Consider the following 70,392-nt stretch of genomic DNA (forward strand, 5'->3'; position numbering starts at 1 on the left):
TTCAAATCCTATCTCTTTTATGTATTAATGTGTCATAAGATTCATGAAAGTCAGTGTGGGAGCTGCTGATGTAGCCCCAGAACCCAGCACAGTCCCTGGCACACAGTAGGTGCTCAGTAAAAGTCAATGGGGGGGGCGTCAGTGTGGTCCCGGGAAACATGCTTCCCCCCTTTGAATGTCAATGTCTTCATCTCTAAAGAGAAGGTAGTTTTACCCTGCAGGGATTTTTTTTTTCTGTTTTTTTTTTTTTTTTAAGTTTATTTAATTTTGAGAGAGAGAGAGAAGGTGCGTGCACATGTCCAAGTTGGGGAGAGGCAGAGAAAGAGAGGGAGAGAGAATCCCAAGCGGGCTCCGGGGCTGTCAGCACAGAGCCCAATGCGGGGCTCGAACTCGCGAGCCGTGAGATCACGGCCTGAGCCGAAATCAAGAGGCAGACGCTTAACCGACTGAGCCACCCAGGCACCCCATACCCTGCGGGTTTTTAATGACGATGAAATGAGGTGATGGATGGACATGGCCTCTGGCTGCTTGTCACCATGCCTCTCGTGCCATCATGAGTCCCTGCTTCCCAGCCAAGCACTGGGGTCTGGGCCGTGGCCTGGGCATAGGAAACTGTCTGAACCAGGAGCTCGCCAGCTACTACCACCACCCCCCCCCACATCCCCGTGTGTGTCCCTTGCTCCACAGCTCCAACATCTGGGAGCCAACCAGAAACTCATTCAGTCATCCAGATATTTGCTGTATGGGCACCAAACATCTGCACGGTGGAAACCAAGGGAAGGATAATCCTGGGGTCCACCTCTCCCAGAGCTAGGCATCTGGGCTCCAGGGATACTTGGGCATCAGGCATCTAGCTGTACTTCCTGCCAGAGCATCGCCCGGTGCCCAACCCAGACCTGGTGCTCAGTTGGTTGCTCCATCCACGATTTCTAAGTGGAAGGATAAACACAGGAAGTTTGTGGTCATGGTTGTACCAGCCAAATCCTTAACAGGGTCCGGGTCCGGAAAGAACTACAAAACAATGCCGGGGGTGGGGTGGGTGGAGGGTGGGAGGGGAGGCATCTGGTTCCTTTATTTTCCGGCTGCAATTAATCAGACAAAGGGGAAAGGAAAAGGCCAAGGGAGATAAAAGCACTGAATGGAAATCGCCTTCATTTGGGAGCCCTCCTGATGGTGCCAGGGCAAGAACCCTGTGGCGGCCTCTCCATTTCTGATCCAAGTGACCTGGGGTCGCCACATCTGGGAAGTGGGAGCTAGCTGCCCCCTGCAAGCTTCACCGGGACAGGAAAAACCGTGAAAACACTTTGGAAATGGAGTGTGATCGTCTTGAAACTCGATGATGGCGATGATGATAAAAATAACGTCAGTCTGTGGTTATTTCCCCATTTGTCCCACAAAGGATCGTGAGCATACTTCCTGGGCTAAGCCCTGCTCTGGGTGCTGAGGCTACAGAGGTGGGCCAGGCAGACGCGGCCCCGTCTCCCCCCTCTCCCCGGGGCCCTGATGGAGCTCCCCACCCAGGAGGGGGACAGACTCGGCATAAACTTCTTCCAGATGGAAAGGAAGTAGTATGATGAGTAGAAAACAGGGGATCTGATAGACAGCGAATGGACACGGGGCTGCTTTACCTGCAGGGAGGGGTGTGTAAGGGAGAGGCTGAAACTTGAAAGAAGAGGGGACAGCGGTCTGGGAACAGCCAGCGCAAAGGCAGGGAGGGGCGCCGGGCTGGGGAGCAGCGGGAGGTGAAGGTGGGGGGGGGGTGTGCTGCTCCTCTAGGGCTTTGGACGCCACCGTAAGGGGCTGGGATTGCTGCGCTCTGTGAGGGGAGCTCACTCAGGCTGTTTCGAGGAGGGTGGATGGTGGGGGGCAAGGCCGGAAGCGGGGAGACCAGTGGGGAGGCTGATGAGAGTGGGTGCTGCATGCGAGCCCGGCAGCTGCTAAGTGCTTGTGCGCGGCATCTCATTTAATCCTCCCAGTGACCCTGGGATGCAGGTTCTTATGAGGCCCATTTTACAGATGACAAAACTGAGGCTTTGGAGATGTTGAGTGGCTTGTCCAAGTCACAGAGCCTTCACCCTACCCCTAACCCTAGACGCTGTAAATGGTGGAGCTGGGATTCAAGCCCAGGCATTCTGACGCCCGAGCCCCCGTGACACTGTGTCCTAGCCATCAAGCGCCCTTTGAGTCAGGGGAAAGGGCTGGGGCGACCCCTGGGAGGGCTCAGTCCCTCCTGAGATGCTGCCACCCTGGAGGGACCCTGCCGGGACCGCCTCCCTCTGAGTTGCTCTCTTGAATCAGAGAGAGGCTCCCAGACCCGGTTCTGTCCATAGTGCCAAAGGAGGTGGGGGGGGTCACTCCTGCAGACGCCATAGATTAGTTCATTTTCAAATTGTATTTTAAGACGTATTCTTCAAAATACTTCTATGGAGGCCTAACTTCCTACAGTGAAGGGCAGTAATCATCTATGCATAGACCAATGAGGTTTTATGTCTAAGGACGGACGCGTAACTGCTACCTGGATCCGGACAGACAGCGTTGTCACCCACATCCAGGACAGCTTTATGTCCCAAACACAGTCTGTCTCTGCCCTGTACAAGGGTTTTCCAAGGCCTCCTGCCTCCCCGTTAGCCAGGATTCTGCTGGAAATGCCCCAGTGACCCCTGGATCCTGGAGACGGGTCCTTCAGGGCAGATGGGCACCAAAGCCCCTATCGACAAGCCATGAAGACCGCAGCCCGTGAGTGCCCGGGTCTCCGGAATGCTGGTGTTCAGGAAAGTGGCTCACGCGGGCATTTCCCCACACACCTCACTCACAGCGGCCAGTGAGGTCGGGGGGAGAGCGTGGGGGGGGGTGTCCCCATCTCATTTGCAAAGAGGCCTCAGTTTTACCATCTGTAAGTGAGGAGGATGGGAAGGGATGTGGTTTTTAAGATTCCCAGGGCTGTGAGGAAACGACAAGCCCACCCAGACACCGTCTCCTTCCTCTGAAAGGAAAAAGCCAGACCTCCCCCCCCCCGCCCCCCACTCCCACCTCCTTAAAGTCTGACACCGGACAGGGAATGTACCTTCCCCTCCCCCGGGAGGAGTCTCTTGAGAGGACACTTGGCACTTGCAAGTTGCTTTAGAATCGGACGCACTGGGGTTTGCTAGTAAGCTCTGTCGCTGTGCAACGCCGGGCAAGACACTTCGCCTCTCTGAGCCTCCGTTTCCTCGTCTGGACGTGGGGATAGTAATGGCTCCTACCGCAAAGGCTGTTAAGGATTCAATGAGAAAATGAAACCAAAGTGCTCGGAGGAGACCCAAACCCGGGGCATGCTCAACCGATATTACCCACTATTGATGTTGGTATTGCCGTCTTTAAGCTTTGAGCACAAGGGAAGCGTCTCGGATGCCTGCGTTTCTTCCTTCGTTCACCACGGCTCTCCTTGCCCCACACACCCTCACCCCCCCTGCCCGATGACCAGGATTCCAGAGCGATAGCTGGCCGACTCCCAGGGGGAGCGACTTCTGGAAGATCCCAGGGACAGAGGTCGGATGACCTCCAAAGTTGAACCCCAGTCCAAGCACCTAGCGTCTTGTCTGCATAAATCCCCCCCGGCCGCCACCCGCAATTGCGGCACTAATGGGCCTCTGTTCCTCGTAGGTTAATATATGTATTATTTATAGGGTTTTATTATGTGCTCAGAGGGCTCCCCTGAGAAATGTAATTGTGCACTGGGAGGTAAATTTGAATAATATTTACAATTAATTTCCATCAATAAAGCAACGCACCGAGGCCTCTGTGCAGCTGAAACGGGCCCTGGGTTGGCTTTCCGCTAACCGCTCCCCTGAGAAAGCTCGGGTAGCTGTTAAGCATCTCTAGAATAGTCCACTTGTCTCAAGCTCTACCTCTGCTCCCACTGCACGCATGTGGACGCTGTAGCCGCCTCCTGGCTTTCCCTTCTGCCCTCCTCCAACCTGTCCTCCCCAGCTGGGCCCCGGGCATCGGGCATCATTGCACATATGCAGGGCTGAGCGTGGCCCTGCCCTGCGCCTGGCCCCCTCTGCCCTGCTCCCCATCCTGTCTGCTCTGTGCTCTCTGCTGCAACCCCCTGCCTCCTTCAGTCCCCGGCAACCACTCTCTCCTCCCACACTGTTCCCTCCTCCCGAAGCACCCTCTCCCGCACCCCACCCCCAATCAGCGCCCACCCATCCTTCCCGTCTCAACGCCAGCATCTCTTCCCCGAGGAGGTTTCCCCGGTCTTTGGACAGGGTCGGATCTCCCTGTAATGCGTGTGTAGCACTTAGTGTGGCTGTTTTCCGTGGAGGGTGTGGTTTTTAAGAACTCGTTGGCTGTCTCTCCCACTGACCAATGAATGGGCTCATGAGGACGGAGATTGTCTATGTCCCGATCACTCTTGCATTCCTGGTGCCTAACACAGGGCCTGGCAAGGAGAAGCTATGAAATAGATTTTCACTGAATGGATGAACGGGTGGCTATAGAAACGGTTATGTAAATGGATGGGTGGGTGGATGTTGGGGGGGATGGGTGAGTGTTATCTTGAGTAAGTCCCCGACAATCTCCCGTCCTTGGTTGCTAAGGAACTGAGAGAAGAGGAGGGAATGCTTTTCAAAACGCAGTTTCTTTGAAGTCCTAAATTTAAGGAATGATGGGGAATTTGGGGGTTCCTCCAGCCGCCGCGCAACACTGCTGTGTGACTTTGGGCAGCGTTCTCCACTTCTCTGAGCCTCGCCTGCTCCTCTGGGAGGTGGACGGGGAAGGCACGGGGGTCTTGGGGGCCAGGAACACCCAGCACGGAGCCCACTCTTGCTTCAGTCTCTAATCAAAAGCAACTTTGTCCTCAAAGGGAGAAAGCAATTCTTTCACGGTTGGACAAGTGGCTTCCTGGTTCCTCCTGGTCCTGGAAGGCATCCCCAGCAGGAATTTTCCAAATCCAGGGTTTGGCAACCACGGGCCCGGGGCGCCCCAGCTCCGGCCAGGGCACAGCACGCTAGGGCAGAACGGGAGGGGGAAGAGCTGGGGAATTGTAGACCACTTCCAAGCGAGCAAATGCCAGCTCGGTTTGCAGCAAAGGGCGGCTCTCGAAACCTCAGTCCCCTCATCTGTAAAATGGGAGAGACCCTGATGGCTCTCACTGTTGGGTTCTTTTTTTTTTTTTTTTAATTTATTATTTATTTATTTTGAGAGAGAGAGAGAGAGAGAGAGGCAGAGAGAGGGGGGAGACAGAGAATCCCAAGCAGGCTCTGCACTGTCAGAGCTGAGCACAACGTGGAGCTCCATTTCACGAAATGTGGGCACGACCTGGGCTGAAATCGAGAGCTGGCCCTCACAGTTTGGTCCTATCCTCTCCCACCCAGCCTAAGCCCTCCGGAGCTGACTCTGCGGGCAGGCTTAAGGCAGACTCCTTCCTCAGCCAGCACAACATCGGGGTCACTGTCCCCTCCTGAGCCCCTCCCCCTCATCCCTCGGCTTACCCCCCTCCTCCGTCCCCTTTCCCCTCCCTCTCTCTCCTTCCTCCCGTAGGCCCAAGACGCCGGGATTTCAGGGCGCAGACCTGGTTCAAAGCCCAGCTCCACCATTTACCGGCCGCGTGAGCCCGGACAGGTGGGGGTCTGCAAGCCCAGCCTCCCGCCCTGCTCACCCAGGCGGCTCTCATGGTCTTCTTCACATTGGACCCTTGTCAGGGTCTGATGAGATTGTGAGCCCCACATCTAGTAGGTGCTTAATAAACGCCAGAGACCTTCCTTTATCTTTGTTCTGCATTTCCTCCGTGCTTCCCTCAGCCCTCCCTCTCAAACACCACCTTCGGCTCTCGTCCCTGTGCCCGCTTCCCCGGACCCCCTTGGCCCACCAACCCCACCCAGGAAGCAGCGATGACCCCCCCCCCCCCGCCATCGGCCCGAGTCCCGGCCCCGAGAGGAGGCCTAGTCAGACCCAGAGCATGTTGGCTGCCTGTGGAGTCACGCAGGCACGCACGCTGCGTGAGCCGCAGGACCTTTGCATCTGTGAGATCCTTTGAAGAAGCTGTAGGGACACGATTAAGGAGGATGCCACGGTTGCATTTAAGTATTTAATGGGGAACAACTGGTGGGGCAGCCAGAAAGAGGCCTAACCCTAAGGAGGAAAACAGCTGGTTTGAATTCTACTCCCGCTCATCAGCTTTTCCAACAAGCTGGTTTCCTGGGCTTGTCGCGCGGCCCAGGAGGAGTGAGGGACCCGCCTGAACAAGTATCACCTGGGGGTCAGAGCCTGCGTGGCTGGTGACCGTCTCTGGGGTCTGGAAGACGTCCCATGCCATCTCGTTGCTTCACTTGTGAAGTTGGGGCGGGGGCTGGGGGATGACGAGGGGCACGGGGCAATATTTAAAGTTCCCTGTGTTTGCTCCCAGCCGGTCCAAGTTCAGATTTCTTGAAGCCATTGGGCGCCCCGGCTTAGGGTCACTTCAGAGCTGCCTCATCATAAGCACAATGACCCAAGAAGGGAAGGAACAGTCTGTCTCTTAATGAGGTGTGATTTCCAAACAGCCCGGGGCCTCGGGAACTTGCCCAACGCCGTGTAGACATTACATCTGTTCATTGCATCTTGTCGGAGGATTGGCTTCACGATGATGGCGTTTGGAAGAGAGCGTGGACACTGGGAGGCCAAGGGCCCCCGGCCCACCGACGACTACCTCCTGCCCATCCTCTCTCTCCCCACTGCCTTCCCGGAGGTCTCAGGGGGCGCAGGAGCTGGGAACCACGGCGGGCGCGTGTGGATGGATGTCGAGGGAACTGGAGGCCAAGAGTATTTTCTCTGCCATGTTGGGTCGTTTTCAAAAACTATTTGCAAAGCTGGTGTATAGGCCAAGGAAATGTTTAGATTAATCTGCTGAAGAATCAATATTTGTGGTCAAAACCCCAAGCCTCTCTCAAAACCCTGATCCTGCGGCCTTATTTGAGTCAGATAGACCTAGTTTCCAATGCTGGCTCTGGCAGGGACCAGCTGGACGCCCTCAGGGAAGTTACTTAACCTCTCTGAGCTTCAGATACCTCATATGCAAAAGGGAAGTAATAACTGGAAGTCAAGGCTGCTGGGAGGAATAAGTTTAGCATAGGGAGCACTAAATAAATGTAGGCTACCGTTATAGTCTAGAATATTCTCAATAGATACATTGGCCATTGAAAACAAACAACAACAAGACAGAGCTTCCGGAGCCAGACAGAGCTGGCTTCACATCTTACCTCTGCCTCTTGCCGGCTGTGTGTCAGTGGGCGAGTTGCTCCCCACCCTCCCTGAGCCTCAGCTTTGCCATCTGTAAATGGGACAAGGACACTGTGGCACAGGGAGGCGTCAGTCCCAGGTGAGAAAAGACAGCATGGCCGCGCCAGGAGGGGCTCTGCGCCTGCCGTCCCCGCAGCCCGCATCTTCAGAGCACGGTCACCACTCTCTCCACCCCTTCCCCCAGGCCCCACGTGTCCTGCCCTCACAGGGCCCACAGGGCTCCTCAGGACCTGTTCTCTGTCTTCCCACCTGATCTGAAAGCCAAGTGCGTGGTCCTGGCAGTTCGCGAGTGCCTGTGTCCCCTTCCTCTCCCAGGTAGCCTGTGCATCTCCACTTGCCCTCCCCCGGAGGAATGGTGCGGGCGGGCGGCAGGATTTCTGGCTGGCCAGTGACACGGGCATGTGGGGCGAGGCGGCGATTTGCATCACACTGGGTTGGCCCTGACCTACGCCCATCCCGGTTCATGGCAGCGCTTTTAAGAATGCTCCCTTTTTTGCTTTGGGTCAGCCAAGGCAGGTCTCCCAAGAAGCATGGGATGCCGGTCCCTGGCCTGCCCGGTCAGCCACGCCCCTCGAAGGACGGAGTTCCGAGCCCTGGACTCCCAGCTCAAAGCACGGGTCAGCCCCGTGTAAACTCTAGCAGGCGTTGGTGGGTGCCGAAGGGGGTTTCTGCGGTGGTCTTTGGAAGGCATAGCTCTGGGCCTCCGAGGCCGGAGTGCCTGTCCACCGGGGGTTCCCGGATGAGGCTCAGAGCATGCTGGTCTCCTTCTCGTTGATGGATGACATCTTGGTAAAGCTCCTGTGGCTGGGGTAGGAGGAGTGGCCCGTGTCCTCGCTCAGCGCGTTAACCAGGCGGGAGAAGAGGGTCACCTTGAACTTCTTGAAGTCCTGGCCCACGAAGACGTACAGGATGGGGTTCATGCAGCTGTTGGCAATGGCAATGGCGGTGGCCAGGGGCAAACCCAGGCTGAAGACGGGGCCCGGCACGGTGGCGTGGCGGAGCTCCAGCAGGTAGAGCGTGTGGTAGGGACACCAGCAGAGGAAGAAGGTGGTGATGATGGTCACGATGATCTTGAAGGGTTTCTTGGTCTTGGCCAGGCGGTTGCGTCGAAGCTTGCAGACGATGGTGAAGTAGCAGGCCGTGATGATGAGCACGGGGACCAGGAAGCCACAGAGGAAGCGGGTGACCGTCACCACCGTGTGGCGGCTGAGGCCCGCGGGGTCCAGCCCGGAGCGAGCGAGCCACGGGGCGGAGCCGGCCGCGGACAGGCTGAAGTTGTTAAAGCAGGACGTTTTCCCATGCACGTGGGCCGTGTCCCGGAAGACAAGGGACGGAGAGCTCAGGAAGAAAGCCAGGACCCAGATAACCACACAGGCCACGCAGGCCAGCCTCACGCCGCGGTGGTTCTGGGACCAGACGGGAAGGAGCACGGAGATGCAGCGGTCGAAGCTGATGACGGTCAGCAGGAAGACGCTGGTGTACATGTTGTGGATGAGCAGGAAGTTGCTGATCTTGCACATGGCCGTCCCGAAGACCCAGTGGTAGTCCATGGCGGTGTAGGCAATGTGGATCGGGAGGAAGACGTTGAACAGGAAGTCCGCCACGGCCAGGTTGAGGAACCAGACGGTGTTCACCGTCTTCTTCATCTTGAAGGTGGCGATGACGATCACCAGCCCGTTGCCCAGGATCCCGAGGAAGCAGACAATGCTGTAGACCGCCACCAGGAAGATCCTGGTCACCTTGCCTTCCAGGGGAGAAGACTCCTCCAAAACCACGATGGGTTCAAAATCATCCGAGTACTCCTCGTCGTAGGAGAAGGAGGTGTTGTAATCCTTGTCCCCCATTCTCTGTGAGCAGAGACAGGAGTCGTTAGGGGAATTGGCTCCAAGAGGTTGACCAACACCAGCAAGACCGACAGTGTCCTGCCTGACTCTGAGCCGGGCCGGCGTAGTATCTTGACTGCTTAACTACTTGCTTCACCACAAAGCCCATGTTACAGATGGGAAAACGGAGGTCTAGGGAGCTGAAGCCACTTACCCAAGGTCATACAGCTGAGAAGAGGCGGGGCCACGAGTCAGACCCCAGCTTCAGGGTCTATCCTCCTGACAACCATGGTCGCTGCCTCTCGGGGACCCTCCCCTTCCCCTTACAGTCCACTGAGGGAGAGAACATTCATCAAGCTCCTCAAATCATGGCAGAACTGCAATGATGCTAAGGGCCATGAAGGAGGGGTGAAAAACGCTGCGGACGTGGCTCCAGCCATGTTTCCAAAACCCAGGAGACAGCTGTGCCGGCATCCTCCCGTGCCCCTACCTCGTCACGGGTCCCCCACGGGTGCCCTCTGGACATTTGTTCAGACCGCAAAAGTCCCTCACCGTTCACTGTTAGGGTGTCCAAAGCGCTCCAGTGGGGTCCTTGGCCAACCGGTCCCAGGGCACAGCTAGGAACACCTGCAGGAAAGATGAGGAGGCAGTGGTTGGACCCAGGTCCAAGAGCCAGGGGTTGGGTGCACTCAGAGCCACAGATACAATCTATTGTCATTACTCCCGGAGAAAGCAGAGGTTGGAGGCTGGAAGGTGACAGAGCCCCGTGAGCCCAGATTAACGGCTGGACCCTTCATCCCAACCCCCACCTCCTCCCCACCCAAGCACATCCACAGATGAGACTCTGAGTCAGGGGTGGGTGCAGGGAAGGCACAGGGGAGAGCATGTGGATGGTTCGATGCATATCTTCTGCCAGGGCAGACCCGGAACACTCGAGGCACCCAGAAGACAGAAAAGGAACGGTCCTGAGCACCCGCGATGTGCCAAGAACCATGATTCCCTTAGTTTCTCTTTGCAGGGGCTCTTTGAGGCAGGTGTTGTGATTCTTGTTTGGGATCTGGGAAACTGAGGCCCAGAGAGAGAAGCGTCCTGCTCACTTGGCATGCCCTGGGCCCTGTGGGTGTCGCGGATCACACACAGACCTGCTGTCACAACAGCCCGGTGAGGAGACAGACACAAATGCATTCACTGAGCACCTACCGTACTTTCCATAACAACGCTGTTGGGTATTTTCCCAACCTAAGGAAGAACAGACTGAGAGTCTGGGGAGTTTGCAAGTTTGGGAGGTCTTGGAGGTGGTCTCACGGGCATGGTTCAAACCCAGCTTTGGCCACCTACCAGCTCTGTGGCTTTGGATACACGACTTCTCCTCTCGGAGCCTCGGTTTCATCATCAATAGAATGGGAATACTCACTACTAAACAGAATGGGTGTAAAAATTACAGGCATCAATATGGCACGTTGCTTCAGTGCTGGCACACGATCAAAAAATGTTAGCGATTCAGTTAGGGCCCGGGGTAAACCGCGGGATTGGAACCCAGGGCTCCAACAGCCCAGAGCCCATGCACTTTCCACCACCCAGGCTCTCCCCATCCTGACGAATGGGAACCAAACCAGAAGCTCAGCCGGTGAGACTGCCAATCGATGCTTTGTTATAAATAACGCCGACCTTCCACCATATAAACGCATTACTGGTCCTTAATGGGTTTGAGGTGGTATTTTATTGCAGAAAAGTCATCTTTTGCTTTCATTAAATAAAAGCCACTTGGAAAATCCCGTTGAGGGCCCTGGGCTCAAGGGATTCAGAATTAAAGCACCATCCTGCTTGGGTGTCATGCCATACTGCAGGCTGGGAGAATATTCCAGAGGTGCCCAGTGAGGGGTCCCGGGGGGCTTCCTGTGACCCTGGAACGCAAACAGAAGGTGGGCCGAATACGGCTCCCCCCGCCCCCCGTAACTGGGGGGAATGTGACTGGTGCTCGTGATAACAATGGAGGCCAGGGAACGTGCTGAGCATTTACTATGGATGCCCTTGCTTTGGCCCCATGACGGGCACCGACAAGACTGAGGGAGAGGAGAACGCTCGCCCAAGACGTCCATCCAGGCAGGGGGTGGGGGAATCAGAATTTGAACGAGGTCTGCAGAACCAGGGCGGTCGCCATCTCTACACGCCGCCCTGGAAATCACGGTCTGATGACAGCCACCAAGCGTGTCCTCGAGGAAGAAATGACCATGTCCACATTCCCTGTGCCGGGCTGTGCAGGCCCCGGGGACAAGGAAACGGCTTCCCCAGGGTCCCATCCCACAGGAGCTCACGGCCAATCACAGGGCACAAGACAGAGGTGAGCTGGGGCGAGGCCAGGAAGCCCGAAGAAGGCTGGAGGGGGTGCTCCCAGCCTGGGCATCAGTCCCATGCTTCTCAGGGCAGGCGGGATCTGAGCTGAGTTTTCAAGGACAGCTAGGAGTTCAGAGAACGAGGGAACGTGCCAGGCCGTCTCTGCACCCCCTCCCCTGCTGCCAACGGGGGAGGCGTCTGAGCCCCAAGAGGAGGGTGGAGAGGAGCAGGGACCCCGCACTTTGCATCGCGTCTCCAGGAAGGCACTGGACACAGATAACGTCATGTCTGGCTCTCCGGCCGGGCTGGAGCGGCTCGGGGTCACAGGCCATGTCTCACCGTCTCCGGGCAGGGATGGGGGTTGGCCGGGCCCAAAGCAGCACAGAGTGGTGCTGACAACCTCTGGGCCTGTCTGTCTGTCCGCCCCCTCAGTCTACTAGGCATTGAGTTCATCAGTGTCCCCCGTTGACGTGTGCCCTCCCCCTGAGTCCTCCTGGGGGAGTGTTTCATCACAGGTCAGCCCTCGGCCCGTCCGGACACACACCCTTCCTGCTCTGAGCCCGTTTCTGTGCCGAGGAGCCAAGGACACAGACTCTGGGGCCTGGCCAGGCCGCCAGCTCCCCGATCCTGGGTCTGCACGAACTTCCTGTGACCACCGGCAAGTCAGCTATCGGCTCTGCGCCTCGGTTGTCTTATCTGTAAAATGGGCCGGATCATGCGATGGTGGTGAAGTTTCAACGTCGCATGTAAAGTTCTTAGAACAGGGTAAACACGTTGTTGTTGTTGTTGTTGTTGTTGTTATTCTGTCCCAGGCTTCCACTGTCTCCTAAAATGGCCTTTGTCTGGAAAGGTAGAAGGGGGCCTGGAAGGCCACAGGACCCCTAGGTCCCCCCCACTGGCCTCCCCAGTCCTGGGTTCAAGGGTGGGTCAAGGGAGACACAGGCGAAGATTTTGCTTCTCTTCATCCCTCAAATAGGGGTGAGAAAGCCCCCCTCATGTTGTTGGGAGGGTCACATGTAGTGACAATGAACCCTTGGCCAACTGTAAATTCTAAAGAGCCATGAAATTCTAGCTATTTGTAGTCCTTAGACAATCAGGAAGCTTCTGAGAAAAAGTGTGTGTAACTACATATCCACGATAGGCGTATACGCATAACCAACATTTATTTGAACGCTCAGCATGTGTGAAACGTGCTTGGCGAGGCATGCTCCCTACAGCCCTGAAAGGGTAGCTCTGACTTACAGGTGCAAAAACGGACGTTCAGAGAGGTGAAGCAACCTGCCCAAGGCCACACAGCTGGGAAGTTGGACCTCCAAGGATCCCAAGTGAGAAGTGTCTTGGGCTCCCCCTGTTTCCCCGGGGGATTAGCAGTCCCCAGTCCTGCCACTTACGACTCCCAGCTCTCTAAGCCTTAGCTCTGAATCCTAAGAGTTCAGACCTTCATTACATTCTTTTTTTTTTTTAATGTTTATTTATTTTTTGAGAGAGGGAGACAGAGCATGAGTGGGTGAGGGGCAGAGAGAGAGGGAGACACAGGATCCGAAGCAGGCTCCTGGCTCCGAGCTGTCAGCACAGAGCCCAACGCGGGGCTCGAACTCACAGACGGCGAGATCATGACCTGAGCTGAAGTTGGACGCTCAACCGACCGAGCCACCCAGGTGCCCCATGTTCTTGACCCTCCTATGGAGCTGCCTTCCCGGAGCCACCTTCCCAGGCTTCCCTTCTCCTTTCCTTCAAGGCCCCTAGAAGGGGCTCCACATGAAAATCACATCTGCAATGCTGTGTATATCCTGGTCCATGACACTCCCCACTGCCTCCCTCGGGTGCCCCTTATGAAGCCCCCTGCTCGGTGAGAAATGCCCAGGAGAATTCAAGGTAAGGAACAACATTGTTTTCCCTGGGGAACTGGGCTGTTTCCTCATTCTAGGTCATCCAGGTTCTACAACTGATCATGTTTCCCTTTTCGATGTGGCCACAAGGAAGCTCAGAGTCACATTCGCAGGTCAGAGGCAGCAACCGTATTAACCCAGCTGGTCTGGCTTCTACGTTGGTTTGGTTACTCTTCATGCCTACATCTAATTATACTTTCTATTGGTTTTAGTCCGCGGTGATAAGTAATAGTTGACTGGGTACCTGCAACAGCCCGGAACGCTGTATAAATACTTTCGTTGTATCAGCTCACACAACCCCCCAGGTCCCCAGAAGTGGTGCTGCTGTCACTCCCAATGTAAGGGTGAGGAAGTGAGGCTATTGTCCCACGGTCAGCGGGTGGCCAGCTCACATTGCTCAGACTTTGAGCCCTGCTCTTAACCGCTTTGCTTTCCAGAAGGTGGAGCTCATCTCTCCGTGTCTGCACCACCCCTCCTCCTGCCCCCCCAGGACACTACTCATTGCTCCCCTTGTCCTAGCCCCTCCAGGGATCTACCTCCCTGCCCTTCTTTTCAGGACATCTGGTTGAGGTCTGGGGCACATGGTTCATCACAGCCCAGGCAGGCAGGTGAGCCTGTGGCCAGTCTGTCCCCCTTTCTGCCCTCAGCTCCCCCAGAGAGCCCAGGAAGCCCAGGGAGCAAACGAACTCCCCTGGCTGGCTCCCAGATTCAGCCTGTGACCCTGAACTTACACCCATTTAGAATAAGGCCTGGAGTTGAGCTGTTCTGAGGCCCCTGGGACAGACTCCCCAGGTCATCGAGACAGTGTCCTGCCTCCAGGCCCCCTCCTCCCTAGCATGCCTGCCTGGACATCTACGGGACACATATGAAGCAAAGGACGCCTTTGTTTCTCTTTATGGCCTTAGCGCACCTTCCCAGCAGTCCTGAGAAGTGGGCAGGGCAGGTATTATCATCCCCATTTTGTAGGTCCCGAAATTGAGGCTCAGAGAGGAGAAGCAAGTTGTTCAGGTGTGACCTTGGACGTCTCAGCCTCCAGAACTGTGAGGACAGATGTCTGTTGCTTAAGCCCCGGAGTCTCCGACATTCTGTTACAGCAGCCGGAATGGGGACCAAGGCCTCCGGGCCCCATTGCAATCCCAGTGCGATGGGGCTGCTCCGAGGACCTACCCCCAGGCTCTCGTGAGGCTTGAGGAGGCGGTGTTTGTTCCAGGGGCTCTGGGGGCACTGCCTGGGGCATGGAAAGTTCACCACGGATCATTAAGCACTTCCTGTGACTGGACAGCGGGCCACACACATCTTACCCACCTCTTACACGACAGCCTTCCGGGGCCGGGACACGATTGCACCCATTTTCAGATGGGGACGCCGAGGCACAGGGAGGCGAAGTAATGTGCGTGAAGCATTTTACATCCCTGTAGCGCATAAGGCCACTCTTGTCCTTGTCGTTGTTGTTATTGTTTGGGGAGGGAGGGGTGGACGTGATCCGTGTCCACCAGTTTTCTATCAGTATCTGGTTCTGACCCCACTGCTCCCTTCATCTGCGCTCTGGCCAGCTCCCAGGCCTCTCCCTCTGCTGCTGACCGTGTCCCACCTGCTGCCCCCAGCACCCCCCAAAAGCCTGCTGGATAACACACACTCCTCCTTCACCAGTCCCCGGCTCAGTGCCCGGTGCACAGTAAGTGCTCAGTAAGCACGTGTGGCATTAACTGCTGACATCGTGATTTACTGGACACTTCTATGTGGTGGGTGCCAAGCCCATTAGAAGTGTTGTCACAGACGACTTGCAAGCGGCGAGGTGTCGTCCTCCCCCGAGGCTTTGGAAACATGGAGCCTGACGCCTACTGTATCAGTCAGCCCGCGTCGCTGTCACCGGGGACCACAGGCCGGGCAGTTTAAACAACAGACATTGATTTCCTCATGGCTCTGGAGGTTGTAAGCCCAGGATCAAGATGCTGGCAGGCTTCCTCTGAGGGTCGCTCTCCTTGGCTCCTACAGAGCCGTCTTCTCCCCGTGTCCTATGTGGTCTTGCCTCCGTGTGTGCCTGTGTCCTGATCTCTTCTTACAAGGAGCCCCGTCATGATGGATCAGGGCCCACCCAGATGGCTTCATTTTACCCTAACCACTTCTTTACAGGCCATATCCCTGAAAATACAGTCATATTCGGAGGTGTTGGGGGCTTGGGGTTAGATTCATTCAACGTATGAATCTGGGGGGATGCGATTCAATCTCTAACACCCACATGCTGCCATCATTGGTATAACCCAACACGGCTATTTACGGTTCCTCCAGATGGCTCACTCTGGGCTTGGGGGAGTCCTACCCCCAGCTCTCTACCCCATGGCCTCACCCGTGCTGGGACCAGGGCCTATCCTTACGATGGGTTACTCGGGCACACGCACACACACACGCCCCGCCTCCAGTGGAGGAAGATATTTACCATCTCCACACCCATCAAGGGAGTGCCATCTGCAATGTACAAGAAATGTACAAGAGGGGCGCCTGGGTGGCGCAGTCGGTTAAGCGTCCGACTTCAGCCAGGTCACGATCTCGCGGTCCGGGAGTTCGAGCCCCGCGTCAGGCTCTGGGCTGATGGCTCAGAGCCTGGAGCCTGTTTCCGATTCTGTGTCTCCCTCTCTCTCTGCCCCTCCCCCGTTCATGCTCTGTCTCTCTCTGTCCCAAAAATAAATAAAAACATTGAAAAAAAAAATTAAAAAAAAAAAAAAGAAATGTACAAGAAATGTACAATGTACAAGAAATACCTTCAAATCCAAACAGGCAGCAACCCCAACAGAACAACCTCAAACCTTACGAACAGGTAATTTACAGGAGGGAAACCTCCAAACATGGGCATGTGACAAATTCATGCTCCAAGACTTGCAAATGACAACCGCGGCTGGATGAGACTTGGTGCCTACCGGGCTGTGGCAAGAATACAGCGCTGGCACGGCTACCCCTCAGGCTGGCAGGATGGGGGCACGGGCTCTCAGGCCACCCTGCGGGTACCCGTGAACCCCTGGGCACCCTCCAGCCCCGGAAGGCACCAAACACCAGGGCACTCGTGTGTACCGTTTGCGGGGACATGCCTCAGCTTGGGCTCTCCAGAAGCAAACCTCCAATGCGGATCCCTGCAAAAGTGATTTATTAAGGAAGTGTTCCGGGAAAAAATCCATACGGGAGTGGAGAAATCGGATCAGGAAGGGGAGGAGGCTAGTCAAGGGTGCAGAAGGTGCCCTTGGCCCTTGCTTGTGCTCTGGGAACAATGGAGGTCGTGATCCAGGAGGCCGAGCTTTGCATCCCTCCACCCTGCCCACGTGCATTCCCAGGCACTCCCAGCCCCGGAGGAGGTCCGGAGGTCGATCCTCTAACAAAAGCCAAAGGTGCCGGCCCACAGGGGCAGGAGACCTCGGGGAGATTGTGTGCGCTAAAACAGTCGAGGATCTGGGGTCTAAGGAGGCACACATATGCGTCTGCTGACGGCTGGAAGCTGGAGACCCCTGAAGGTCCACTGTGGGAGACGGGACCAGGGAATGCCGTAAGCTTCTAGAAGTGACAGATCATGCACGGTACACACGGCATTGGCATTCGGAGCATCTTAAAACCACCTAACCATAGTAGCACTTAAGGGCATCGAAAACACGCACGCACACAAAACGGGAACAAACATCTGGCAAGAACACCACCAGATAACAAGCTACACACTGAACGGATTACGATAGCCCCGTGGGAGCAGGGGTGGGAGGGAGAAGTATAGAGAACGGGGCTAAACGGAAATGAATGCCAGGAAGAAAGGGAGGTCAAGTGCGGGGGGGGGGGGGGCTTCGAGCGGCCAGTGGTGCAAATGAGAATGGACAGAGGGGTGTCATTATGTGAGCCCTCTTTCCTCTCCTGAGGTCCAGAAAAACCAAGAGCAAACAAACAGACACTCCAAATCCCTGCCTGGTGCTCATGCTCCGACGGTGTTCAGCCCACGCCTGGATCCCTGATGAAGCCACACTCGGCCTGCCAGCCTTGGCCTTGCCCAGGGGACTTCAGTGCCCGCCCCCCCCCCCCCGCCCCACCGAAGCCTCTTTTCAGACTGGGAATGAACTTGGCTGAGCCAGTGGAAGCACTGGCCCAGTTAAGCTGGCCCTGTGGCACCCAAGGCCTCCGACCTCCTCGGCAAGCCCAGCCCTGGCCCAGGACAGGTCGGGGCTCAAGTTCACAAAGGGTTTCTCCTGCCATCGAGAGCAAAACCCTCAGGTGGATGTCATTTGCTTAATTTTTATTAAGCAAACAGATGGCCCTCACTACAGGCTAGGCACTGTTCTAAGCACTATTACAGATGAGGAAACTGAGGCCCAGAGAAGGTAAGTAATGTGCCCACAGGTAGGTCAGCCAAGCAGGTCAAATGAGTCATTCTGGACGGAGGAGGAAGCTCCAAGCAGGCAGGTGCCATGCGGGGCTTCAAACTCAGAGCCTGCTGAACTGCCCAACCCACTCTCTTTCCTTGTCTACCACCTGGCCTCCTCGGAACATTCTGGAATTCTCTGGTCTTTGCTCCCCGGGAACCTCCCGAGAGCCCCCACGAGATTTATCTGGCGGGGTTCACGGCGTGCGTTTTGCAGATGGGGCAGACGAGTTTCCAGGTTCCCTGTGACTTTTCTGTGGGGCCCCTCTGTGTCCAGTCAATGGCCCGATTGGGACTGTGTCACGACCCCAGTGCCATGGGGAAAGTCTCCCAGAGATGGGAGCTCATCCATCCATCCTGCGAGGGAGTGCGGAGCCTGCCGCTCCCTGGCCCTGGCTGGGAGGCTGGGTGCACCACCTGGACCTCCCCCTGTCCCGCTCTGCAAGGGTGGCTGTCCTCCATCCTGCTTTATCAAGGGGACATCTGAGGCCAGAGGGGGCGGGGGCGGGCTTGCTTGCCTGAAGCCACACAGCTGGTTAGTGGCAGTGCAGGGATTTGAATCCGGTCCGTATGAGTCCGAGGCCCCACCTTCTCCAGCTGCTCTCCGCTGGCCCGTGTCCCCGTGGGCTCAGGGGACGGCAGGGCTGAGGGGCATCTGGGCGGCAGCTGTGTGCCTTTCGCTTCCTGTCTGGGTCTCTGTTGCGGGCCCCTTTGCTAAACGAGGGCCCCAAGTCTGCGAAGGACTCGGCTCCCTTTCTGTCTGTCGTCTGTCTGTCGGGGACTCTCTCTGCTGGCTTCTTCCTCGGCCTCTCTTTCTCCCTGTCCGTGTGTGTAGCAGGGCCCATGGGTGGGGGAGCCCATCAGGGAAACAGGAAGCTCCTTCCTTTGTGTTCGGCCTGGCTCTTGCCCTCCCCACGGCCTGCCCCCGAGGTCCAGATGGGCGGCCGCAGATGCCTCTCCTCTGGCTCTCTCCAAGCTCTCCCCCAGAGGGCATCCCATTTTGTGGCCAGGGAAACTGAGGTCCAGACAGAGCAAGTGACCCTCCCGAAGCCACAGAGGAGAGGGGCTCCGTCTGTCTCGTGTGTGGCGTAGAACTCTGCCTGGCACGTCACCCACCTTAGGGCTCCCCCCTCTGTATCTTCCCTGCACAGATTTGCCAGTGGGGGCTCACTCGGAGAGGTGAAGTGGCCAGGCCAGGCTCACACAGACCTTAAGCATTAGCCTAGGATTTGAACCAAGGACGCTCTGCCCCCCAAAGCTGCTATTTCTGGTTGCCCCAGATCCTAGCCTCGGCCACTCTTCCTCCACACATGTCCCTCCCCAGCCTTATCCTCACCTCCTGCTGGCCCAGACGGCCTCTGCAGGTTCTGAGGTCTTTGCTGCCAGAGTTCCCGGTTGCTCCCACCTACCAGTCCCCCACCCTTCCGGGCAGAGAGACCGGGCAGATGGCTGTGAGAGACACATTAGGGGTTTCAATTGCTGGATCCCCAGCTCCGAGGACTCAGGAACCTCGAAACCACCACCACCGCAGATACTCCAGCCACGGGCTGGCAGCCAGCCCCCGGACAGAATTAGCTCGGTGTTGGGAGAGAATTTCCTCCCTGGTCCCACGCCCACACTTGGAAGCTCACACTGAGTCACTGCAGTGAAGCTAGAAAGTGCTGGCCGCCTAACAGCCTGTCCCATTTTCTTGTGGTTTGGATGGGGCCATGTTTGAGCTTAGGGCTCCGTAGGCGTGGGCAAGAGCCAGGAGCCTATAACCCTGGACCCGGACAACCCACTTGCTCAGAGACCAGAGGCCCCAGGAAACCTCCAACAGCAGACGAGTGCACAGAAGCAGGAGACCCCCCCCCCCCAAATATCCATTCTACTGCCTGGTCTCCCCTCCCCTGCATTAGAACACCACTCCTTCCTCCCGGGTGTGCTCTCTGTCCCCAGATCCATTCCCCACAGCTCTGTGTCCTACAGGCGGACCCACAGGAATGACATCACAAGGCTCTTTGAGAGCCCGACCGGGGGGACAGGGCAGGACGAGAGGGAGGTCAGGCTCCCTCCCGGCAGAGTCTCCTGAGTCGGTCACAGCCGTGCCACCTGGATCGAAGTACAGACCCCTCCTCTGGCCCCCAGCCTGGGGCACCAAGGTCTCCATGCAGGGCTGGCCCTGGGCTGCTGGAGAGAGAGAGAGAGTACATCCCCTATACTGTCCACCCCTTTCTGAGCCCTCCGAGCCTAGGCTGTCCTGTCTCACTGTTTCTGGCTACGACCCTAACCACACTCCCTACCCTCTACCCCCACATCTGTCAGATCCTGCCCGTTTTGTCCATCAACAGCTCCCAGACCTGCCCGCCACTTCTGCCCACCCGGATGGTGGTGACAGGTCCCCAACCAGCCGCTCGTTTCCATTGGGATTTCATTTCCCACCTGATAGCCGGAGAGATCTCTTCAAAGCGCAAACCACATTGCAACGCTCTCTGCTTACGAGCCCTCCTTAGAAGCAGCACCAGCTCCTTACCGAAGTCCCTGAGGCCCCTGCCTCCGCTACGACAGAGCCCAGGATGGATCCCGGCCCCAAAGGAGACCCTGCCTTGGCCGCAGGCTCCGGGGCCCAGGTAGAGTGTGGACACTTCCTGGCAAACCCGCCCCCCCTATCTGATTGCAGACCCAGCAGTCATTCCCAGCCACCTAGGCCCCTAGCAAGAGAGTTTGGGTGGACGTCTCTCCTTCCAGGCTGAGAAGCCACTCTGGCCCCAACAGTGGGTCTGACGCACAAACGCTGCGTGTCTTTGCAACTACTCAGCTCGCATCCAAAGCCGCCAGGCAGATAACGTGCGCCTCTTCCCATAAACACGGCCCCAGCCCCTGGAGGTGACCTGTAAACAAATTCCCCCATGCTTATATCCCCCTAGACTACGAGGCCCAGCACCCGACTCGCCTAATCCCCTAAAGCCAGCCTTGTGTCCGCTCACGCAAGCAATCCCCGAGCTTATCCGGAAGGCACTGGGCGCGATGACATGAGCTGCTCAGGATGTGGTCTGAGCCGGCTGCCAACGGGGGTCGCCGTCCCCCCCCCCCCCCCGGCCAGGTGCCGCCCAGGGCATGTGCTCAGGTCCTGCTCACAGCAGGGGCTCGGAGCCTAGACTCCGAGGCTCTCAGGGTTAAATGTTATTAAATATCATCATCCAAATAATGGTATTTTACTGAGCACGATGTGCGTCAGGACGCTGAGAAGCTCTTCGTGTACGTCCTTCACACGAACCCCATGCGACGGTGGGGTCATTATTACGGCCAATTTAAAGTTGAAGAAGCAGAGGCCCGGGGGGGGGGGGTGGAGTCTCACCCAAGGTCACATGGCCACTGAGAGGCAGAGGTCTTTATACTTTACAGGGTCTACTTGACAAACGCCCTTAGGTAAATCCCTGACCCTCTGGGGGCCTGGGTTTCCCCGTCTATAAAACAAGGAGGTTGGAGTTGACGGTGTCGAAGGCTCCCTTCCAGCTTTAAAAAATGCCACGGTTGAGGGGCACCTGGGTGGCTCAGTCGGTGGAGCGTCCGACTTCGGCTCGGGTCGTGATCTCGCGGTTTGTGAGTTCGATCCCCGCGTCGGGCTCTGTGCTGACGGCTCAGAGCCTGGAGCCTGCTCCCGCTTCTGTGTCTCCCTCTCTCTCTGCCCCTAACCCACTCGCATTCTGTCTCTGTCTCTCTCAAAAATAAATAAGCATTAAGAAAGATTTTTTTTTAAAATGCCACGGTTGAATGGGCCAAGCGTCCGTCGATTGCCAGCCTCGTGGCACTAAAAAAGACAGTGTGGCCCAGCTCCACACTGTGTGACCCTGAGCAGATTGCTTTACCTCTCTGAGCCGTTGTTGAGTTGCCTATGGAATGGCGATGATAAAATCCTCCTTTGAGAAAATCACGGAATCTGGATAAAGTGCTTTCTTGGGACCCCTTGCAGTTCTAAGATTTCTGGCCCAGTGGCTGAAGGCTGATTTATAAACCTCCCCTTCCTCACCCGGTCAGCAGGTCTGGGGTCCTTACTAACTATGACAAGGTTGTCTCGGGCTCATTCCCCTGCTCCAAGCTGCCCAGTGGCTAAGCCACCAGGTTCAAATGCCCTTCTTAGCTAAGCAACCATGAACAAACTCTCTCCTTCCCAAGACTCAGTGTTCCCATCTGTAAAATGGGGCTGATATCATGACCTCCCTCCTAGAGTTATCATGAGCCTGTCAAGAAGCAATGATGTGGGTCCACAGAGTGCCCCACGCACAGCGGGTGCTCAGCAAACGTTTGTAGAGAAAAATCGGATGGAGATTTACTTGGGAGAACCAGCAGCAGCCCCGTCCCCCGCTGAGGAGAAAGCTGGGCTGAATGCACTTAGCAGATTCTGAACCAAAGCAGAGGGCCGGGCTTCCAGAAACCGACGGAACCCGAAGATGAGCCTGGAATGTGTCTGGAGGCAGCGGAGGGGATGGGAGCCAGGCCGCAGCCAGTGGTTCCTCTGAGCCTCCCCCTCCCAGACCCGACGCCGCCCTGGCCGGATGACGAAGTGTGGTCACTGACATCCCTGCCCTCGGCTCGGCCCCCTCTCCCTCCCCACATCCTCTGCGAGGGCCTCCGCGAAGCATTTTTCAACTTGGTTGAAACCCTCGGCTGAAACCGAGCTCTTGTGCCCGCTCTGTCCTCACAGAGGATCCCGGCGTAACCAGGAGCTGGCCCCGGCTGTGCGGGCTCTACCCCGTTTTCTCCGCATCTCTGACCCCCCCCCCCCCCGCCCCGTTTCTGCTCCTGGAACGCGGAGCTCGCCCGACGGGCTGTGAAATGGAAGGAAAACGGCCCACGGGATGCGCCTAGCGAAAGAGGCAGCCCCTCGTGGGGTCTCCCCCGATGCCAATTCCCCCTTATTCGCATTTGGCAGAGAAAACTCAAATTCAAACAAGTTTCATGATCCTTCCCCAGGTTGCCCCACCCCCAACCCCAAGGGAGCAATGGGTAGAATGCGGCTTCTCTTGGTTCTTCCTGGAATCAGGTTCGGGAACCCCATCTCCAGCACTTGCAGGCTGTGTGACCTGGGATGGGTTACCTCACCTCTCTGGGCCTCGGGCTTCTCCTCCCTAGCGTCTACATCCAGGGGCCGCGACCATTCGGTGGAACCCTCGGCGGAGTGCCTGTCGCACTCACGATTACTGGGGAATGTCATAGGAAAGGACCTGGGAAATGCGTCCCCACGGCTCCCTCAGCAGAGCTGCTGTTGGAGGGTCCAAGGAGAAGCTGGCAGGGCACCGGCCTTCTCTGGAACCTCTCGGATTAGGGTCAGAAGTCGGGGCACGTTGGACACATCAGAGGCACCGGCAGGCTGCAGCCTCGGGTCCCAGGCCCCTTTCCAGCCTTCTGACGTCCTCCGTCGCGCTGAGGCTCTGGAACGTCTGGCCAAGGACAGCCCTGCCCCGGCCCCGTTCACCCCAGGCCACCTTGTTTCCGAGACTTCCTGCCTCCGGCCTGGAACGTTCTCCTCCGTGGCCCCGTCACGGGAGGAAGTGTGCTCAGCATGGGCCTGGGGCTCCAGGAGTGCGGTTTGGCACCTTTGCCTGGGAGAGGTCAGAGAACAGAGGCCCTATTGGAGGACGAGGGAGGGTGGGCCGGGGCCTCGCCCAGACAAGCTGACTCAAACCCTCCGGGAGGCTGAGAAACTTCCGGCAAGATGGCCTTGACATCGGGCTCATGGAAAGCTCCAGAGGCCAGGGATTCTTCCCTCCACGTCTCTGATCCTTGGGTCTCCTTTTCTCCATCCTTCCAAGAAATATTTATCAAACATCCATTAGGCTCCAGGCCTGGGTCTCGGTCCTGGGGATATAGCAGGGAACAGAGACACGGCACTTGCCTCAAGATGCTGGCATCCTCGGAAGAGGAATGGGGGCAAACAGATAGACAAGCAGGTGCCAAAGAAGGCAAATGCCTCTGGAGCCAGACTGCCTGGGTTTGAGTCCCTGCTCTGCCACCCACCCGCTGTGTGACCTTGGGGGAGTCATTACACCTCTCTGTGCTTCGGTGTCCTCAGCCGAGAAACAGCCCTGGTGAGTAGCGCCTCCCTCACGGGGCGACTCTAAAGATTAAATGAGTTTACACTGGTAACGTTTTAGAAGCATGCCTGGTGCATTGGAAGCATCGTGTAAGTGCTGGAAAAAAAGCAAATGATTACAGTGGCAGACGGTAGTAGGTGCTACAGAGAAAATATAAAGAGGAACAGGGCATGGGTGAGGGGGAAGAGCATTATTTTAGGTGGAGTGCCCAGAGGAGGCGTCTCTGAGAAGGTGACCTCTGAGCAGAAACCGGAACACAGGAAGAGGGAGACGTGTGACTATCTGATTAAAGGCAGGAGGAACGGCAAGTGCAAAGGCCCTGAGGTGGGAGCACCTTCGATGGGTTCAGGAAACAGCACAGACCTGTGCATTCAAGCATCTATTCAGATGGCTGCTAGTGGGCCACGCTCCCCGCTAGAAGCTGTGGGCGTCAGATGGCCCAGTCTCTGCCGTCATGTAGGGGAGGTGGGTGCAGGGGCATGGTAGATGCTCTGAGATGTCACCGAAAGTCCGGGCTTGCAGCAATCTGGTCATACTGCATCACAGACAGGATGGGCTTCTCTGCAGTCTCCAGTCTCTTGATCCCCACACTAGTCATTGTGTCTCCCTCCCGCCTCCGTTGGCCGCTGAGACTGTGACTCTGGTTCTGTACAAAGCAAAGGGAAGTTGGTTGGGGAAATCAGGGGAAACTTCTTGGTGGAGGCGGCACTGGGGCCGAGCCTCGGAGAGCGCAAAGCCTTTGCTATGGGGCGCCAGGGAGGCAGGAGGCATCCCCGAAGACGGATCCGTGCGCGAAGGCACAGAGGCTTCATCGGGCATGGTAAGTGCGCGTGTGGAGAGTGGGACGGCAGGAGACCGGGCCGGGAGAAAGACCCTTGCAAGGCGCTGACTTTATCGTGGAGGCAATAGGGAGCCACGGATGGCCTTTGAGCAGAGGGATGTCCATCATTCTGAAATGAGCCCAGCCCTAACCCACACCGCTGATACGGGGGCCATGCTGGAAGAGGGAAGACTGGAGGCAGGAGGCCAGCAAGGGGCCCCGCGAGCTGAGCGAGGACCCTTCGGCCAGCTCTGGGTCCACCCAGAAGGGGCAGTCCTCAGAGGTTCCGGGAGTCGGGGCCCCCTCAGGGCGCCAAGGAGCCTGGCAATCCCCCCATTTTCTCGAGGAATATTTCCTCAGCCCACGTGGGCAGTGTTGCCTCAAGAGCTGTTTCCATGGTAACTGCCAATGCTCTAAGGTCTTAGATGAACAGACGAGTGGGGACCACAGACACCCAGAGGAGGCTGCGCGGGAGAAGCCAGGTCACGGAGAAAGGCCCACGCTGGCCAGTCCTAGGGGTCGAGACTCATCTTCTGCCCCCAGAGGCCCTGAAGCCACAGATGAAAATTGGTTGCCATGACAATGCTGACTCCTCGTCTCCCCGGTCTCACTGGCCTGGGGCCTTTCGACACGGGGGTGTGGGGAGAGGGGGGGAGAGAGAAAGGCAGTGCCAACAGGCAGCCGGAACCAGCCGCTTCCAAAAGATGCGCATCCTGGGACAGGTGTGTGAAGCAGGTAAGTCTGAAGACGACCCTCCCCCCGCCAGGAGATAAGCACGGATGCAAATGAAGGAGCAGCCTCCGCGGGTCTGAACTTTGGATTCCAGAAGGGCATCCTCCGCGCCCCCAGAGCCGGTACCGGGTAAACTCTGCTGCCATGCCTTGAATTCCACCATTAAATCCACTTTCGACTCCCCTCCTCCAAAGAACTGCAGTAAAGGAAGTAATGATGGTAATGACCTGTTACGAACTGAAGGTCTGTGTCGTCCCCCCCGCCCGCCCCCGCCCAAGTTCATATGTGGAAAGCTCATCCCTAACGTGAGGGTGTTAGAGAGCGGGGCCTTTGGGAAGCAATTAGGTCACGAGGGTGGAGTCCCACGAACGGGGTGAGTGCCTTTATGAGAGACCCCACAGAGAGATCCCTGCCTCCACCATCTGAGGACACGGAGAGCAGATGTGAACCAGGAAGCAGGCCCTCTCCAGCCACCACATCTGCCGGCACCCTGATCTTGGACGTCCCGGCTTCCAGAACTGTGAGAAATCAATCGCCGTTTTGGTTACAGCAGCCAAGACGGGCCAAAACCATGACTAACACTTATTGGAAGTTTACAGTGCACCAGGCACTGTTCTGAATACTTTAGCTAATTTGCTAATATAGCATGATCTAGCTAATTAATCTAGACAGGAGCAACATTGGGTATTATCGATCCCACTTGAATATGGGTATTGTTAAGGTGAAGAAGTTGAAGCACAGAGAGGTCGAGCAATCTGCCTAAGGCCACACAGTGAGGAAGTGGCAGAACCAGGATTTGGATGTAGGCATCCAGTCTGTTCCTCCTCGCTTACCTCTCTGGAGTTTCTTTCCAAAGCCCACGCTTGCTTCTGGCGTCACAAAGCACGCAGAGCTTAGCCCGGTGCGGGGCACCGAGCAGGGGCCTGGCGACGTCCCTTCCCTTCTCCTTCCAGGCGTATGGTCCCAGAAAGGAATCCAAATATAAGTCAAAATTGTGCACCCACCCCCACAACAGCAGAAATGCTGGCCTTCTCTCCAGAAGCACCCCTTCCTGGTAGCCGTGAGCAAACCCCAAGCTTTTGGTTAGCAGCCCCTGGAATCCAAAGACACCTTCTGCCCTTCCACGTGCTCCCAGACAGGGCCCATTCGTGCATCCATTTGGGGAGGGGCCTGTCCATTGCTTCTTTGTCAGAAGCCACCCCACCCGTCTCGTCAGGCTGCAGGGCTTGGAAGGAGATGACCCCACCCCCTGCTCTCAGCCTGACCAATGAGAATATCCCACTCCGCGGGCCACCAATGACTGCTTCAGGAATGGGGCACAGGGCTTAGAGTGGGCCAATGAGAGTCTTCCCTGGGACTCTTGCCACCACCTGGGCAGATTCTAACAGAGAACGAGACCAACACAGAAGAAGGCCGACCTCAAAGATGCGGAAACACCAACCGCACCCAAACCCTTGCTACACACGGGGGTTCCCTCAACCAATGGATTTCCTTTACTGCTTTAGCCAGTTGGGTTGGGATTCTGTCACCGGCGACACGCCTGCCTCACACGCAGCTGTTCCAGCTCCGGGATCCCCCAGTTGAGGAGGGACCTCCCTGCGAGAGTGCGCAGCCCCCTAAAGGGGCGGCAGCTTGAGAGAGAGACTGAGAGCCTCGCAGACTTGTTTGCCTGACCCTACAATGTCCCTTGCCCTTGAGGGGCTCCCTCAGGTGCCATAACCTCTCCAGGGAAATCAGGAATGCCAAGGGAATCCCCAAATCAGAGAACTTGCCTTCACTTTGCAAACAACGCCAGGCCCTGAGCCGGGTGTCTGAGGCTCGGAGGCACCGGACGCCATCCCACCTTGCGGGCAGGTGGAAATAACAGTCACGGAAACAGACGCATAAATCGGAGCTGACATTTACTGAGGGCAGAGGCTTCGGTCTGTTTGTTCACGGCTGTATCCCCGACCCCTTCAACAGCGTATACGACACCACGGCGCACACGCCATAAAATTCGTGACGTCCATTCCAGGGCTTGTCATGTGTGTGGCGCTTACACATCAACCGACTCGGTCTCCACATCAGTCCTGAAGTTAGAACTATTCTTGGCGCCATTTACGGATGAAGAAAGCGAAGCTCGGTGAGGTTAAGTAACTTGCCGCAGGCTGCCCGGCCAGGAAGCTGCAGAAGTGGGTTTGAATGGGGTGTTCGCCCCTTATGGGGCTGTGGCAGGAGCAGGGGAAGAGGGGGGGAAGCAGTCTCAGCGGAAGGGGATATCCTGGAGGGGTTGGGGGACAGCAGGAACGAAGGCACGGAGGTGGGACACAGCGAGAGGGGGAAAGGCAGCACAAAACAGGAGACCCGGTGGAGAACAGCCATAGAGAGGAAAAGAGGGCCCCGGCGTGTAAGCAATAGTATCTGTTCCCCTTGGCCAGCCTGGGTGATGTCAGCAACCTAGGGGCACTGACCCAGGACAGGGGTGCAGGGCCCGGGGCTACTGGGGGGGAAGGGGTGGAGGGGGGGGACTTCAGAGCCCAAGTCCCTCCAAACCAATCTGCTCCCTCGTGCTCCAGGAGCCCAGTGCCCCCCTAGCATGGTGTTGGAGACCTCTAGGCTCTGACTCTGGCCAATCCCCTCTGCCTGCAGTGCCCCTGTCTCGTTCCCTCAGCTCCTCCCAGCCTCACTGAGCACTCGATGCGGATCCAGGCCGCCCTGTCCCCAGCAGTGACAACGAGAAGAAAGGACACTCGTGCTGGGACGGCCAGGCGTCTGGCTGGGCTTGGCCTTCCTCTTCTCCCCGTAGCCGGACAAAGCCCCCAGAGGAGAGGGATTATTCTCCCCACGCAACAGATGTCGAAACTAGACTCTGAAAGGAACAGGGTCGGGATGAGCAGCCACGCCTGGAACTTGGTTCTGTTCTAACGGACCCCAGCGGCAATCCACAAGGCTGGTGAGAATGTCCCTGTGTCCCGTCACGGTGCGTCCAAGCCCCCGAGGGACTGATGGCCCTTCCACTGCAGGGCTGTGTTGAGCCTTCGAGCCTCAGACTTGCCTCGTGTCTCACTAGCAAGCTTCTCCAGGGTGACTCAGAAGCCCTCACCTGTCTCTGGGTCTCTGGGTTCTGCCCTCGGCAGAGAGGGACAGAAAGTGAGAGGCTGGGGTGACGACATTAACCCCCCACTTCTCAGGTGCCAACCTCTACTTAGAACAAGGCGTCAACAAGGCAGGCTTTTCATTCCCATTTTGCAGAAGTGGAAACTGAGGCTCAAAGAAGCAAGACCACTAGCCCCAGAGCCCCACAGCTAGGAAGGGGCAGAGATGGGATTCGAGCTCGGGCTGCTCTGACACAGGAGTCGCATCTTCAGTCACGGCGACTGTCCCTGGCGTCCTGTGACTTGCCTGCTGGAGGTCCCTCTGGGCACAGGGCACTGTGTTCTTATGCTGACCCCAACTGTGCCCGGGGCTGGCAGGGTCACAGCGTCCCACACATCCACCGCCCCACCTCCGAGAGCCCTCAGTGACCTGACTCACCCACCTCGGACGGCACAGTTGCCACTCGCTGGGCTCCTGGGCAGGCGGGTGGACCCCGGAGAGATCCGGGAGCCCTGAGCCGCACAGCTGCGCCCTGCCAGGCTGCCAGCCCTGGGCACGGGGGCCTTGGGGGCCCCTTGGAACCCCCTGGCTCCAGCCCAGGCGGCTGACAAAAGGGCTGGCCGCTGCTGCTAGCAACCAGAATGGTGGAGTAGGAGACCCCACCCTGTTCCCAGGCGCGGGGGGAGGAAGAACGGGCTGCCCTCCCCCTCAACCCTGTCACTGCGCGGTCACCTTTCCCAAGGCAGAGCTCCAGCCTTGCCCTACGGAAGGGTCCTGCTGGGAAAACTACCCCTCCACCCTCAACGGAAAAAACAGCTGGTTGAAGCCCAGAGGAAATTCCAGAATCTTAAAAGCCGTTGCTGGAGAGGCTTCAGGCTCGAGGGGGCTGCCGCCCTCACGTTACAGGAAAAAGAAAGTAACTCAACGCGCCGAGAGCTTAAGCCTCACCCGGCAGACGCGGAGCCAGATCCCGGGCCCAGGGAGCAACGTCCTCATCCGCAAGGTGGGTCGGTGTAAAGACCCACCTTGGGATCCCCAATGCAGGGAGACCAGTCATCCAGCTTGGGGGTATCCCGTGAGGCGGGGCTTCCAGAACGTTCCAGGCAAAGCAGGATGGGCTGGTCAGCCTCTGTAGGTGAAGATCCTGACTCGACAGACGTGCCCCTGGGCTGTTATGTTTACAGACAGCTATTTCTGGAGGGCGACAATATTGAGGTTGCATTCCGGCTCGGCCACCGGAAGCTGTGGCCTTCGTTCGATGAATGTGACAAAGCTCGGTGGTGTGCCAGGCGCCCGGCTAGGTGTGGGGACGCCACAGACAGCGAAGCGTGCGAAGACTCGTGTCTGGTGGCGCTTACCTCGTGGGCGGGTGGCGGGCGGGGGGGTGGGGGGAGACAGGCAGAAGATAGCATCACACGGGCACCATCAAGGGGTGCCCTTCGCCAGCCAGATCGCCTGGCCTTGAAACGGGGGGAGCCCACGCCCGGGCCCTCCAGTCAACGCTCCGGAAAAAGAACCAGAAATAAACTCTCCCTGGGTTCTGCCATGTTCCAGAACAGGTCACTCCTCTTTCTCCTCCCCACCTCCACCGGCGGAACTTCGAGAAAGACCCACGGGGCCGTTAGAAAGCTCTTCCTTTCTGGACTCAACTGGACTCCGAGCGACCTGACATGGTCACCTGGAGCCCGGTTCAGCCCCCCGGAGTCACACAGGGTCAGCCGGCCACCTCCCGCCCCGGACGAGGGCCGCCGACTTCCTCACTCTCACGTTGGTCAGCCCTTCCTCTGCATCGTTCTTGACCTCGCGCCTTCCAGCCCCCCCCACCCGCTGGGACCCTTGTGTCTCCAAGCAGAAGGAGGAGGGCTACAGGATGCTTTGGCTTGCGGGTTTGTCTGTTTGTTTGCTCACACTTTGGCGTGGTCCAGAAGGGATGGGGTGGGGTGGGGGGTGGGTGGGGGAGAAAAGTCTCCCAAGAGGCTCACGTGTACAGGGGAACATAAATTAAAAACGAGAGCGAAAGGAGGAAGGGAACGTGGGTGGAGACAGAAAGCGGAGCCAGGGCTGAGGAGAAAAATGCAGACGATAAGGAATGTCCTAAATACGGAGCTTGGGTCGGCCACCCAGGGGACGCCCAGACTCCTAATCTCGGAAAGGGAAGCCGGCTCCGGCCGTCGCGTGCCCCCGGCGAAAAACAAACCCAGCCGGCGGGGAACGGTGAGCCCTCCCGGGGCCGGGGAGCAAGAAGGACTCTCTCCAGCGGTCTGGGCACAAAGGACGAGGTGTGATGGGGCGATCGGTGTCCTCGTGGACCCGCAGCCTCGAGGTCTGCGTGTTTATGGAGGGGCGTCCGTCAAATGCTCGCTGCCTCGAGACGGTGCCCTCCCTAAAGCCGGCGGCCCCCGCGCCAGGGTGCTGTTTGGCAAGAGCCACTTTGCCCCGCCGTGCCCGGGAAGGAGTGGCTAGACGTTCAGACCGACGTATTGCTGGCTTAATCGGAAGACGTTTCTAGGATGTTTGGGAGTCTGGACTGCGCGGCCTTCAAGGCCTTCTCGCTGATCGTGTTTCCCTGACGTCCCGACGTTGTTAGCTAGGGCGAGGGGGACGCCATGCTCTGCGGCAAATGCTAGAACCCAGTCGTGCGGTCTCCCAGCTGGAGGCCAGGCCAGGGCGTGGTTACGCCGGCTCCCCGATGCTCGCTCGCCTGTTACCACGTTCAGGATGCTGATAAAGACACTCACGACCCCTGCATGGTGACCCTACACCTCGGCCTGTGCCTCGGATCTCAACACGCCCCTTTCAGTTTGGAGAATAAATCATACGGTTTTCCTATTGACAAATCACCCCCTCCTCCGCCCCAGAGGGAGGGAAACCAAAAGCTCCTGAGTGCTGGCCTTGCCCGCCCACATATGCCGGGGCCCGTGCTGAGCACTCGTCTGGGTCATTACATTCCCATGATCCCCATTTGGCAGACGAAGAAACTGAGGTCCAGAGAGGCTGTGGCTACTCTTTGAAAAGGTCCACGCCAGGGGCGCCTGGGTGGCTCGGTCGGTTAAGCAACTGACCACAGCTCAGGTTCGTGGGTTCGAGCCCCGCGTCGGGCTCTGTGCTGATGGCTCGGAGCCTGGAGACTGCTTCGGGTTCTGTGTCTCCCTCCCTCTCTCTGCCCCTCCCCTGTTCATGCTCCCTCTCTCTCTCTCTTTCTCAAAAATAAACATTAAATAAAAAGAAAGAAAAAAAAAGGAAGTACTAAGAATTTCAAGACCAGTAACGGCAGAGCGTTAAACCAAGCACAGGCCCTACTGAGCCCCATGTGGCTGACCCGCCTTTCCACTCTCGGGAAGATTTGGGAGAAGAGTCTTCTCCACTGCAGGCCCAGCAGGGCAGGGGTTTGGTGGGGTGGGGGTGGAGGTAATCTCAGTGGGGAGGAGGGAGCAGGGGATCGCAGCAGACACCCAAGGAGTTGCACGGAGGGAAGGGCGGCCAAGCAAACCCCAAGGGAAGAGGACATAGAGGGAGGGAAAAGGACATGGAGGAACAGAGAGGAGGGGAGGAGGGGGAGACAGAGAATGACCAAGAAGGTAACAGAAGCCTCTAAACTGTGAGGGCGGGGGAAGAAGGACTAAGGCAGAGCAAATACAGAGATTCAGAGTCAGACACACAGAAGGGGAAAAGGTTGAAAGCAACCTTTCTGCCTGACTCCTGAGAAAGTCCATGAAGTCCTGATGGGCCCACCCCAGAGTGGGCCAAGGAGGGGACCCCACGAATGGCCATCCTTCCGGGGGGTGGTCCACAGCAGCCTGGGAAGTAGAGGGCACATGGGTGTTTTCTGGCGTATTTGGGTACATGTTTAGGGGCATAATAAGGGTAGCCTTGGGGTATTTCCAAACTTCCCAAAGACCAGAGAGCTACAGAGCAAGGTGTGAGCCTTGGCTCTGGGGTGGATATGTGAGGGGCCTCGGTTTTAGGATGGAAGGCTGGAGCCACATAGCAACACGCTGATCAAAATACGCAGTGGCAGCTCATCAATGTCTTCGGTTAATTTTAACAGGTTGGGATGAGTGAGCACTGGGTGTTGTATGGAAACCAATTTGACAATTATATATATATATATAATTTATTGTCAAATATACATATTGACATATATATGATAATATATATATTTGACTATATATATAATTTATTATATACTATATATATAGTGTATATGTATATGTATATATATATATATACACACCATATATATATATATGTATGTATATATATATATATATATATACACACACACATATATATATATATATCAACAGGAAGGCGTATCTGGGGAGGTCCTGGCAGAGAAATCACCGGCTAAGAGCCCTATAAGATTGTTTTCTTGACCGAGCATATGGGTGTTCAGTTATATTCTCTAGAAGGTCTCTCTGCCCATTGGATACGAGGGTCAAGGAGAGCCCACAAGGACACATTTTTTTCCTACAAACATTTCACCAAGTTTGTTCTCTTGGAAAGAGACAAACAAGTCCACTGGCTTGACCACCCATGTCCACAGGGGGCCAAGGGCACCAGGAACACATCCCAGCATCCAGAATGAAATGGACGCTACAGGGAAGGGCGGGCCCTGCATCAGACACAATTAGGACCCTCTCAGGCTAGGTTCAAAGTAGGCCAGAAGGAACCCTCTCCTTGTGACACTGAGGAAGCTGGAGTCAGGCAAAGCTCGGTTTAAAACCCTACGTGTGTGGGGCGCCTGGGTGGCGCAGTCGGTTAAGCGTCCGACTTCAGCCAGGTCACGATCTCGCGGTCCGTGAGTTCGAGCCCCGCGTCAGGCTCTGGGCTGATGGCTCGGAGCCTGGAGCCTGTTTCCGATTCTGTGTCTGCCTCTCTCTCTGCCCCTCCCCCGTTCATGCTCTGTCTCTCTCTGTCCCAAAAATAAATAAACGTTAAAAAAATAAAATAAAATAAAATAAAACCCTACGTGTGTTCATGTGATGGTCAAGGGGATCATGATGGTAAAAGTCACAAGGATTACAGTTTAAATAATACTTTATAATAACCACTAGCCTAATGGGCAACTGTGCGTGATTGTCACTTGGCTTTTGTAACTTAAATTTTTGACTACGCAACACAACTCCATCTAATTGGTGATATTCAAAACCATCTAAAATTATTTAAAAGTTAGAATGCGAATCCAGGGCACTGGCTGGCTCAGTCAGTGGAGCATGTGACTCCTGATCTCGGGGTCATGAGTTTGAGCCCCCTGTTGGGTACAGAGATTACTTAAAAATAAAATCTTGGAAAAAAAAAAAAAAAAGAAGGCAAATCCTCATTCCTACCCTGTCACCATCCACCCAGTCCCCCCTGGACCTATCAACGGCTTTTATTTGTTTCTCCTATCCCCTTCCAGTTCCTTTAAGCAAATATGCATGTGTATTCTAATTTCTCTCCCATTTTGTGCAAAAGGCAGTATATTACACACGCTATTTTTGCAAGTTGTCTATCCTAGCAATACACCTTGGAGATCATTTCACATCAGTATAGTGTCTATCCTTTTTGATGGCTGCATAGCACTCCATTGTTGGTCTTGCCATCATTTACCGAACCAGTCTCCTGGATTTGAGCACTTGACTTGTTTCCAGTCTCTTTACTACTACGATTCATTATTGTATATGTGTTACATAGTATTGCAATCAATCGTGTGTGTATCATTTGCTACCTATTCCCAAAACTGTCTGGGGCTCTCAAGCCCTTCCTCAGTGTCACAAGGAGAGCAAACAACTTTTCAGCCGTCCCTTTGCACTGGCTATGCTGTGTTTTAGTTCATCAAGAAAATGCTTCAGAGCTACTTGGACTGTTAGTCCCCAGAGAGCCCAAACCATGTCTGTGGTATGAGAACTCTTGGTTTTTCTCCCAGCTGTCCAGCTGTTCCAACTTCTGCTCCTCCATTTCCACGTTTGTCAGAGGGAGGGAGAAACCATCCGCAGGGCCGCTGTGGGGATCAGGGATCAGGAATATATTTTGCAGATGTATGAAACTATCTGCAGCGTGAGGGAGACAGATTTGTGCCCAAGGCCCCCCTGCCAACCCCAAAGGATAGATCTGGTTTCCCAGAAAAGAAGCCAGTCAAGCTGGAGGAGGCAGGCTCCTCAGAGAACCGGGTAGTGATGGGCCAGCTGGCACGTTTCTGCTGCTATCCCCAATCTCAGAGGCTGGAGCCTGAGCTTGTGAAGTGTCGTGTTCTAGAACTGGCTAGGCAGCCATGAGCGGCCCCGAGCCACCATCAACTTAAAGTTGTCTTCTGCTTCTTTTCCGTTTTAAAATAAAACTGGGATCGCATTCCTGGCGGGTAGAGAGACCTCTCCCCTCTGTGGACTGGCCCTAGCCTTCCTGCCCCCTCAGGAAAGAATCCAAAGTAATTTTCCACCCATTGCTCGTGAAGAACAAATCCTGGCAGGCAACATGGCACCCGCCCCACTCCCAGGCGGGAGTCCTCTTCTCCCCCTACGGGGCTCTCATTTCTTCCTAACTCGCCTCCCAGAGGAAGGGCCCCAGGTGGCTCACAGAGGGGCCTTTGTCTCCCTCCTCCTTGCCTTCTCACCCTTCTGACAAGAACCCTGGCAATGTCTCCACTGGTGCAGGTTCCCAAGAGACCCCGCAGTGTGTAACCACCAGCTGGCCGTGGGAACCGTCCCCGTCAGCCCTCAGGACCCTTCCCCTCGCTCACTTTGTTCCGGCCTCCCAACAGCCCTGATTACCACCCCCGTCTCCCAGTTGCGGCAACAGAAGCCCAGAGGGGTCAAGCAACCTGCCCAAGGCCACACAGCTACCGTATGGAGGAGTGAGGACTTGAACCCAAACCCGTGGTCAGCACCTCAGGAGCCAGAACATCTGAGCTCAAATGCCGGCTCCGCTACCTACTACCTAGGTCGCTTAAACATCGCGTGCCTCAGTTTCCCTCTGCAAAATGGAGCAGTAAGAGTACATACCAAATAGAGTCGGTACTAGAGTCAGATAAGAGGAGTACGTTATTGAATACGATTACGATTCTTAGGCTATTTTGAATTATATTGCCCCAGACACGAATGTGGGACAGTCGTGAGGGAGTAGGATCATGAAACAAACAAAAAACTCCTCTCGGAGCTTCTTTCACACTAGGGTAGAAATATCTGACGACAGATCACACATTTGTCATTCATACATTCAATGAACCTTACTGAGCACCCACGATGTGCCAGGTACCAGCCAAGAGCTGGGAATACAAAGATGTAGTTCCCACTCCGGAGAAACCCCAAGCCAGGGGGCGGGAGGCGGGGGGCGGGGGGTGCAGATAATGAGTAAAATCACAACACAGCAAGCCCCGTGTGCCGGGAGAACACACAGGCATGGTACCCACGCCAGCTACCAAGTCAGGGAAGGCTGCCTGGGAGAAGTGAAACTTGAAGGACAAGTGAGCGTTAGCCCAGGCACAGCAGACGCCAAGGCTCAGAGGCATGAGACCTTGGCACGTTCGGGCCAGGTGGCTGGAGTAGAATGTCACGGATTAAGTTCGGATTTAAAGCTTTGACGGTGTAAACTCAGGCACTGTGTGCAGCAGGGGCAGAGTTTTAGCAAGAACGTGTGTCACCCTAAAATCCCAGAAGGAGCCCCTTTTAGGGAACAAACCCTGTGCCTCTCTCTCTGAGCCCTGGGACTTAGCATCACACCTAGTCTGCAGTGCTTTCTCCTGAGTTCCACCAAGAACCCCAACCCTCTCCAAGGATCTGAGACTCAGAACGAAAATATTCCAGGCCTCAAGCGTCTACAACTCCTTCAGCTTCCCAGTTTAGGAGAATCCAGAGTGCCAGGCTACCTCCCGGGACCCTCGCTGCTTGCCTGCTTAACCAGGGGCAAAGCCCTGTCCTTCCTACTTTATCCTCCCCCTGCTTTTCCTTCCTTGGCCAGGATCACAGACACTTAACCCGCTGTGGCTTTCCTCCAGCCTGCTCCCATCCTCCAAGCTGGAATGAGCTCATCCTCAGGCCACGCCCCTACCCACGCTAGCTCCACCTACCTTCCCCTGCCCCAACCCAGGACACCCTCCCTGCTCAAAGCATTCATTCATTCATCTGTTCTTTATTATTATTATTTACTTGAGAGAGAGAGAGCATGTGTGAGTGGGAAAAGGGGGGGGGGAGAGAGAGAGAGAGAGAGATTGGGAAGGAGAGAGAGAGAGAGAGAGAGAGAGAGAGAGAGAGAGGAAGAGAGAGAATCTTAAGCAGGCTCCACACTCAGCACTGGACACAACATGGGGCTCGATCCCATGACCCTGGGATCATGACCTGAGCCGAAATCAAGGCGACACTCAACCCACTGAGCCGCTCAGGTGCCCCTCGTTCACCCATTCTATAACAGGACTAGAAGCTGGGCCCTGGAGGCTTTAGCACAGTCATAGCCAAAGAAACACAGTCCGACAGCCAAAAGCACCTAAAAATGACTCAAATTTTTTACTGGCGTCTCTCAAAGAAAAACAAAGAGTACTGTGGTGGGTGGTGGGTGTCCAGCTCAGATCCCCTTTACTAGCTGAGGGCACCCAGCCCACGGCTGCAGAGAATACTAGGTGCTCACGGCTCACAGCTGGCCCCTTCTCCTGGGGATTGCCCTCGGCTAAGCAGGGGCTGCCTCCCTCCAACTGACGGGGGTGCAATTCAGGCTCCAGAGCTCCCCATGGGATCAGGCTAAGAAAAGTCTCCACCTGAGACCACATCCTTGCTGCGTTCCCGCCCTGCTCTGTCCTTGAACGTAAATTTAAGAGTGTGCCAAGCAATTTACTGATCAAGATAAATAATACTTTAGTTCCATATTCTCACAAAGCGAAATTAGGGACGCCTGGGTGGCTCAGTTGTCTAAGCGTCTGACTCTCGATTTCTGCTCAGGTCATGATCTCCCGGTTTGTGGGACTGATCCCCGCGTCGGGCTCTGTGCTGACACCGCAGAGCCTGCTTTGGACTCTCTGTCCCCCTCCCCTCTCTCTGCCCCTCTCCTGCCCAAATGCACGTGCGTTCTTTCTTTGTCTCTCTCTCAAAATAGATAAAAAAAAAATATCAAACTAAAGCATAAGATGCAACATGAGCAAAATATCAAAATTTTAAATGAAGATGGAATCCAGCTCTAAACTTGCGTGACCCTACCTCGCTCGCCTCTCCCTAATCCCAACCCTGTCTGACAGCACATACTCAAAACCTCACATTCACCCAAATCCTTGCCTCAGGCTCTGCTCTGGGGAAACCCGACCGAAGACAGATACCCAACTCAGAACCCAGCTCTCTCTCTCTCTCTCTCTCTCTCTCACCCCACTGCCCTGACTCTGAGTCATGTGCTGAACACTCACACGGAAACCATTTCACCCCATTGCCCAAAATGGGCAACTACTCCGTGCCAGGTACATTCCCGGCTCTGCGGTCCGGCTCTGGCTCTAGCTGCCGGAACCCTCACCTCCATGCCCAGGGCCCAGGCTCTCGGTTCTTTCCAATCACGTGACCTCAGCCACTCCTACGCCTACCTGGCTTGTCCCTGAGCTCAAAGGAGCCCAAGAGACCGCGTTAGTTCAGTGAACTCCAAACTTTGGGGTTTCATGAGCCAGTTACATCTCCCGAACAGTTGTGAGACTGCCTTAGAGTTCCCACCTTTCCGTGTTCGCCAAGTGAGGGTACCGCAAAATTAAAATTGCCCTTTACCGCCCCCGCCGTTTGGGAAAAGAGACGGTATTTAACGCCAACAAAAATCGGTGGGACAAAGACTCCTCTTCCTCAGCTGAAAACATCTCACTTTCTGAAAAAACTCATTCTGTTGTCTGCATTCTCTCTCTCTCTCTGTTTGGTAAAAACTTCACCACATACGGGTTCCAGTGGGCTGGGGTTGTCAATCCCCCTGTTCGACGTCAGGGGAAACTGAGACCCGAAGAGCAGCTCTGTCTTTCCCGCCCAAACCCCGGTCCTCGAATGTTCCCCCGAGGGCGACAGGGATGAATGAGGTGCCAGGCGAGTGGGAGACATGGCTTCCGGTCACACTCTGCTCCCAACCTTCTGAGAACCTACACCAATCTCTTTCCCTCTCTGAGCCACGAGCGCGTGGATCCTCCAGGCGACCATGGACTTGGAAGGCGCCCTCTGGTCCCGCAGAGAAGAGGCAGGGCAGAGGCCCCACCTGAGCTCCTGAGCCAGGGCGGCCAGACACACGGGATTGGACACCAGCCTTCTTCCTCTGACATCATGTTTGGGCCTCAGTTGCCTCTTCTGGAAACGAGTTCTCAGATCCTTGGCAGCCCACGGTTGGCCCACAGACAGCGGCGCAGGCGCTGAGGGTTGGACGCTCGGCAGAAGCCAAACCACCTGGGGCAAGAAGCTGGCCAAATGCCTCAGACGAGAGGCACACAGACTGTTTCCTTCCAGAGAGACCCAGCCCAGACCAGAGGTCCGTGACTCCAGCCGGGGAACCCTAAAATTTGTGTCTTTGTGCAGAACCTTCCCTGTCCCCGGTAGAAGGGTTCTTGAGGCCCCAGGCGCCATCCGGGCCCTTGGTGGTTCTTCTCTCTGGGAGCCGACCATCATCAGAGGCGACGCCGTGGAAGGAAGTGGGTCTCAGTTGTCCGGGAAACTGCCCCAGCTGTCTAGCCACAAATACAACAGGGGAGACAGGAACAGGGCTCACCCAAGTGGCATCTTTGCAAGCGTTGTGGCGAAAGCTGTCTGGGTTCAAACTCTGGCTCTGCTGCTTACCAGCTGTGTGACCTTGAGCACGTCACTTAACCTCTCTGTGCCTATATTCTCACACAATATAGAGATGGGCGGGGCGGGGGGGGGAGGGGAAGACTCAACCGTCCGTGAGCATCCCCCTCAAACCTGACGATCTATGCGTTTTCTACCCCAAATGTCGCTGAATGAGCCACAGAGACAGGAAACCAGAACACAGATGAAGGTCCTTTCCCTGGAGCTGACCCAAGGTTTTCAGAGGGCCACAAGTTTTGTCTTTAAAGGCAGGGGCATATTATGGTGCTGAATGCAAAATTCCCATGCTTTTTCTTTTTTAAATAAAGCGGATGCCCTCGAAACAATCTTGTGTTTTAAAAATAAGCACATACCCTCAAAATAACTCTAGTGAGGGTTCGGTTTGCCCTAAGGGAAGGAGGGGGGCTTCAGGCGATGCCCCAGATCCCGGTCCCCAGAGTATGAGGGTGTGGGGTGTGGGCCTCTGCTGGTCATCCCCTCACGAACATGCACTGAGTGCCCGTGCTGTGCAGGGCGCAGGGGGGCTGGGTGCCCGGGGTACGTTTGCTGGACAACTGAGGCTCACTGCTTTTCATGGCATCTCCTCTCGGCCAGCTCCCGGGGAGAGGAAGCCACGGAGAAGCCAGCCGGCCCCTGGAGCTTCGAGGACCCTCCCTTTCCTCAAGGTCAGTTCTTGCTTCTGCCCAGAGATGTTCCACTCAACTTCTGGAAGTATTTAGAACACGGGCTGCAGAAGAATGGAGAGACGAGGAGGGAGGGGGAGGGGGGAGGAGGGAGGGCGAGGAGGGGTGAAGTGGTCACAGGGCAGGGAGGTACACTGAGAAGACAGGGGCCAGCCAGCCTTTGACCCAGCTTCTCACAGTGGCCTTGCTCTGGGCCCTACATCTCGGGGTGGAGCCCAGAACCCCACGAATGCTGGCGCCCCCTCGGGAACTTGAGCATACAGAGATGCCCCCAGCTTCTCCATAAGACATCAAGGGGAGAAACCAGCTGGCCACCCACCCCCCCTGGGGGAACCAGACGATGCCCGGGGAGGCCTTTCGGATGGTTCCAGAAACTTACCACTGACCTGAAGCCAGGAGTTCGTTGTTGTTGTTGTTGTTTTTTTAAGTTTATTTATTTATTTTGGAGACAGAGAATGAGCCAGAGAAGGGCAGAGAGAAGAAGAGAGAGAGAAAATCCGAAGCAGGCTCAAGACCGTCAGTGCGGAGCCCAACGCGGGGCTCGAACTCCCGAACCCGTGAGGTCACGACCTGGGCCGAAACCAAGAACTTGATGCTCAACCGGCTGAGCCGCCCGGGTGTCCCATGGAGCTCTTCCGACCTCACCCCTACACCCTCTCCACCACCCTCGCCGCGCACCCCGAGTTTTCAAGAACATGACCGTAAACAAGGTGAAACCACGCCCCCAAAGCCCCCCTCCCCCCGCCACAGCGAGAAAGCAGAAAGGGGCAGAGCTTCGTACGAATCCACCCCGTCGCTAGGGACACGGACCGGACTGCCAGGGGCAAACGCTTGGCAATTACTGCTCCCTGGGCCCCAGGGCCACACGCACTCCGTGCGCGGACCCCCAAGTTCCGGCTTCTTGCCTTTAAACAGCTGATGGTGGCAAATACCAAACAAACAAACAAACAAACAAGATATAAAACGAAATAAAACGTGTCCTCCCCTACATTTATCTCCTTCCACCCCCAAAAGCCCGTGAGGCGATGCCATTCTGGCCCCCCCTCGTACAGATAAGGAAACCAAGGCCACGGAGCCAGGAAGTCAAGGAATGGGAAACCACGCAGCTGGATTGCAGAAGCGGCGACATTCATGCCATCCTGCCTCTCCAAACACACCCTGACCAGACACCTGACCTGCCTCTCCCCACAGCGGCCCAGTGGCACAGCCCCGGGCCTCTCGCAGCGCCCCCTCCAGTGCCCACGCGAGGAAGGAAGAAGGGCCCCTGAGTGAGAAGACAGCGTTACCAGTTCGGCAAAGGGTGACAGGGACACCTGTCCTCGTCCAGGGCCCAGGACATGGCCGTGGTAAGCACCTCTGTCCTCTGTGGGAAAGTGGCAGGCCGGTGGGCGGGCAGTGTAGACACGGGGTGTGCCAAGATTGCAACACTCGTCCCCAAGGCCTCCGGGGCCTGCCCTGTTTCTCCGAGCTCGGCTGGAGCGCAGCCTCGTCACATTAAAAAAAAAAAAAAAAAGTCAACCCAATTCGGGCCACTCCGTCTACAAGAAACGGGAGGAGCAGAGAGGCGCTGGTGGAGGTGTGAGGGAATTGGAAATACAAATTTCTAAGGAGTTGACTCAGTAACTTCCTGCCCTCGGGTCTTTATAGCAGGACCGGGCCACGGCTCGCTCGCCTCTGGGAAAACCCCTGGCCCCAAGTCTCCCCTGACCTTGTGTCCACGGTGCCCGAACGTCCGCCGGCACAGACATTCTCTGCTGACTCTGGCCATCGTGTTCGCAAGCCCCCACTCCCGTAAGCTGTCAGCAGCTACCAACACCTCAGTGTGAATGAGTTGATTGCTTTGGTTTTCAGCGGGACGTCTGGGTGAGAACAGGCTTCTGACTGGGGCATTTGATTTAAAAAAAAAAAAACAAAAACGATACAGGAGATAGCCCTGATTGGAATAGGGAGGGTCTGTGGCAGAGGTAAAGCAGAAAGGTCTAGAAATCACAAAAGAGCAGGATGTGTAGACTCTGGACAAAGGGGCCAGGAAAATAGGAAAAGCCCTTGTGGTTTATGGTCAAGTGTACAGGCAGGTACGGGAGGAGGTATCAGGAGCGTGTCTCCCTTTGTCAGCAGCTGTGTGACCTTAGGCAGTCGACCAACCTCTCTGAGCCTCATCCTGGACAGGAAAGTATGGCTGTAAACAGGCTAGGGGGCTGGAGCAGAAGGGGTAATTCAAGAATTTAGTCTCATTTCAAAAAGCATTTACCAGGGACCTCCAGGCACCCATCTTGTTTTAAAAGCCCAGAAGTCTGAGGCACGCCCCCTTGACAGGGACCCAGGCAGTGCAGGGCCCAGGGCCAGGCCCTTTACATGGATTATCTCATTTAATCTTCACCCTGCAACGCAGGGCTGATCCTGTTATCACTTTCATTGACAAACGGGGAACCCGAGGCCGAGAGAGAGCAGCCAACCGGAACGCTGTGCGAGAGAGCACCCCGCTGGTCGCCAGGGGATTCAGGAGTTGAACCCAGGTCCGTCTCGTCCCAGACTCCAAATCATTTCCCTGTGTGCCCCATCACAGGGCCCCCCCAAAGGGCAAAGGGTGCATTTCAAAGGCAGAGAGGGAGGCCGGCTAGAAAAGACCTGGTAAATTACAGAAGGAAGGAGCCGGCGAGCACACACCCTCTCTCTGGGCCTCAGTCCCCTCGGCTGTAAAATGGGACCCTTTGCCCTAGCTCCACACCAGAGAAACGACAAACCTGTGGCCCCGGAAGACAACCTTAAAGCAGGACAGGGCAGAAGCCCAGCAGGGACTCAGCAGACGGAAGCTCCCTGTCCTCTGTGGGCAGTGGAAACAACACACAAAGCTCTTAGGAGGAGGAACTGTGGGTGATGTTGGCTTCCTGCGAAATGCGAGACGCCAGAGCAGGGAGAGGGCCGAGAATGCGGAGGGAACAGAACGCCAGGAATCGGTGACGGGGAGGTGAGCGGCATCGCCCAGCCAGGCTCCGGGGAGCCGCCCTGCCCTGCCCTGGGGCCTGCTCCTGATTCCCGATTCCCTTCACGTCTGAGGTTTTTCGTGGCGGGGGAGGGAAAGGCCAGAAAAAGAAAGGCCCATTGAGGCCAAACAGGCCCCGCGCCCCCCAGGAGAAGAGAGGCTGGTGATTCAAGGTCCCCACCCCGTCCTGCCATGTTTTGGGGCCAAGGCAGGAAATGGAGGGGAAGGCTTGGGGTGCAGCGTGACCCTGGGAACGGCACACTTGGCCTTTCTTGGCCCCTCCTGGCTCAGGACCTCCGGCCCCCACAGTTCCGCACCCCTGGAGCCAGGCCCCCTCACGCAGAGGCCACGGTGGTTTTCAGCCCCGCCGCCGAGCCACACAGGATCTCACACAAGCCACACAACACCCCTGTGAGCCTCATTTTACAGGGGAGGAAACCGAGGCACAGAGCGGTCAAGTGAACTTTTCCGGGGTTCACGGCCGGCGTTTCAAAACAGGTCTGGGAGCTGGTGGATCTTCGGCTCCTACCCGCCGGGTGGCCGTTCCCCTCTTACTCAAGGGACGCCCTTTTTCTTCGTGACCCAAATCCCTGACGGTCGAAGAGGCCCCTTGTGAGTCAAGTCTGCCGTAAAAGAGACTGCAGACGGCCTGCCCTCCCCGAAGGCTCTGTCTTGACGCCCGTCGGCTCTGTGTCCCCAGCCGCTGGGAAGCCAGTGGGCCCTCCGGTGCCAGGCCCGGCTCGGTCTGGCTCCGAAGGGCAGTGGCAAGGTCTCCCCGCAGGAAAGGAGCCCAGGCCGACCGCAGGTGCCATCCTAAATCGGCCTTCTTCAGCCCTGGAGGAAACATCTCGTTTCTCCCAAGCTCCGTGTCCTCGTCTGGCAGCAAGGCCCCGGGCATGGGAGGAGAGGGGACCCCGTCATCCAGTTAAGAAAGCCACCAATGCAAAGCAACGCTGAGCTGGTTCATGGACCAGACAGGCCAGGAGACAGAGCCACAAACCGACATGCCCTCTGCCAAGTTAGAAGTTCAAACTCAATTAGTTTGGGGCTGCCCGGAATCTTCAATTGTGCAAATGTCTGAGCTTCAGCTCGATGGGAGTTCGGAGACATGGGCCTCAGGACAACAGGACGCTGCAACGGGGCAGCGCTGGACCACCCAGAAAATTGCGTGGGATCTTCAAGACCCCGCAGCGCGTCCAGACTCCCTCCGGCCACTCCCTGCTCCCACCCACCACACCACACACCCCTCGCTCGTCCAGCCTCCGGATCTGGGCTCGTGCTGCTCTCCCCACCTGAAGGATCTTTTATTTCCGGCCAACTCCTGCTCCAGCCAACTGGAGGCCTCCTCCAAAGCCAATCATCCTTGGCACCAGCTCAAATCCGCACTTCCTTCTCAAGGCGCCGTTTCCTGACTTCCCCTATTAAAGCCATCCCCAGCCAAGCTCTTTGCCCCCCGAGGTACTTTGCACACTGAGTGTAGCGGGCAGACATCAATCTGAGTGTATTTAGCAATACGCTCTCGGGGCTCCCGGGCGGTCCGGCCGGTTAAGCGCCCGACTCTTGATTTCGGCCCAGGTCAGGATCTCAGGGGTCGTGAGACCGAGCCCCATGTCGATCTCTGCCCTGAGAGCACAGAGCCTGCTTGGGATACTCTCGCCCTCTCTCTGCCCTCCCCCTGCTCTCTCTCTCTCTCTCTCTCTCAAAATAAAGTTTCAACAAAACAAAAGAAAAATGCACTCTCAGTCAAATGGCCGGGGCTCACCTACTTTACTGAGTGGACGATGGACGGAAACGCCATGGGTGATTGTGACCCGGGAGCAGTTGGCACCGTGCGCCCTGCCATTAAAGCCGAAATCTGGCCACACGGACACCACTCTGCATACACGCCTGTCTTCCCGCTTGACAGGGAGCCCCCTGAGGGCAGGGCCTGTCTCTCCCTGTATCCCATGCTCCTGGCACACGGTAGGCGCTCAGTAAATGCTGGTGGGGTGCGTGGAGGCTGTATCCTGGCTCTCTCGCTGCCTTCACGGGAGTCCCTCTCCCTTTCTAAAGCTTATTTCCCAGCCGACAAGTGAAAGCGTGGACTAACTCACTCAGGCCATGGTCTGAACGTTCGTTTCCCCTCCACCCCCACCCACCCCACCCACCCCAATACATACGTCACGTCCTAACCCCCAGTTTGATAGTATTAGGAGGTGGGGTCTCTGGGAGATGATGCGGGGGATTAGCGCTCTTATGAAAGAGACCCCAGAGAGCTCCCTTGCCCCTTCCATGGTGCAAAGACACAGCAAGGACAGCAGTGTGCAGCCCAGAAGAGGGCCCCCACTAGAACGTGACCATGCTGGCACCCTGATCCGGGACTTCCAGACTCCAGAACCGCCAACGGTGAGTTTCTCTGTTTAGGAGCCACCCAGTCTCTGGCATTCTGCGATTGCAGCCCCAACAAACCAAGACCTCAGGAATGACAAATGACCATCTCAGATGACCATTGTCATCCGTCGAATTTTAAGGTCAAATCCGGTTGACAGATTGTCATCAGGGATGGGCTCTACCATCACCCCCCCCACACACACACACACCCACATCAAGAGGTGGCCTCTACTGCTTTTCCCTTTGAGTCTGGGCTGGGCCAGTGACACGCCGCGATCAACGGAATGCGGCAGAAGCGATGCTGTGCCAACCCCAGGCCTACGTCTTCAGAGGCCCAGCAGCCTTGGCTTTCACTGTCCCAGAGCCCTGAGGTCCCAAGTAGAGAAGTCCAGACAGGCTGAGACAGCGGGGAGAGACAGCCCAAGTCCCAGCAGGATGTGGGGCCATCTTAAGCGGCCCCGCCCGGGTCAAGCTCCCAGCTGAGCGTAGCCCATGAGTGACCCAACTTTGTTCCACATGACTTCCACGTGGGCCATCGCTGCAGAACTCTGCCAAGCTACAGAACTGTGAACAAATACGTCATTTCAAGCCACCGCGTTTTGGAGAGGTTTGGACCACAGAGTTAAATAACTGAAACATTTGGGTTCGGCTAGAGGGAAAGGCATGATTGGGTTCGTGTCTGCCACGGCTCGTGAGTGAGGACTGTGGAACTCCGTTCCTGGACTAGACAACGTCAAGATCAATGTCAATTCAATCCAATGTCAATTCAGGATTTTTCCTGGGCCTACTAATGTCCATCAACTGATGAATGATGAAGAAGATGTGGTTTACACACACAATGGAACACTACGTGGCAATAAAGAAGAATGAAATCCTGCCATTTGCAACAACGTGGATGGAACTGGAGGGTGTTATGCTGAGTGAAATAAGTCAGTCAGAGAAAGACAAATCATGTTTCCACTCATATGTGGGACTTGGGAAACTTAACAGAAGACCATGGAGGAGGGGAGGGGAAAAAGTAGTTTCAAATAGAGAGGGAGGCAAACCCGTAAGGGACTCTTCAATACAGAGAACAAACTGAGGGTTGAATGGGGGGGGCAGGGCAGGGGAGAGGGGAAAATGGGTGATGGGCATTGAGGAGGTCACTTGTTGGGATGAGCACTGGGTGTCGTATGTAAATAATGAATCACGGGAATCCAGCCCCAAAACCAAGAGCATACTGTATACATTGTAGGTTAGCTAACATGACAATAAATCATTTAAAAAAAAAAAAGATTTTTCTTGGGCCTGTTGGACATGAACATTCCACATTGAGAGGGGATTAATCTATCAGACCTGAACCCCACTAGGACTAAACAAATCAGATGATCCCTCTTAAGACGTTTAAACAGGCGACCCAGAGAGGGTCGGGCAGTCCTCAGCAGAGCCAGAAGCAGAAAGAGAAGCTCAGGAAGAGAGAGTATTGTTGGAAACTGAGACACATGGGGAGAACAGCAGAACAGGAAGTTGCAAGGTCTTGCAGCTGAGGGGACGAGACAGCCCCTCCCTTGAGCCACCTCAGATCCTGAGAACCTTCTAGTTGAACACCAGCCTGGCTGGGCATCTGGAGCAGGACCCCGCAGGTTGGCACACACACATTCCCAACCATGAGCCGCCTTTCTTCAAGGGCACACACAGCCCACGAGCAAGGCTCGGCCCTTCTCCCCAGCATGGGGCAGAAACAGAAGAGTTCTCGTGTCTAGAAATCGCTAGGGTCTGACATAGAGGCCCAACCACCAGGAGGATCGCTGGTTCATGGTGAGCCCAGAGACACTGATCAGCGTTTGAGATATCCCTCACCGTGACGGGCAGAATAATGCTACCCCCGCCACACCAAAGAGGCCCATGTCCGATCTCCCAGAACCTGAGAGTATGTTACCTGACATGGAGAAAGGGGCTTTGCCCATGGGACTGAGTCAAGGGTCATGAGATGGGGGAGATTTATCCAGGGTCCTCGCACAGGTCCTTCAAACTGAAAGAGGGAGACAGGAAAATCGGAGCGATATGATGTGAGAAGGACTCGACCCGCTGCTGCTGGCTTTGGAGAAGGAGAAAGGGACCATGAAGCCACCAGTATGAACAGCCACTGGACTCTGGAAAAAGACAAGGGGCTGCATTCTCCCCTGGAGCCTCTGAACGGAGCACAGGTCCGCCAACACCTCGCTTTTAGCACAGTGAAACCTGTTGTTGACCTTCCGAACTGGAAGGGAACACATGTGTTACGAGGCCACTAGGTTCGTGGCGGTTGTTACAGCAGCAACGAGAAACTCATACGCTGGCTATTTGAGCTCTTCCTCTCAGACTCAAGAATTCACAGATGCTGATGACCCTTCAAGCAAATTCGGATAACCAGGGATGGGTGCATTCTGAATGGGCCCCTGCCCTTGAACACCACCCCTGATCATCTTCTGAGCACTGCAGACACACTCTCCACCCTCTGAGACAGGGGGACACGGAAACTCGACAGGGATGGACTTAGCTGAGCTCGCCCAGGTGGCTGGTGCCAGACCGAGCTCTCTTGTCTCCTGGCCCCCGACTCTCAGAAGGAAAACGTAGGAGTCACTGGGTCTTGCACCAACAGCCCTACCCAGCCGCCTCCTTACACAAGAGCTTCCCCCAGGGCTGGGATCAGAGGACCCGAGTTGTGAACCTCAAGAAAGCAGAACCGATTCCCACAGGCTGCCTACGTTGCAGCTGACCCCCCTGCTGAGTCAGCCGCTGGTACTTCCAAGTTTACAGAGCGTCCGTGGTGGATGGAACGAGGCCTGAGCTCCCCCCCACCAACCCCCCACCCGAGCCCGGGACTTCTCCACGGGGCGAGGCACGAAGCCAGGAGACGGGCCCGCATGATCTTTTCCAGCCCGGGGACCCAAGATCGCACGGCGCCAGACTCCCACGTCAACCCAGACACGCGAGGGCAAACTCCAATGCCCACCTTCCGGAGGATAAAAGTAGAAATGTCTTCCCTGAGCTGACCGTGCACTGTACTGTGCCTTATGTATATGAACCCATTTTATCCCCTGCCAAGGCCGTGGAGGAGGCGCGAAGAGGGTACCCGCTTTACGGATGGGGATGCTGAGGTGACAGGAGGCTAGGGGGCAGAGATGGTATCTGAACTCTAGAGCCACGGGCTGTGGGGTCTGTGACCATGTTACTCCATCAACTGATGCCAACCAGATATTCTGTCTTCCTGTGACAGCACCGTGTAGAATTACCACCCAGCAGGGCAAGAAATCCTACTTCCTCTATCACGTTGTGCCCATCACTACAAGACGGTGCCAGACACACAGCAGGTGCTAATAAAAGTTTGTTGGGGGGCGCCTGGGTGGCGCAGTCGGTTAAGCGTCCGACTTCAGCCAGGTCACGATCTCGCGGTCCGTGAGTTCGAGCCCCGCGTCGGGCTCTGGGCTGATGGCTCAGAGCCTGGAGCCTGTTTCCGATTCTGTGTCTCCCTCTCTCTCTGCCCCTCCCCCGTTCATGCTCTGTCTCTCTCTGTCCCAAAAATAAATAAACCTTGAAAAAAAAATTAAAAAAAAAAAAAGTTTGTTGGGGGAACAAATAAAAGAACGTGTTACTAGCTTGCCTCCCCTCCCCCAAAGGCCTTAAGCACAGAGTCTGGGTCTAATTCCATTCTATGGCTGCCACCTCTCCCTAGGCTGATTCACGCGGGAAATTGTTCCCAAGCACCCACTATGTGCCTGGCCCAATCAAGGCCTCAGTGTCACCCGCACAGCCTCAGTCTGTGTCCTCACACGCTATCCCCTTCCCTTTTCTCTGGTCGGTCGGTGGCTGTGACATCTAGTGACGCCGGGCTTTCCAGGCCAGGACACCCACCCGGCTGCCTCATGACCAGCAAGCTCGGACCATTCTAGGGATACGGACAACGACTCCTGTACTCGCACTTCCTGATGCCCAGACCCGGGGGAACACAGCCCGAGGAAAGCCCCTGCCCGAAACGACACGCACGCACGCACACGCACGCAAACGTGCTCGCACACGCACGCATCCAGCGTGCGCTGCGACCCTAGGACGGGACTAGGATTTTCTCAGTTCAAATCCCAGCCGACGCGTGTGACCCTGGGCAAGACCCTTTACCTCTCTGATCTTCTCGTTTTTCGTCTATAAAACGGGGACGATTATGGTGAAGCCTTTCCAGGTAGGGCTGTGAGGGGGATGCAGGGAGATACTGGATCTGAAAGCCTTTGGCTCGGTGAAGGGTGCTGTGCTCAGGACAACTGTCCTTCTCGTTTGCTTTCTCCAGGAGGGAGAGAGAATCGCTGTCGCCTGAGTCCCAGGGAAACCCGCCTTTACTGGGCTGGAATGTGGGGATTTACTCAGTATATCTGATGGGGATTATCTTGAGGGCAGGAAAGTATTTGTGGAGCAACGTCACCGTGTTGACGCCATGGGAGTGAGAATTTAGACTTAAAATCAGAGAGTGGAAGAGACCCCAGGGGTCGCCATATTTGGGGCAGAGACAACTAGCTGTCCGCAAAAATCCACCCCCCACCCCCTTGCACAGCATACAGCTGACATCGGGAAAGAGTCGCCTTGCCAAGAGCTCTATTTTCCAGCCTCCTTTGCAACTAGATCGGCCACACGACTAGTCCTCTCGTGTGGCAGCAGGCACTGAAGAAGTAAACGTGCTACGTCCATGCTTTCTTCCATCAGTGGTGATGTCCAAGGGGACCGTAGGGACGTGCACGGAAGAAGGCCGCCCCCGTGCAGAAGCACCTGCCTCATAGTAAACGTCTGTTCTGTTTGAGCCATTACACGTGCTTGCGTCTATGTATTCCAGCAGCTACTACCCCGACGAGTGCAACGCTCAACCTCCTCGATCACAAATGAGACGATTATGGCCAGAGGGTGAGAGTACCTTGTCTAAGCCCATGCGGCAAATCCCACGATGTTCAAGAACGTTGGTCTCTTAGTTTGGAGGAGATTTGCCGGCTTCAACCCGCCCCACCAAGCTCTAAGAGTGAGTTTCGGCGAGTCCCCCACTTCTGTTTCGGCTAGCCTAACATGTCTGTTATCTGTTTTCAGATTGCAGTCCTCCGTGTATTTTCATTGGAGGGAGAGAGTTCGGTGGCTTAAAATAATTCCAAAGCCCACACGCTGGGTGATTGCTAGCTCGCTCTGACTTTCCGCGGCCCTACAAAATAAAGTTTCACTTCTTCTGAGCCATGCCTCCTGGCCTCAACAGCTGACGCAGGACATGAAAACGCACACAAGTACACAGATATTTGCTTAGAAAGGGAAAAACATGAACCTCAGTGTCTGCGATCAACAACCCAGAAACCTGGACAAAAGGCAAAAAAGAAAAGATGTTCACACACTCTAGCTCGGGGGCCCTCAAGTTTTGGGAGGCGTCAGAATCATCTGGGGGGGTTGGAGGCTGGTGCAAGGAAGAACCCCCCCCCCCCACCTCACCCTCAGAGATTCCGACTCGAAAAACCGGAGCTTCAGGAAATCCTCATGATTATTCTGCAGGAATAATATTATTCACGATTCTTCTGATGCCAACATTCCCACGATGGTACTTTGAGAAGCCCCGAGTCTGCTTTGCAGCCCTGAAACCGGCGGTAATTCCTGGCGGTAAGAACCACGCTCGCGCAGTGTAGCTCAAAGAGAGCGAAATGGGCTTTTAGTATTTTTGTACTCGGACGGGAACCTGAGCATTGCTAATCCGCTGGTAAAGACATCAGTACCCATTTCTGTTCGGCTCAGATGGGTGTCAAAGGTCTAGACGGCACGGTGGCCTAGAAGTGATAACAGAACCATAGCTGATGTTTACAGAGCACCTTGGGACACAACAAGCCGTCTGCTAAGTGCTCCACGTGTGTGATCTCGTTTCATCTTTGTAATATTCCCATTTCTCAGACGAGGAAACGAGGCGCATACAGGGAACTTGTTCCACGTCGCTCAGCCGGCAGGGGGCAGACCAGGCTCGAACTCACCCAAAAGAACCAGCTCCACAGCCACGACGTGCTGGTGCCTCTCATGGAGGTCTCCCGTCGGAACCCCTCTCTAGGCCTCAGTTTCCTAATCTGTAAAATGGGCATGTTCATAATATCTTTGTCACACAGCCACGGTGAGGATTCAAGAAAATCACGGGAGTGGGGCGCCTGGGTGGCTCAGTCAGTTGAGCATCGGACTCTTGATTTCGGCTCAGGTCGTAATCTCACGGTTTCGTGGGTTTGAGCCCCACTCTGTGCTGACAGTGAGGAGACTGCTTGGGATTCTCAATCTCTCTCTCTCTCTCTCTCTCTCTCTCTCTCTCTCTCTCTCCCCCTCCCCCACTCACACTCTATCTCTGTCTCTCAAAATAAATAAACATTAAAAAATACTTAAAAAAAAAAGAAAAAGAAAAGAAGAAGAAAGAAAATCATGGCAGTAAAGTGGTTTGCAAACCGAGAGGAGTTAGTTAAGTAAACATCGAAGGGATGAGCCTTTGACTCTCCCAATCCCATTTTACAGATGGTAAAACCGAGGCCTGGTCACTTTATTTATTCAATGAACATTTACTGAGCACCTACCGTGCACTAGGGCTGGTGCAGAGGACTGAGGATACAGAGAGAAAAGTACCCCGAGTCTGGCCTCAAGGAGCCCCCAGGTTAGCAGGGGAGACAGAGGAAGCTGGGCCCTGAGAGAGGAACCTCTCCGAAGGGGTCAAGCCAGAGAGAGGAGTGACTTTGCCAAAGTCGAGTTCACCTAGTCCGCGAAGTTGTGGCAGAGAAGGTTCCCGGGTACCAAGAGAGAACTCTACCCACAGGCTTCTTATGCTTGGCACCCCACCACCTAAGCACCCCTGGTGACAGTTAAGCCTTCTTTTATGGAGAAAGTGCCAGGTGGCCCTCCTCCCACCCCCAGAGGGCTGGATTAGCCGATCACATTCACCTCAGCAAATGAGGCATTTCGACGAGCCTCTCCTTTGAGTGAGTGTGGAGGAAGTGGGAGAGACAGCAAGAACCGCAGGTAAGATCGGTCTTCAAAAGGAGGTAGGGGCCGCCGAGTAGGAAGTTGGGGGCCAGACCTCTTGATGGAAAATAGAAGACAGACCCGACGCCCGGCTGGCCACTTCCTCGCTGGCCTATCTGAACCACAGGCCGGTCTGAGTGATCAGACTTACATCAAACAGCAGTTCCGTGATTATAACGTGTGGTTTGTCATTGCGCCCGAAGCTAGCCTTTAGAGCGAACTCACGTGAACGGTAGCACGCTGGGGCACCTGGGTGGCTCGGTCGGGTTCAGGGTCCCGCTCTCGATCTCGGCCCAGGTCACGATCTCACGGTTCGTGAGTTCGATCCCCCGCGTCAGGCTCTGTGCTGACGGTGCAGAACCTGCGTGGGATTCTCTCTCTCCCTCTCTGTCTCTCTCTTTCTCTGCCTCTCTTCCACTCATGCCCTCTCTCTCTCTCAAAAGAAGTAAGTGAAGCTTAGAAAATGAATAAGTAAATGGTAGCACCCCCCGTGCGCTAGTCTGGAAGCAGAGGGGGGCGTGGGGCCTGTTCCACAGCACGGCCAGAGGGTCCGTATCCTTCGTATACGAAGAACTCTCAAATACCAACAAAAGGGAAGCATGCCAGCAGGAAGCAAGTCGGACCACACAATCGTAAAAAGTGAACAGTAAGACTGTCAGGAATAATCGGCCTCACTAGGGCGAAGTAAGGGGGAAGGCGGCCAGATAGAATTCTCACCAGCAGCCTCACAAACCTCAAAACCCGGCAGACCGTGGGCTCGGCGATTGAGCCTTTGAGAAAAGTATCCACGGGACCCACACACAAAGGTGTCGCGCAAGAGTGGCCCTCGCAGCCCTGTTTGTGAGGACAGAAAAAAAGAAGGAGGAGGAAAGAAGGAAGAAGCAACCGCCGCGAGGAATGGTCACATAAAGCCCAAGACACGTTTTCCGTGCCGTCCTCGGGAGGCGCACTGAAGGACTGTGGTTGGAAGCTCACGGTCCGGGGTCAAGCACGAGGTAGGTTACCCCCACGAGACGTCGGGTGTATACTTACCTGCGTCTGCTACATCGTAGGCACTCGACAAACAGCAGAGGTAAATTAGTGAGCGAGCGAGGGTGTGAGTGATAGAGCCACCGAGAAGGCCACCCTTGGGTGAGGCCCTCCTCCTGAGGCTATACCAAGAGTCCAGCCCGGGCGCGAGGGAGGAGGGCCGTGCAGACGCTCATTTGGTTCCGATCTCGGGTCCCCCCACCCCCCGGCCCCAGCGCCGGCTTACCGTCTCTGCAGCCCTGAGCCAGTGGCTTGCCCTCTCTGAGCCTCGGTGTCCTCACCTGGAAAACGAAGACACGTGTCAAATGGAAGCTCCCGCCGCGGCGTGGCCTTGCCATGAGCGTTAGCAGAGTCAGGAAGGAGAGACACTGACCCCGCTATGTTTCACAACGAGCGCGCGTGAAAACCTGAAAATCATCACAGGACTGTTTGCATTTTGACAAAAGTGAAATTTCACGCCGAGCCACGGGCCTCCTCTCTCTCCTAGGAGCCCCCTGTCCTGAACCCTCCAGAGGATGTCAAAGCCAAGCGTGATACCTTGTGGCTGGTCTTCGGCCAGGTCCTCCCAAGGGTCCCCCTGGACTTCGGGGCACTGAACGCTGGGCAGGGGACCCGTGTTGCCGGACTTCTTTCTCTCGATCACCTCGTTCTCTGGCTGTGGCTGTCAGCCCAGAAAGCCGTCCGTCCGTTCGTTCAAGATTTCCTGGAACCCTCCCCCCCCCAAGATCACAGCCTCCTCTGGAACCCCCTCATCCCTCAGGAGGCCCTCCGGGAGACCTCATTCAGTCCCGAGCTCCTGGCGTGCTCTCTCGCTGGGGCTGCTGTCCTGAATGGGACACAGCTCTGCCAGAGAAACAGCTGGAGGGAGGAGAGAGGGAGAGGGAGGGGCAGGAAACTGGGCTGGCCGAGGGAGGGCGGGGGCGGCCAGCTGCGGGGAGCGGGGACCGCCAGGGGAGGCTGCCCCTGCCTGCCAGCGGGGGACCGGGCTTGTGGGTGGTGGCTGGTGGCGAGGCCTGCTGGGGACGACCCGCTGCCGGGAGCGGTGCCCACCATCCGAGCACAAACCAGGAGCATATGGAAGCCCCAGGCAGCCCGGCTTCTCCCTACAAAAGGCCTCGGAGCTGAGCTGCCTGCCGGATGCCCTACCGGGCTGGGCCACCACCTCCCTCCGCCCACCGGGATGCCCTTCCTGGCCTGAGCTGAGGCCTGATGACCTTCAGCTCCCTTTTTCCTTTCTTTCCTTTTTTTTTGTTTTTGGAAATGAAACCAGCAATGAGGTTTTTTTGGTTTTTTTTTAAGTATCAAACGAACACAGGTGAAAATGTTTTCTGTTCAGTTTTAGCAAATGTTACAGGGCCAGCAAAAATCTTCCACGCGGTTGGCATAGGCATCGACGGGCCGTTTCTGGAGAGCCGTCTGCCCGAGATGCAGCAGAACTTTTGTCACCGAGTTCCGAGCCTGCGTTGTTTGAATGTACATCCTGCTCGCGGGGCGCCTGGGTGATCTCAGGTCATGATCTCCCGGCCCCACGTTGGGCTCTCTGCTGTCAGCGTCGGCCCCGCTTCAGATCCTCCGTCCCCCTCCCTCTGCCGCTCCCCTGCTCACGCTCTCTCTCAAAAATGAATAAACACTAATAAATAAATAAGCGTAAATCCTGCTTTCATCCCCAAACCCTGCTCCCCAGAGATAAATATCACTACCATTTTGGTATGAACCCACACATGTACATTCTATATATAAATGTCAAATGGCTCGGTCACATTCCATGTACCATAGCGTAACCTGCTTTTTCATTCCCTGATAGGTGTGTGAGTGTGTGTGTGTGTGTGTGTGTGTGTGTGTGTGGGGACATCTTACCCTGTTTCAATAGCGGTTCATTGTTTCGATCAATTGATGCACTGGCTCCTTTCATCAATACTTTCTTGGTGATTGGTCAGGTCATTTCCAACTTGTTGACTATAATAAATACACCAATCACACTTGTCCAATTGTCTTCTTGAGCCGAATTCCTGCGAACACACTTATTATTCAGAGGGTCTCCTGGTCCCTTTTCAGGTCTCGGCTTGGAGACCAGCTTCCCAGAAGCCTTCCCTGCCCCTGGGGGGACTGCTCTCAGCCCCCTGGGCTCCCTTTCTATCCACAGTGGCATCTGTTGCCCTTTCCTGTTAGGGGGTCTCTCTCCCTTACACTGGAAACTCATTTGGGGAAGGAACTACATTTTTGTCCCCTGCTCTGTCCCCAGAGCTAAGTGCCTGACTCCTTGTCTGCATCATTAGCAGAATAAACAAGATTAGCAGACAACCAGGCAGCGTGTTAGTCTCTGGCTACTTAATTCTCGGGACAACCCTGCCAAGTAGGTACTGTTCCTGCCCTCCTTCTACCCATGAGGAAACTGGGACACAGAAAGGTTAAGTCACTTGCCCTAGGCCACACAGCTGATAGGTGGGAGAGCTGGGAATCCAACCAGACTGGCCCCACAGCCCGAACTCTTGGCCCCCAGACTAAAGAGCTAACAGAAGTGGCCACTTTGGGCATGGCCCTGTGTCAGGTGCTTTCTCTGGAGCAAGGCACGCAAACTTCCAGCAACGCGTGTGACATCTCATGTTACAGGTGAGAATGCTGGGGCCCCGGGGAGGAGTTATTTCGCTAAGAGCACCCAGATGGGGCCGACGGAGGCCTGCTCGAACCCAGATCTGTGTGATCCCATAGCTAAGGCTACCAAAAATAACTTGTGTAGAAAGGAAAAGAGAAGGGGAGGAGAAAGGGGAGGGAAGAAGGGGAGAGAGAGAAGGAGAGAGGGAGGGAGGGGCAGGGGCTTGGGCAGGTGTGGGAACACGTCTTTCACCATCTGACCATCCGTAGAACCTCTCCTTCCTCTCCCTACGATCCTCGACTGTTGGTTCGGTGAGATTGACACTTGGAAACGACCGTCTCTTTCATTCCCTAGATACAAACTGGAAGCACAGAGAGGTTAAGTCACTGTCCAAAGTCACACAGCATCCTAGAGTCAGAAGTCAGACCCAGCCTGACTCCAAACCTCTCTCCTCCCCGCTCTGCCAGTCTTGCCCAGAGGACTTAGAGCGTCTCATCCACGCCTTTACTGTACAGATGGGAACACTGGGCCCAGAGAAGGCAAGGGATGCCTCCAAGGTCACCCAGCAGTTACCAGCAGAGCAGCAGCCCCAGAGCATCCTGGTCCAAAGGTGAGGATATTCCCACAACGCAGTACAGATGCTGTGTGTCCCGTACGTGACCACCTAAAGGTCTGTCATTAACAGGGACCGGTGGTTCTCAAAGTACGGGTTCTGGACCAGCCGCTGCTGCCTTGCCGCGGAGCTTGTTAGAAACGCAAGCTCGCAAGCCAGGCCCGTCCGCAGCCCTGGGGAAGCAGAACCTCGGCAGGCTGGGCCCCGTGAGCTGTGTGTTCGAAAGGCGCCAGGGGATACTGATGCTTGCTCAAGTTTGAAAACCACCGATACGGACATTTCCAGTAGGAATAAATCCTGGATCCCGGAACGAGTTACCTTGTCAGTCTCCGGAATGGTGGTTAAGAGCAGGGGCCCTGAAATCAGACAGAGCGGATTGGGCTGAATCCCTCTCTCCTACCGTGAGCTGTGTGACTGAGGCATGTCCTCTCTCCTCTCAGAGCCATAGTTTCCTCATCTGCTGGGGACTGAGGGGGACTGGGAGGGGGGAGGAGAGGAGGGGGAGGGGAGGAGGAAGTGCAGGAGGGAGAGGAGACGGGGGAGGAGGAAGAGGGGGGAGGCAGTGGAGAAGGGAGAGGGGACAGGGGAAGGAGACAGAGAGGAGAGAGAGATGGAGGGGGAGGGGCAGAGAAGGAGAAGGAGGGGGAGGAGGGAGAGGAGACAGGGAGGCAACCTCTGAGGAAGATCTGGAACACTCAGGATATCCAGGATATCCCGGAGGGGGAGCGGAGCCCGGTGAATCCAGCCTCTGGATGGATTTATGGAAATTGCCTCTTCCTCCTTCACTGGATGTTGGACGCCGTTAATGCACGTCCCCTGGACGCCTCTCACCTCCCAAGCCAACCCCAGGCCGTGATGAGGTTTGGGTTTTATCGGCTGGGAGATCCCAACAGAGTGAGGACTCCGGGTTTCAGGCCAGCGGAGCCCCCCACCCCAAGCCCAAGGTAGAGGTCAGAGCACACAGCCCCACGCGGACCCCCAGTGAGAAGTCGGAGGAGTCCGGCTGACCCCGGCCAATCAGAAGCCACAGGTCTCTGGCCACCATTCTGAACGTGGCTGAGGAGTTTGGCCATTTCTTCCTCGAGTAAAAAGCGTTGTGGGGGGGGGGGGAGGGGGGGCTGAGGAGTTGTTTGTTGTTGTTGCTTTTAAATAGGATTCTGAAATCTAAGGCCTAACATCGGGATCCTGGGACCTGCGAGAGAGGTGGTGGCAAAGAAGCCTCTGTTTATCCCCTTGGAAACTGTGTGCTTCCAAGATGGCGGATCAAGCTTCATCTTCTACCCAAACCCAGTTGGTTGACCCTGGAGTCCTGGAGCTCTGCGTTAAAGGAGACGTGAGGCCGCATCTAGGACTGGCTGGAAAGAGCACCGTCACCCACTGGCAGCGCCTACCTTGGACCTAAAGGAAGGGTCCCACTTTCTCATCCCACTCTGTCCTCCAACGAAAGCCCATCCCACTGGCCGCGGAGGCTGGGGGGCTGGTGCCAGCTCTGCCTTATCTTATCCCACGTGTTGGCTGACCCTAGTATAGATAAACATATCTTTTAAATTTATTTTTTAATGTCTTTTGGGTTTTTTTTTTTTTTTTTTTTTTTTGAGACACAGAGAGACTGATTGCAAGCAGGAGAAGGGCAGAGAGAGAGAGACACAAAGAATCGTAAGCGGGCTCCGGGCTCCAAGCGGTCAGCACAGAGCCCAAGGCGGGGCTTGAACCCACGAACCATGAGATCGTGACCCGAGCCAAAGTTGGACGCTTGACCGACTGAGCCACCCAGGCAGCCCTCGATAAACTTCTATCTTAATTCCCCCAGCCCTTGGTATGTTTCAGGTTGATTTTTAGTGTTCACAGATTCTCAACGCTCTAGTTAAAGCAAATGGTTTCCTTGTTCCGATTAACAGCTGCAGAACTAGTTTCGCCAGAGAGGCTCTCAGACCACAGGAGGCCCGGGAAGACGCTTTCTGTGACACAAAGGATTCCCTATAAATCCAAACTGTGCCTACTTTGGACTTTAAGAGGTAGACAGACCATACCGGAATGAGAGCTCCATTTCAGCCGTGTGGCCTTGGGCAAGGCGTTCATCGTCTCTGGTAGGTTCGCTGCTCCTGTGACTCGTGAGATGGGGAGATTATCCAGGATTACCCAGGTGGACCTAGAGTAATCCAAGCATTTCAGAGGAGGAAGGCAGGGAATCAGAGCTGGGCGAGGAAGGAAGCAGACGTCTCAGTGTGTGGCCACAAGCCAAGGAGAACAAGCAGCCTCCGCCCTGGAAGACACAAGGAACGGATTCTCCCTGAAGCCTCCAGCAGTCTTGATCATAGCCCCTTCAGACTCATTTTGGACTTCGGACCTCCAAAACGGTGGGGGTATAAATCTGTATTGTTTTAGGGCCACTAAATTCGTGATCATTGGTAGGGCGGCAGTAGGAAATGAACACAAGGGCTGTTCCAGAGACCAGAACGCTGACCTTGGTGGCAGACAGATCTGGGTTTGAGTCCCCGCTCCACTGGCTATAGCTGTGTGACCTTGCTCCATTTCCTAACCTCTCTGAGTCTCGGCTCTCTCCTCCGCACACGGGAATAATAAAAGACCTACTAGCTCAGACTGCTGTTGGAAAGATGAAATGAGTGGATGCACACGACAGGCTTAGGACAGAGTCTGGCACGCAGCACTCAATGAATGTTGGATCGTTTTCCTCTTCTACTGGGCACTGAGAGGCCAACATTCCCAAATGCAGGCCCTCTAATCATCCCTGGGGCACTACCGGAGCCACCTTCCTGATGTTCCCTTTTGTTCCATGGCATTCCCCCGCTCAACAACATTTCATGGCTCCCCAGTACCTAACCTCGTCTCCCAGGAAGGAGAAAATTAAAGGGATAGCAAAGCTGGAAGACTGCTTGAGACCCCAACCCTTCAGATGCTGATTGAAATACTGCTTTCTCCGGGCAGGGTTAGCAAGACGGCAGAGGGGAACACTGTGCAAGGATCGCCAGACGTTTGTAACACCCTCAGCCAAAAATGGTCCCGGAAACGTGATGTGTGTCTGTGCGGTAGGTGTTCAAGCAACAGCGGCAAGAGTTAATCCCTCCGTCCGGTAGACCAGGCTCACGGACGGAGGGGGAAGGAGGGTTCCTCGAGCTCCTGGGGTTTGTCTGTGGTGGAAGGAAGGAACACAGAAGTGAGAAGTTGACTTTGGGGAACCGAGAAGGAGGAGGAGCTAGGGGGGAACTGGCAGCCCAGGAGACTTTGCCTGCTTGGCAAGTATCCAGCCCCCTGGGCTTCTGTCCAGGCTGGGAAGGGTTAACAGCACTGAAAGGGAGTGGCTTGTGGGGGCGGGGAGGGGATAAGGAAGGGGGGGTGGGTGGACAAGGAGTGAGGAAGCCCTAACTCTGAGGCCAGGGGAGGGGGCTTCCTGGTGGGGGTGGATGAGGCTCCCCTGTGAGCTGGACCCTGCCGGCACAGCTCCTCCTACTGAGACAGAGAGATTTGCAGGAGCGGGAGACTACCCTGGACGCCTGGGAGGGGTGGGGGCATCAGCAGGGGTGTCGCAGCCCGTGTCTCCAGGACAGGGATGGGAGGGCTCGGAGCCAGCTTGAGACCCCTTTTCCAACCCAAGCTGGCCTTTCCCCAGTTCTCAAGTGAGGCCTGACTGCTCGCAGCTGTTGCTTGGGTCTGGGAAACCTTCCCTTTCCCAGGGAGTAGAACAGAGAGGCCCAGAGAGGGTTAGCAGCCGCTCTCAGTCACACAGCAAGTCCTGAGCAGCCAACTCTCCGAGTTCCCAGAGAACGCCTCCGCTTCTACACACACACACACACACACACACACACACACACACACACAGATGGGTTCAGTGGCCTTGCCCTGCCCATCTCTCCAGCTGCATAGCCTACCTCTTCCCCTCCTACTCTGACCCCATCATGTACTTTTGAATCTCCCACCTTTGCTCCAGCTGCCCCTTCTGCCAGAAATACCCCCCCCCCGCTTCCCACCTACCTGGGAAAGTTGGTCACCCCTTCTGCCAGGGAGGTCAGTACTTGGCCAACGCGTTCATCTTTTCTCAAATCGCACTGCCTTTCCAGCCTGCCATGTATGCATCTGTTTCCACCCCTGGATTGCCGTTGTCCCGGTGACTGGCGCTGGACCCGACCCGCACTGGAAATGTTTGGTGAGTCGAGCCAGCCTCCATGCCCGCACCTCCCTCTCGGGGGCCAGCTGTTCCTGTGAACTCCTGGAACTAGACCAGAAGCACCAAAGCCACTCCATTTTAGGGCAGTTCAGCCTGGCGGTCAAGAACACAGACTTTTGAGATCAGAAAAACCTGGGTTTGAATCCCAGCCCCTCCACTGTTGTCGCTGTGTGAGCTTGAGTCAGGTACTTGCCCTCTCTGGGCTTCCCTTACCCTTTCTGTTAAATGGCGATGGTAATTTCTACCCCGCAGAGCTACTCTGGAGGATTCTCTGCGATGAGGCACGTAGCGCATATGACAGAAGGCTGAGAGTAAGCGCTTCATAAAAGGGGCTGGCGGAACTCCGTGGGTCGTTTCTGAAAGCCTGTCTCCCCCGCCACCCTCCCTCCTGGCTCTGCCCCGGCATCATTTACCAAAGTCCCTGTTCTAAGCTGTGTTCTTTTTTTATATATTTCTTTGAATGTTTATTTACTTATTTTGAGAGAGAGATAGAGGAGGGGAAGAGAGAGAGGGAGACAGAATCCCAAGCAGGCTCCGGGCTGTCAGTGCCGGGCCAGACTCGGGACTTGAACCCGGGAACCGTGAGATCGCGACCTGAGCCGAAATCAAGAGTAGGTCGCTTAACTGACTGAACCACCCGGGAGGCCCCTAAGCGGTGTTCTTAACACACGGAGGAAGTAAAGCCACGCTACCAGGTGCCCAGATTTGCATCCCAGCTCTGCCACTCCCTGGCTGTGTGACCTTGACAAAGTGACTCCCCCTCTCTGAGTCTCGGTTTCCTCCTCTGGAACATGCGGATAGTAATAGTACGTGCCGGGCGGGGCATCGTAGAATTAGAGTTGGCACTCGTGAAGCTCCCAGAGCGGCAGCTGGCAAGCCAGCAAGGCAGTAGTAATGAGACTCGAATTCACCATCTGGGCCCCTTCTTCCTCCGCCCTGTTTCCCTCCCACCGCCCACCTCTGACCCCTGCCCCCCACACCAATCTACAAGCGAGGACTTGGCCTCTTTTGCCTTCGCGGTTAGAAAAACCCAAGGCCTCTGGGATCAATGGAATGAGATCCTTCCTTCGACCTGCCTTTGCCCTCAAGCACTTGCAGGGACACAAGTCTTTAGCTTCCTTTTGAGAAGACCCCTTTCTTCCAGAAGGATCTGTAGGGATCCCCCAACATATGAGAGCATATGGAAAAACAGCTGTTTGGCTAGAGGAGACTGGGAACATGGAGCCACACCCTTCGAGCCCTTGCTGCCCCCGCTTCCCCCCCAACCAGGTTCCCATTAATCCACTGACCCCTCTCACCACCACCACCACCTTCGGTGGGGTGACTTTTTCACAATATCGTTTTAAACTCACAGAAAGGCAGCAACGGTCCTACCAGGAACTCCTTTCTACCTTCTCCCAAAGTCACTGATGATTGCTCTTAGGTCCCATGTGCTCTGTCCCCTCCCTCCCCCTTCTCTCCTTCTCTCTCTTCCTAAACCGCTCCCATGTTGCATATGGGAACACTGAGGCCCTGAACCCCAAGCCCACAGGCTCGTCGAGGGCCTCCAGAGATATTCGGAACCTGAACTCACAAGCCAACCGACCCCAGAACACCGAAGGGCAACTGAAAACTCAGAATTAATGAATGTCTGATGAAATGTCTACGGTACGTTCGCGAGTCAACTGCCATTTCTCAGGGCTCCTGTCTTTAGAAATAGAAAAGCCCAAGTCACAAGAACACGCTGAATAATTCAGGCTTCAAAAAAGCCCTTACTGTATGGCTTCTTTTCAAACCTTTTCAGATATTTTTATAAGAAATGCAGATGTGTAATGGGATCTGTAGGGACATTTTGAGGTTTGCCATGACGTGGGGTGGGGTCCCCCAAACGTCAGAGACCTTGGAGCCTTCAAAGCCTTTACAACAAGCTCTCCGGCCCCAAAGCTCCTTGAATTGCACTCAGATCGGGGCACAGGATGGAGATTTTTCCGCGTATTTTTACAAGGAGGCTGTATGTACCTTTTTATGTGGGTCACACACAAAAAAAAATGTAAAAATCTCAAAAACATGAAAGCAACACAAGGAATTCGTCATAGCAACAGGCCTGCCTCTCCTATTTTTGAAAAGTGAGCTTCTCCCTCCTCCCCTTAGTACAGAAAGTTTATTTTCCTGCTGGGGCCTCTGACTCAGACGCAAGCCCAGAACTCAGCCGCCTCCGAAGAGAGACAGGAGGCGCGGGGGTGTCGTGGACCCGGGCGCGGGCGGGGGACGCCCGAGGGTCCCAGGCCTCAGGTTCCCCTCAACTGACATGTCCTCGAGGCAGCCCGGTGCCCTGGCATTTCTGGTCACCACGCGGGAGCATCACTCCGCACTCATCCGCGTCCTTCTCTCTAACGTGGCCCTTCGGAACAGCCCCGTGTGTAGGGCTCCAGCTCTGTAAATTTCCGGCCAGCTGGTAAACCCTAGCCAAACAAGACTCTGCTAGGACCACGCCATGATCCAGGGGCTACAGGGGTACCAACTGACAAGTAGGGCGCTCAGGAGTCTGACTCAGGGCCGCTCTCTAGCTGGGGCTGTCCCATCAGATGATAAGGGGGACACTGCCGCGGCCTGAGGGCTTCAACAGAGCGACCGGAGGTGGCTGCGGTGCGGTGCCGGTGGTTTTGAGAGCACAGTGTGGGTTTGAATCCTGCCCCACCGATCAGGGAGGCAAGCTGAGGGCAAAGCCCAAGGTTAACACCCGCCCCCCCTTCCCACCACCTCCCTCCACCCCCAGTGCGCCTCCCCCCCCTCCGTGGGTCATGTGTGACATTCCTCAGGCACTCCTGGCTGCCCAAGAACAAAGGAAAGGGAAACACCAATGGTTAACTGATAGAGATCACAGTCCTGCAGGACATTTGTCTCCATCAGTTTGCAACTGTCTTAATGATTTACAAGAAAAAAAGCAATCTCCGGAAACCTATAGACTCAACTTCCCGCAGCCCTAACATCACCCTCCCCTCTATAGGATAGAAAATCTTCTATAATCTAGCCACTCCTCACAACCCCAGTGCAGCTGTTTCTGCCCATGGGTCCTGTCCCTGTGCTATAATAAAAACACCCTCTTGCACCAAAAAACGTCTCAAGAATTCTTTCTTGGCCATTGGCTCTGAACCCCAACACTTCAAACCACATCCCCACCACTCACCAGCTGTGTTACCAAAGGCAAGTGCCTTCACTTCTCTGTATCTCAGTTCTGTCTCATAGATAATATCAGTACCAGTGAGCTGTGGCAGAGGTGACGTGTGTTAACCCATATCGTTCACTTAGCATAGCACCTGGCACAGAGCAGAACCTCAATAAATCTTTATCATCATCTCCTATCCCCTCTCCTTTGTAACACTTTTCGTGACCATCTTGTACAATCAAAGCAACGAAATCAGAATCCAAGCTTCAGCAATTACCAGCTGAGTGACCCTGGGCCAGTAACAAAATGTCCCTAATGCCGATTTCTCATCTGTAAAACGGGGATAAAACTATAAACACGTAGCTCGCCTCCTGGCTCATGGTAAGTCAGAAAGCTGACTCATCAGGGGTCAGAAAGCTAGGGCCCACGAGCCAAATTTGGCCCGCTGTCTGTTTTTGTAAATAAAGTTTTATTGGAACACGGCCATACCTATGTAGCTTTCTTGCTACAACGGCAGGGCTGAGTCGTTTTGTTTTTTTTAACGTTTATTTTTGAGACAGAGAGAGACAGAGCATGAACAGGGGAGGGTCAGAGAGAGGGAGACACAGAATCTGAAACAGGCTCCAGGCTCTGAGCTCTCAGCACAGAGCCTGACGCGGGGGTCGAACTCACAGACCGCGAGATCATGACCTGAGCCGAAGTTGGACGCTTAACCGACTGAGCCACCCAGGAGCCCCAGGGCTGAGTCGTTTTGACGAGTCACTGTATGGCTCACAAAGCCTAAAACATCCACTATCTGGTCTTTTAAGAAAAAGTTTGCCTGATTTTTATCATGATGACCTTTCATGGCAATAATCGCGGCACATAGACATTTCAGCTCCCTCAGTAGACCACACAAGTTAACATTTGCTTTCCAGGAACCTCTAGCAACCCACAGTTGAGCCCCAATGGTCCAAAACCTTCCTCAAACGATTTGCAAAAGTAGCGTGCAGAAGAGGGGTCTGTAGCTTTCTTTGGCTTCCTAGAGGTGCCCACGACCCATGAGAAGTCCATAAGCACAGGAATGTAAACATCGGAGGAGCTGGCCTGTGTCCAAATCCACGCGTACTCCGTTTCCCGGGCTTGCCCACTCTGGGACAGTCCCACTCCAGGGCACCCACCACGATACTGAGGGTTCGTTGATGAGCTTTCTCTTTGTGCTGCTTTAACATCCACTGGAAAGCAGCTGGCTACCTCCTGGTTCAGTACGCTTCACATTCCTTTTGTGTGATGTTGGGGCGAGAGAAAGGACACGGTGGGGGGTGGGGGACGCGGCAAGAGCTGATCCGGAATTCAGCAAAGGAAACCTGTGAATTATTCACCCCAGAAAGATGGCTTCCTGTCTGGTCCATTCCTTCCTTCGGGAGGCAGGCGCGACAGTCTGCCCTTCCTGGTCGGCCTGATGGGGTCTTTGTCGTGCGGTACAGAGAACAGAGCAAAAAGTAATTTGCGGGCCTCCCAGATCCTGAGGATCTCGGTGGCCACACTTCTTGGCTTCGTCCCGTGCCCGCAGCTGCCCGCCTTGGTTTCCACTGTTCCAGGAGTGTTGGTTCTCAAAACCCTAATTGGCCCTTGACGTCACCTAAAAGACCAGGCTGGACTCAGCCACCCGCGGTCCCTGTCCTGACTGGGGGCCACCAAGACTGGTGAAATCCAGGCCCCCTCATGCCACCGCCCTCTGTCTCTTCAGCTCACTCACTCTTATTTCATTCATTCTTGTTTCTTCGCTGTAGGCGAGGGCCAGGGGACAACTGCCCTGCGGAGATTTGGCAAGTGTCCCCAGGGTAGGGTAGGGTAGGTCAGGTCAGGAGAGGATAGGCGTTCCTCCCTGGACTGCAGGCTCCGTGAGGGCTGGGACCAGCCCTGTCTGACTTTTCCGCTGAGGCTGTAATCCTTCAGGGACACGTTCAAATGTCAGAGTCTACAAATCCTGTAGTGGGGGAAAGGACATCCTTTTAGGAGTCAAGCTTTTAAGGTGTTACGTAATTATAATGATACAGACGTAAGAACGGCATCTTTTTTTTCCTGGTTATTAGAATATGGGGCACCTGGGTGGCTCAATCAGTGAAGCGTCTGACTCTTGGTTTCCGCTCAGGTCATGATCTCAAGGTTTGCTGAGTTTGAGCCATGCATCAGGGATTCTCTCTCTCTCTTTCTGCCCCTCTTCCACTCGCACTGTCTCTCTCTCTTTCTCTCTCTCAAAATAAATAAACTTAAAAAAAAAAAAAAGAATAGGGGCGCCTGGGTGGCTCAGTCAGTTAAGCATCCGACTTCTGCCCAGGTCATGATCTCGCGGTCCGTGAGTTCAAGCCCCGTGTCAGGCTCTGTGCTGATGGCTCAGAGCCTGGAGCCTGTTTCAGATTCTGTGTCTCCCTCTCTCTCTGACCCTCCCCCGTTCATGCTCTGTCTCTGTCTCAAAAATAAATAAACGTTAAAAAAAAATTAAAAAAAAAAAGAATAAAACAGTGACTCTGAGCACCTCCTAGGAAATCCGTGGATGGTCTGTGAAGACACTATACACAAATAAAACCACATGCATGAGTGCACAAGGTTTTCTGGGAAGGGAGTCCAACATTTTCGTCAGATTTTCAAACGACCTCTAGGACCTCAAATGGGTATAAACGGGAGACTACAAATCTGATCCACATTTGCGTCCCTAATGCCCTCGTACAATGGCTGGTGCCTGACAGGTTCTCGAGAAAGGTTTGCCGGGTCAAATGGCGGTTTGAAACCACCAAGCACCACACTGCCCAATAATCAGATTTCCCGGAGGGCCAAACCCCACTAATCTGGAATCTGGGGATAACTTGAATGGATTCTTTTCTTTCTTTCTTTTTTTTTTAATCATCGGGAAGGAGGAGGTAAATGAATGATATAGACAAGGATGAGTGGCCACGGCCACCAAAGGGCATCCACCGCTGGCCAGCAGTGTTCTCACGAGCTGCTTCTGCCGTGTGTGTTGAAGCGGCCTCCCCAAGGAACTGTGTGAAGGATCCTGGACGGTGGTTGTCTGCACACAAAAGTACTGAAACTTCTTCTCCCGAAAGATATTCTGGGATCGAAATTAGTAATCCCTTCTAGCCGGACTGACTTCTCATGCACCTTAAAGTTCTTTCCCCAGACCAGCACAGCTGAGCCCAGACCAGCTAGAAAACACATACATCTTACAACTCGGGGAAATTCAGGGAATTCGGTAAAGGAGTCCTTCTTTCATGAGTAATAGCACCAGAGGATACAGTGAATGGCACTCGAATGCACCGTAGGGGTGGGTGGTGGGCAGAAGAGGGCACACGGGGACATGAGCTTTTTGGTAAGCAATTGGCCAAGAGTCGTAAAAGCATTCACACCCTCGGCTAGAGTAGTTACACTGCTAGACTTCTGTCCTAAGGAGACCATGAGAATTGTGCGCAAAGATTTATTCATACAGGTATAGAGCTTAACATGACGAACAATAGCAAAGAAGCTGGAAACAGTTCGGGTGTTCGACAGTAGGTGTTAGGTAGGAAAATCACGCACGCCCATGTGCAACATGAAATCTTGAAACTTCATAAACATTTAAAAACTTCTGCACTTCAAAGCATCTCCTCAAGAAAAGGAAAAGACAGCCCAGAGAACGGGAGAAAAGATTTGCAAATCACGTATCTGATACGGGGCTTGTATCTAGACTATTCAGAGAACTTGGGTAACTCAATATAAAAAGACAATTCAATAATCCACCTAAAAGCGGGCAAATGATCGGAACAGACATTTCTCCAAAGAGAAATGGCCAATACGCACAGGACGAGAGGCCCAACATCATTAGTCATTAGGGAAAATGCAAATCAAAACCACAGTGAAATACCACTTCCCACCCACGAGGATGGCTGTAGTAACAAGTCCTGGTGAGGATGTGGGGAAACGGGAACTCTCGCACGTTGCTGGTGGGGACGTACGATGACACAGCCACTCTGGAAAGACAGTCTGGCTGTGCCTCAAAAGAAGAAAACAGAGTTACCCTACGACCCAGCATTCCACCAGGGGTACACGCCCAAGAGAAATGAAAACATACGTCCGCGCAAAAACGTATACGCAAATGTGCGCGGCGGCGTTACTCGTCATCGTCGAAAAGCGGAAAAATTTGGGAGAGTCATAGAACAGATTCTCCGGCCATAAAAAAGCAACGAGGTACCGATGACACGCGACAAACACGGATGCACCTTGAAAACACGATGCCGAGGGACAGAAGCCAGGCGCAGAAGACCACATATTGTGTGATTCCGTTTCTATGAAATACCAAGCCGCGGCAAAACTAGAGACAGAAAGTAGATTAGTGGTTGTCGGGGGCTGGGGGGAAGTGAAGAATGACTGCTCCTGCGCGCGGGATTTATTTAAAAAGATTTTTTTAACCTTTATTCGTTTTTGAGAGACAGAGCATGAGTGGGGGAGGGGCAGAGAGAAAGGGAGACACAGAATCGGAAACAGGCTCCAGGCTCTGAGCCATCAGCCCAGAGCCCGACGCGGGGCTCGAACTCACGGACCGCGAGATCGTGACCTGAGCCGAAGTCGGACGCTTAACCGACTGAGCCACCCAGGCGCCCCTCCTTTTCCATATTTTTAATGAAGCTTGCATCATATTAAAGAATAAACATTTTTTAGCCCAACAGAGGAGACCCGGGAGGGGAGACATCAGGCAGTGTTTTTCTGGAGCCGACTTAGCACGGCCCTCCCAGGGGTGTGAGTACGCTCGTGCCCCTGGGATCACAGCTGGGCCCTACGTGGAATGACGTGTGTGCCCACGGAGGCTCCCAGCGTCCCCTGCTTTCTGCGGGTGCTGGCGGAGAGGGTAGACTTCTTCCCGGAGGGGAGATGAGGCCAGAGGCTTTGCAAAGTTCCGCGAAGGAAGACAAGCAGATCAAGTCTCTGACAACAGTGAGTAAGGACTGGATATGATGTGGACGAGGCTCTGGACTGGGGTGGGTATCAGGAAGCACGGGTTCAAGCTTCCAGCCCAGCAGGGTGACCTTAGTCAGGTCACCTCCTTTCTCAGGCCTTAGACGCCCCTCTAAAACGAGGGCACTCGGTCCTCCCGTTGCTGGTGGCTTATGACTCTGCGATGTCACATAGGCTTCCTCTGTTTCCACTGTCCCTGCGACAGCTGGTAGTTCTTCGTGGACCGCCCCGCACAGCGCCTGTCCCCAGAACCCCAAGGGCCATTCTGCCCCCAAAGGCAATCTCCAAATTGACACAGCACGTGTTTCAAGCCACCTCATCAGAGAAGAATTTCTGCCCAAGGCCGCGTGAGCAAACAGCATCCCCCACCCTCCGCACACCTGAACCTGGTCAAGAGTGAGCATATCTGCTGAGCACTGAGCAGGTAACAGCCACTGCTGTCGTGGCACAAATAAGACACCGCTCTGCTTTCTGGGAGCTTACGGGATGCACAACCACCACCAGTTAACAGACCATCTGTCCCTCGACAGGGGGATTCACACACGCTACTTTTTTATAAGCTGCACACCAGTCCTTTGAGGCTGAAGCTATAGTTGCGTTTTACAGCTGAGAAAATGGAGACCAAGAGAAGTGAAAAGGGCCCGAGGTCACAGAGCAAACAAGTGGTAAAGTCAGGATTCCAGCCCCGGTGGGTGACCCCTCCAAGTCACCTGTGATTTGGCAGGTGGTTCTTAACTCTACAGTTTAGGCAGAACAAAAGACCTCAAGAGCCACCCAATCTCCAAACTTGATTTCGGAACATCAAACTTGACATTGACTTTGTAGGAGCCAACTGGGAGCTCATACGGGTGAATTCATACGATAAAGCAATATCCTATAATACGGTCAAGACATCAAATCTGTAATGAGTCACAACATGAGGAAAATATTGTTTTTTTCAATTTTTCCCCCCAATTCTGATAATTACACCCAGGAAAAGGTCTTGATTTGGTGCTCACAGGTCTTTAACACCTTCTCCAACACTTGCAGATCTCCCTTTGTAACAAAGAAAGAGCCAGCAAGCATCAGGCTCAGAGCCTTGTGTCTAGCTAAACGATATCTCGCTAACGTTTAAAAACACTGTTTTATTTTCATTGTTCATCAGGGTGATGGTTGGTGGGTATATCACATTTGAGGAAAGTGAAAACTGATCTTCTATTTACTGTCGTCATGTAAATCTTCCTTTGGAGCTACATTGACCGATATTTAAGGAGCACATTTACTGACATTTTTAACGAGTAGATTTAAAAATATATATTAAATTCATGACACCATCAAAGTGGTATACAAGCAGGGCAAAAATTTTTTTTTTTTAAAGTGGCGCTGAAACGACTGAGGCTTGAGACATGCTGCCCGATGAAATTAAAAATAACCCAGCCATGTAATTATATTGTCCTGAAAGTATATTGCGAGTTACCTAAATAGCACACATTCATAGTAGCCCATCACTATTGAAGCACATTTCTGAGGGTTTACGTATGCAGTTACTTTAGCAACAGAGATATAACTGAATCATATTCGAACCACAAGACATATGCGCCTGAAGGTCTAATTATTGGAAAATTATAGACCTAAGAAACACAGCTATGCCTCACTGCACACGACAGGGTTGACAGAA

General features: G+C 55.1%; 1 protein-coding gene across 3 annotated transcripts; it reads right to left on the reverse strand.

Moving 5' to 3' along the window:
• Nucleotides 1-6,056: 6,056 nt before the first annotated feature.
• CMKLR1 (chemerin chemokine-like receptor 1) lies at nucleotides 6,057-54,015 on the reverse strand. Of its 3 annotated transcripts, XM_047088324.1 has the most exons (4): nucleotides 53,771-54,008; nucleotides 53,460-53,514; nucleotides 9,636-9,710; nucleotides 6,057-9,107 (listed from the first exon to the last, which is right to left on the reverse strand). In XM_047088324.1, exon 4 carries the CDS (start codon nucleotides 9,102-9,104, stop codon nucleotides 8,007-8,009), a length of 1,098 nt encoding a protein of 365 aa, XP_046944280.1. In that variant the 5' UTR covers nucleotides 9,105-9,107; nucleotides 9,636-9,710; nucleotides 53,460-53,514; nucleotides 53,771-54,008; the 3' UTR covers nucleotides 6,057-8,006. The 3 variants fall into 3 exon arrangements, 2 of the variants coding, with proteins under 2 accessions (XP_046944280.1, XP_046944281.1); XM_047088325.1 differs by lacking the exons at nucleotides 53,460-53,514; nucleotides 53,771-54,008 and adding an exon at nucleotides 41,121-41,202; XR_006963659.1 differs by lacking the exons at nucleotides 6,057-9,107; nucleotides 9,636-9,710 and adding an exon at nucleotides 23,856-24,413 and having other exon boundaries at nucleotides 53,771-54,015.
• Nucleotides 54,016-70,392: the final 16,377 nt, after the last annotated feature.

The sequence above is a fragment of the Lynx rufus genome, unplaced genomic scaffold, assembly GCF_022079265.1.
Source record: "Lynx rufus isolate CCGP_SWC_20201006 ecotype Redwood Valley unplaced genomic scaffold, mLynRuf1.p SCAF_24, whole genome shotgun sequence".
In the NCBI taxonomy this organism is placed as follows: domain Eukaryota; kingdom Metazoa; phylum Chordata; class Mammalia; order Carnivora; family Felidae; genus Lynx; species Lynx rufus.

Coding starts and splice junctions, on each gene's coding strand:
- CMKLR1 (XM_047088324.1), bottom strand. CDS start 9,104: ATGGGGGACAAGGATTACAACACCTCCTTCTCCTACGACGAGGAGTAC.